General features: G+C 46.8%; 2 protein-coding genes, 2 long non-coding RNA genes and 3 pseudogenes across 7 annotated transcripts; 3 read left to right on the top strand and 4 right to left on the bottom strand.

Moving 5' to 3' along the window:
• The first annotated feature begins 3106 nt into the window (after positions 1–3106).
• On the top strand, positions 3107–10283 carry LOC136466400 (uncharacterized; annotated as a pseudogene).
• Positions 10284–12044: 1761 nt separating this feature from the next.
• LOC136545839 (probable steroid-binding protein 3) lies at positions 12045–22294 on the top strand. The gene is made up of 2 exons (XM_066537820.1): positions 12045–12468; positions 21798–22294. Exons 1-2 carry the CDS (start codon positions 12134–12136, stop codon positions 22018–22020), a joined length of 558 nt encoding a protein of 185 aa, XP_066393917.1. The 5' UTR covers positions 12045–12133; the 3' UTR covers positions 22021–22294.
• Positions 22295–29317: 7023 nt separating this feature from the next.
• On the top strand, positions 29318–31090 carry LOC136500017 (F-box protein At5g46170-like; annotated as a pseudogene).
• A 5268-nt stretch (positions 31091–36358) lies between these two features.
• LOC136545831 (uncharacterized) lies at positions 36359–43627 on the bottom strand (annotated as a pseudogene).
• Positions 43628–45678: 2051 nt separating this feature from the next.
• LOC136545811 (uncharacterized) lies at positions 45679–49357 on the bottom strand. The gene is made up of 3 exons (XR_010781158.1): positions 48965–49357; positions 48737–48874; positions 45679–45896 (listed from the first exon to the last, which is right to left on the bottom strand). It is a non-coding gene; the product is annotated as an uncharacterized lncRNA (long non-coding RNA).
• A 74-nt stretch (positions 49358–49431) lies between these two features.
• On the bottom strand, positions 49432–53564 carry LOC136545816 (uncharacterized). 4 transcript variants are annotated; one of them, XR_010781162.1, is made up of 5 exons: positions 53025–53564; positions 52734–52937; positions 52464–52589; positions 50851–50897; positions 49478–50203 (listed from the first exon to the last, which is right to left on the bottom strand). It is a non-coding gene; the product is annotated as an uncharacterized lncRNA (long non-coding RNA). The 4 variants fall into 4 exon arrangements; XR_010781163.1 differs by lacking the exon at positions 49478–50203 and adding an exon at positions 49432–49459 and having other exon boundaries at positions 50851–52589; XR_010781164.1 differs by having other exon boundaries at positions 50851–52589; positions 52718–52937.
• Positions 53565–55753: 2189 nt separating this feature from the next.
• LOC136545804 (protein ROLLING AND ERECT LEAF 2-like) lies at positions 55754–63230 on the bottom strand. Its single transcript, XM_066537779.1, has 6 exons — positions 62943–63230; positions 60244–61691; positions 59931–60005; positions 59189–59403; positions 57449–57672; positions 55754–56661 (listed from the first exon to the last, which is right to left on the bottom strand). Exons 2-6 carry the CDS (start codon positions 61553–61555, stop codon positions 55992–55994), a joined length of 2496 nt encoding a protein of 831 aa, XP_066393876.1. The 5' UTR covers positions 61556–61691; positions 62943–63230; the 3' UTR covers positions 55754–55991.
• Positions 63231–71277: the final 8047 nt, after the last annotated feature.

The following is a 71277-nucleotide window of genomic DNA, read 5'->3' as shown; positions in this document are numbered from 1 at the left end:
TAGTCATCATCGGACATGTTGGTGAAGAGTCTTGGTGAAGAAGATGGCTCATGGATAGCAATGGTTGCAACTTTCTCATCTTCTTCACTTGAGCTTTCAATAGATGAATCATATTCATGCCCAATGTGAGCTTCTCCCATGTTTTTCTTACTCTTTCTCCAGTCGGCCTTGTCCTCCTTCTCTTTCTTATACTTGTTCTCCTTGATCTCATGTGGGCACTTGGCAATAAAATAATCGGTGCTTACACAATTGTAGCATGTCCCCTTCTTCATGTTTGGAAACTTCCTATTTACTACCTTGTACCCTTGCTTCTTCAACCCTTCATGAAACCTCCTCATAAAGAGAGCAACATCATCCACTTTCTCATATTGGTCATCATCATGTTCACTCTCACTAGAGGATGAGGTGGTCTCTACTCTTTCTTGAACTTGCTTGATTGCTTTGGGCTTGCTAATTAAAGCTTGCTTGTTGGTCTTGGACTTGTTTGTAGAGCCTTACTTGCTTGATTTGTTGGCCTTGAGAGCTACATCCTTGTTGATCTTGATGCCTTCTAGCTTTGCTTGCAATTCTCCAAACTTCTTCCTCTCATTTGCTTCTTCTCTTTGCATACCAAAAGTCAAGATCCTCCCAAGTACATCATTTGGTGTGAAGTACTCAAACTTCTTGTCTCTAATTAGAGTTACTACGGTCTCATTTCTTGGTGAATAAGTTCCCAACATAATCTTGACAACTTTGTGATCATCTAGCTCATCACAACCATAGCCTCTAATATTGCCCACCAGGTCATCAACCTATCAAACATCTCTTGTGGCCCTTCTCCATCCAAGATAACAAATCGATTGAGCTTGGACATCAACAAATCAATTCTTGCTTTTCTCACTTTGTCAACCTCTTCATGTGCAAGATGTAAAGTATCCCAAATTTGCTTGGCAACATCCACACCAATCACTCTATTGTACTCATCACCATCCAAGGCACTAAGTAGCACACTAGTAGCTTGACCGTTAAGGTGGATGATTCTCATTTCTTCCATGGTTGGATTCTTGGGATCAACCAGTGCCTCAAATCCATTGCAAACAACCTCCCAAATGTCAGGATGAAGACCTATAAGATAGGCTCTCATCATGATGAGGACATGACACCCATGCATATGGCCATGTTTAGCACATGGGATGGAGGGGTAGGAGGTGATGAGGACTTGGACACCCTTGCTGGCCTCCTACCCCTCCATACCATGTGCCAAACATGGTCATATGCAACATGGTCATATGCATGGGTGTCATGTCCTCATCACATCAAGTGCTTTCACTTGGCAAAGTTAGTCCCATCGAAATGAGGAAACTTGCTTGCGAGCACATTGATGAAAGACTTGTGATCATGGTTAGTCATAGACATAAAAGAATAGTTAAAGAATACGTCAACATATTTGTTGTCGCCATTCTTCTTGCCCTTTCCTTTCTTATCCTTCTTGCTATGCACTTGATAGGACTCATCATCATCACCATCTTCAGAGCTACTAGATAGCTCACTTGAAGATGCATTGGAGGCTTTTGCTTTTTGTTCCTTATTCTTTCTTGCTTCTCTTCTTTTTCTTCTAGCTTCTCTCTTGAGTCTTCTTTCTTCTTTTCTTGCTTTCTTCTCTTCTAACCGCTGCTGCTCCTTTTTCTTCTCCTCTCTTGCTTCTCTTTTCTCTTTTCTCTTTTCTAGCTATCCTTCTTCTTCTTTCTTTGTTTTGAGCTTTTTTGGCATCGGTTGCCTCTAGCTGCTGGAGCGTGGAGTTGCTCGCTGTAGAGGCACTAAGCTCATTGTCGTTAGTGTTATGTAGCCCAACATCCTCTGGATCGACGTTGATGGGCTTTACAACATCGGATCCTCCCCTAAGCTCCATACCTCACACGGTGAAGCGCACACGAGTAACCTTACTCTGATACCACTTGTAGGATCTCTGGTACGCCTAGAGGAGGGGTGAATAGGCCTATAAAAAATCAACTCAAACCAAAGTCAAATTCACCCACGGCACTATCGCTTTGTGAGAGCGGCATTGCTGCACCTGTAGGAGAGATTAGTTCACAGTTCAAAATCTTCCCAATGAAATTTAGATCAGGTATATTTCTTAGCTTCCTACAGGATAGTAGATCACAGATCAATAACTGAAAGTGGTGGCAACACCACATACAAGTAGATCAACCTCAAACTCTAGAAATCACCTCAACAACAACAGGAACACAAGTGTAGCAACAGAAGCACAAGATGACACAATGATTTTTCCCATGGTTCAGCTCGCCACCAAGGCTTGCCTAAGCCCATATTATTGAGGTATATCACTAAGGCTTAGGGGTTTTAAAATTCATAGGCCTTTTAAAATATAACCCTGCGCCTATGAATTCCTTTGAAATTTAGGATTTTTGAGGATTTCTCCCTTTTATTAATTCAAAGGGCCTCTTTTCACTGTTTGGGACACACAAAAAGACCAAGCTGCCCCTCTCTCTAAATGAACTAAGTCACACTTCTCTCCCCTATTTCCCGTCGCGCCTCCTAGAGAACTGTGACCCCGCACCAAGAGCGCAGTCGAGCGAGCTCCCTACCATGAACGTAGAAGGCTGCCGTTGGCCGAGTCCTACCGCGCCAGCGAACACCCTATACGTCCTCTGCCTTGTCATCCCCACCTCTAGTCATCCCATCCGCCCCACCTCCATCCACCTCGGTAGGAAAGCGCCAGCCAACAACAAGTCACCCTCCACTATTTGACGGGTGAAGGGGCTAGCCAACAGCAGGCCGCCCTCCATAGCAGCTCCTCTCGGGTAAGAGCCCCAATCCCAAACCTTCTCACTGTACTGCATATTTATGGTTCCTGGTGATTTGGGGCACAATCTAAGTTGTGTCCTTTTATTTTTTATTGGTACCTGGTAGAATTGATATGGATCCAGATGGAGCATTTAGATTGTGTGTTCAGTTTTCTCCATTCATAGCTAAGTTGAATGATGGCTGCTCTATTGATGTGCCATGCAAGTGTGATGAATGGGTTGTGGATTGTCGATATTATACTCTAGAGATGCTATGAAGTGATTTAAAAGCTAGGGTGAACTGGGGAAGTGGGCAGCAGCCTATGATAAATGAATTTGATATGAGTGGTGGTGGAGAAAGGAAGTTGTTGGATGATACAGATCTATCACATGCATTTGTTGAAAAGATGGATGATAAGAAGTTGTTCTTATTTGTTGATGTTGAGGACAAACCCATAGAAATGTTTTCTAACTCAGCTGTTACAGAGGCAACAGTGAGTAATGTGGGCCAGGATAATGCCATAGAACATGGGGAATCGAGTAATCCTGCTGTTGTTTCTCATGAAATTGATTAGCACAGTCTGGAGATAACTCCTCTTGCTGAAGACCAGATTGGTACTGCACTTCTTGTGATGGATGAGGAAACAATGTATGAGTTTGTTGGGCTTAGAGCAGAGGATGAGAGAGCTTGTAGAATCTCTGGTATGCCTAGAGGGGGTGAATAGACCTATAATTTTTTTAACTCAAACCAAAGTCAAATTCACCCATGGCACTACCGCTCTGTGAGCGTGACATTGCCACACCTACAGGAGAGATTAGTTCACAATTCAAAATCTTCCCAACAAAACTTAGATCGGGTATATTTCTTAGCTTCCTACAGGGTAGTAGATCATAGATCGACAACTGAAAGTGGTGGGAACACCACACACAAGTAGATCGGCCTCAAAATCTAGAAATCAACTCAACAACAATAGGAATACAAGTGTAGCAACACAAGCACAAGATGACACAATGATTTATCCTATAGTTTAGCTCACCACCAAGGCTTGCCTAAGCCCATGTTGTTGTGGTATACCACTGAGGCTTAGGGGTTTGCAACCCTACCTCATTCTCAAGTCAAGAGAGTGAACTCTTGAGATGAAGGATGATTTTACTTGCTGCAAGAGGTGGTTACAAAGCTCCCGGGGTTATCACACAAGTTGGCAAGTTCCATGGGCGATGCTCTAGCCGGCTAGGAGCCAAGCTCCAAGAGTAACAAACATAACCGTTGGCTAAAACGTGAACCAAGTGCTCTTTAGAGTTTAGGAATCAATGGAGTTGCTCTCTAATCGAGTTTTGGACCCTTATCCCTCAAGGATTGATGGGGAAATCAATGGATTTACTTGGGGGCTTGAGGTCAACAATGGAGTGAGAGAGAGAGAGCTCCTGCTCTATTTTTGGGCGTGCTAAAGTGAGAAAGAAGAGAGCAGGTTACCATTGGGGAGAAAGGGCAAAGGTATATATACCCCCTAGCCCCCTACGATCACTTAAATCATAGATAGCTGTTGGGAAGGAAAGGGTAAGGTATATATACCCCTAGCCCTCAACAAACACTACACCTAAGAGGTCATGCGAGACAAAGCCCATGACCTCAAGGTTGGGCGAGACAGAGCCCCCGACCTTGGGGTCAGGCGAGATAGATCCCATGACCTTAGGGTCGAGCGAGATGGATCCCGCACTAAGGGGTCAGGCGAGACGGAGCTCGCACCCAAGGGGTCGGGAGAGCCGAAGCCCGGGACCAAGGGGTCGGACGAACCTCTTTTCAAGTGCGGCAGTGCCGCACCACACAAGATAGCAAGGGTAATAGTGAAGTGTAAACTATCATGGTTGTGAATCTAAGGATGCACATGGTTGTTTGAGCACTTTGTAGCACATATTAGCTTAAGTATTGTGCCCCCCTTTATAGTATGACTTTTCCTATACTCAAATTCAACATATAAAAGAATTTAAACCTCATTTGAGTTTGAAGCCATCTACATTTATAATTGGGGGCTTGTCGACAAAAGATGCTCGGTAGTCCACCAAGGGGTATCCCACGATGGTAGATTTGTCATAGAGGTGAGCGAGATTAGGAGCGAGATGGTAATACAAGCACCAAGACACAAGATTTAGACAGGTTCGGCCATCAATATGACGTAATACCTACATCCTATGTTCTGATGTATTGCATTGAGATGTATGGATTGTGTGTGCTAGGGGACCCCTGCCTCTCCCTATATAATCTGGAGGGACAAGGTTACAAGTAAAGTATCCTATTTGGTACTATACAATGTCTTGCGGTGCACGTCGAGCAGCGCCGTGCACGTCTTGATCTTGTGGGCCGAGCCACCTCCGATGGTGTGGCCCATGTCTTATCTTGAGGATACCGGGGGCCATACCCCCACAGCTAGTCCCCGAGCCTGACAGTAGGTGACGTAGTTGTGTGGTGCCAGGGTCAGAAAGTAGAAGAACAGCCGAGCAAGCAGCCAGTCCCCCAGCGTAGCCTTGAGATGAGAACAAGCACATTCATCACAAGGTGAAGTGTGCCCGCTTAGTCCTCGAGCCTGCTGGAAGATGAAGAATGAATCTTGTAACAGGGTCAAAGAAAAACAAGCCTAAAAGCTTACCGATATTGTCTGACATGCACGTATCAAGACCCCAAACGTGCTGCCCAAGATCAGCACCCTGATCCGAATAGCATGGAGCAGCTTGATAGCACACCGACGAGACATAGCAAGATCCGAGCAGCAAGGGAGTCCTCGGCGTCGCTGGCATTGATCGAGCATCGAGCAGCGAGGAGTCCCTAGCGTCATCGGCGATGACCGAGCACCGAGGAGTGAGGAGTCCCCAGCATCGCTGGTGATGTCCAAGCACCGAGGAGCAAGGAGTCCCCGGTGTCGCTAGCGATGACCGAGCACCAAGGAGCGAGGAGTCCCCGGCATCGCTAGCAATAATCGAGCATCGAGGAGCAAGGAGTCCCCAGCGTTGTTGGCGATGATCGAGCACCGAGGAGCGAGGAGTCCTTGGCATCACTGGTGATGACCGAGCACCGAGGAGCGAGGAGTCCCCAACGTCGCTGGCGATGTTCGAGCATCGAGGAGCGAGAAGTCCCTGGTGTCGCTAGCGATGTCCGAGCACCGAGGAGCGAGGAGTCCCCAACATCGCTGGCGATGACCAAGCATCGAGGAGTGAGGAGTCCCCAGCGTCATTGGCGATGTCTGAGCATCGAGGAGCGAGGAGTCCCCAGCGTCGTTGGCGATGACTGAGCACCGAGGAGCGAGGAGTCCCTGGCGTCGCTGGCGATGTCCGAGCATCGAGGAGTGAGGAGTCCCTAGCGTCGCTGGCGATGTCCGAGCACTGAGGAGCGAGGAGTCCCCGACGTCGCTGGCGATGACCGAGCACCGAGGAGTCCCTAGCATCACTGGTGATGTCCGAGCACCAAGGAGTGAGGAGTCCCCGGCGTCGCTGGCGATGACCGAGCACCAAGGAGCGAGGAGTCCTCGACATTATTGGCGATGACCGAGCACCAAGGAGCGAGGAGTCCCTAGCATCGCTAGCGATGTCCAAGCACTGAGGAGTGAGGAGTCCCAGCGTCGTTGGCGATGACCGAGCACCGAGGAGCAAGGAGTCCCCGGTGTCGCCGGCGATGATCGAGCATAGAGAAGTCCTCAGCATAGGTGGCGATGTCCGAGCACCGAGAAGTCCCCAGCAAAGTTGGTGATGTTCGAGCACCAAGGAGTCCTCGGCGTAGGCGGTGAGGTCCGAGCACCGAGAAGAGAGGAGTCCCCAACATCATCGGTGATGACCAAGCACAGAGGAGTCCTCGGCGTAGGCGGCAATGTCCGAGCGCCAAGGAGTCCCCAGCGAAGCTAGCGATGTTCGAGCACCGAGGAGTCCTCGGCGTAGGCGGCGAGGTCTGAGCGGCGAGGTCCGAGCACCGAGGAGTCCCTGGCGTAGGCGGCGAGGTCCGAGCACCGACATAGCTGATGACGTCCATACAGTGAAGTGTGCCCACTTAGTCCTCGAGCACGAAGTATCCATGCACTAAGGAGTAACCGGCATAGCTGGCGATGAAGAATGAGCGACGAACAGTCTGGTCAACTGGTCGGCGACGAAGTGAGCATTGAGTAGAAGCGACTGGCGAACAATCCGATCAACTGGTCAGCGACGGAGTCCATGAACCAAGCGGTTCGACCAGTTGATCGGTGGAGAAGTCTGAGCACCAGGTGGTCCAATCACCTAGATGATGATCCTACAATACAAACATGTAGAACGGGTAATACATGATATAAAAATATATGAACTTCGGAGAAAAAAATAGCGTATGTAGCTCGGCGATTAGTTAGAGTGAAGATGTATTTATATTTAATATAAACCGCCTGACCAGTTAGTGTGTAATTGAGTCTCCAGCCCTAGCTAGCCCATAGTCCATAACGTCGAGCACAGAGCCCGTGCACGTGTAGGAGGAATAGGTGTGACCAAGGAGCCGCTGCCGACCACCCATAACGCAGAGCGCGGAGCCCGTAGCACGTGCAGGGAGGAGCCGGAGACAGGGCCATCTCTGGAGGCGTTCGAGCATCAACGCGACTATTTGGGGGTTCAGAAAATCATTTGGAGGGCAAACATAGATAAAATAGTTTGGAGAAATATTATGGCGATATACGGAGATTAGAGAATATTTAGAAAAATATTAAAGCGTGACTTAGCTTTGGATGGAACGACTGGTCGGTGACGTATGACGCTATCTGGTCGGCGTTGACGGCGAGCACCTAGCGAGTGGTGAGTTGTTGGTGAAGGTGACCTTGGAGGTGGTTCCGAGATCGGATCTGCTGTCGCGGGGGCTGGTGTAGCCAGCGATGAATCGTCATCGTGGATCGGCATGGATCTCCACCGAAATTGACGACGAGAACATATTGTTGATTTGAGGTCCATCTGGCTCGCCATGGATCAAGCGCACACCCTTACCTAGCGCGCCAACTGTCGACAAAAGATGCTCGGTAGTCCACTGAGGGGTATCCCATGATGGCAGATTTGTCATAGAGGTGAGCGAGATTAGAAGCGAGATGGTAATACAAGCACCAAGACACAGGATTTAGACAGGTTTAGCCGTCAGTATGACATAATACCTACATCCTATGTTCTGATGTATTGCATTGAGATGTATGGATCGCGTATGCTAGGGGACCCCTACCTCTCCTTATATAGTCTAGAGGGACAGGGTTACAAGTAAAGTATCCTATTTGGTACTATATAATGTCTTGCGGTGCACGCCGTGCACGCCTTGATCTTGTGGGCCACCTCCGATGGTGCGGCCCATGTCTTGTCTTGAGGATACCGGGGGCCATACCCCCACAGGGCTCCTCCATTTCATGTAGCATCCTCGAATATAAATTCTCTGCTTGTCATCTCGATAAATCTCATTAGTTCTCTAATTGCGTGGTCATTATCACCAAAACCCACAATTAAGGCTTGATTGCACTTTCAGAGCTAAACAAGCTAGTATGGCGGCTGAAAAGGAGAATGCAACTAATCTTGATTATGTGGACCTACAAGGTGCAAAGTTGTTGGTTGATGATCATGTACCTAGTGAGGATTCTATTTTATATGACAGAGAAAACCCTCCAATGCAAGTTGGAACCATATATGCTAGTATGAATGAGTTCAGGGCAGTAGTGCGACAACATGCTATAAAGGAACAATTTCAATTTGCAACAGAGAAATCTTGTAAAGATTTGTTCAGAGGGCACTGCAAAGCTGAGGGTTGTCAATGGTCTATTGTAACAAGGTTGATGCGAGATCAGCAACAAGTCATGGAACTAACATCTTCACATGCAGCATGCTAACTTAATATATTATGCACTCTTGTAAGTCATGCATGTATGTTATGATACTAACATTTTTGTTTCAATTTCACAAGTTACATTGAATAAAGGAAAACATTTTTGTCCGTCTACTGCAAGAGTGAAAACCAAGATGGCAAAGTACAAATGGGTAGCAGAGAAGGTCCGTCTAAAGAAGGATCCAAACATGGCTGCAACAAAACTGCAGAAGGAGTTAGAGGATAAGTATCAAGCCAAAATTGAGTATGCATTGTGCATGGTGCATCTTGGTAGGGATGTTGCAAGACAACACATTTTTGGCACATGGGAAGAAAGTTTTGGATATTTGTTCAACTTCAAGGCAGAGATTGATCTCAGAATGCCAGGAAGTGTTATAGGGATAGAGGTCGTGAATAAGGAGGAAGGCGTATTTTTCCATAGATTCTTTTGTTGTTTGAAACCAAGCATTGATGCTTTCCTAAATGGTTGTCGGCTATTTTTGAGTATTGACTCTACAACTCTCAATGGTAAATGGAATGGACATCTACCTTCAGCTACAGCACTAGATGGGCACAACTGGATGTTTCCAGTTGCATTTGGTTTTTTTTATGGTGAGACTACTAATAACTGGACTTGGTTTATGCAGCAACTGCAGAAGGCAATTGGGAATCCACCTCACCTAGCTATGAGTTCAAATGCTTGCAAGGGCCTAGAGAATGCAGTGAAGAAGGTATACCCTTGGGCAGACCACAAAGAATGTTTTGTCCATCTAATGAAGAATTTTAGCAAGAGGTTTCAAGGGCCTGCATTTGGGAGAATGTATCCTGCAGCTAGGACTTTCCAACCAAAATACCATGAATACTTGATGCAGAAGATGTATGAAGTAAATTAGAAGGTTGAGCCATGGTTGAAAGCCAATCACAAGTTGAAGTGGACGAGGAGCAAATTCTCAGAGGCAATAAAGTGTGATCATATCACAAATAATTTGGCAGAGGTTTAGAACAATTGGGTGAAAGACATTAAGGACCTTCCCATAGCTGACCTTGCTAACACTCTGAGGTCCAAATTTATGGAACTGTATGCAAGAAGGAGAAGAATAGGTGAGAAATTTGAAGGACATGTAATGTTACCAATTGTTGTCCGCCAACTATATGCAATGAATCGGTAGTTGGACCACTTGAACATAGCAGAAGGTGGAAGGGAGGAAGTAGAGGTGACAAAGGTCACTGCTTCACATAAGATCATAAGGCATGTGGTTAATATTAAAAACCATGTATGCACTTGCAGGGAGTGGCAAGTCTCAAGTAAACCATGTCCACATGCTTTGGCACTCATCACCACATGTAGAAATCCTAAGATGTAAGAGGACCTGGATCCTTATTATTCACTGTACCATTTTAGACTAGCATATGATGGTGTGATCAAACCACTTCCTAATAAGTCTCAATGGGTGAAAGTGGATCCTGGATTCAAAGTGCTACCACCACTCGGTAAGAGAGAGGTTGGAAGACAAAGGAAACTCAGAAAACCTAGCTGCATTGAGAACAAGGGAAGCAAGCCTAGGGGCAAAGGCGCGTGGCAAGTGAAGTGTCCAAATTGCTTGGGTCTTGGCCATAGGTCTACATCCCCAAAGTGCCATCTCAATGGAACAAAGAAGAGGTAAATGCATATGTATTTTTTGAACTAACACATACTTCTTCATATTTTGTACTCATCTTAATTTTACATTTAAAAGAAAAGTTGTGCCAAGAAAGGGAAGGCAGGTAGGCCTGCTGGTTGTACCAAAGATGATGCAGCTCCTAGTCCATCCAAAAGGTAGAAGGTTCATGTGCCAGAAAATTCAGTGAATAATAGTCCCGATCCTATTATAAGAAGGTAACTGAACCTTAACTTGGAATTTCAAATACTAGTCTTTTTTTAGGCTAAATATTTGTCTCATTTTGTAGCCAATTGTAATTAACAATGGTGGAACCTGGAGGGACAAATCAGCTCACTACAAGCCCGAGAGCAGTGACAAGAAGGTAAAAATGATTCACTGTGTACGTGCTTATCTTAGACCATGTACTGAACCATTCCATTTACCTATGATATTCAGTCAAACTGGAGAAGGACCAAGTAATACTATGACCACTCCAAGGAAGAATCCAAGAAAGAGGCTAGGTCTCAAGAAAAAAAACTCACTTCAAGGAAGGAGAAGAACATGGATGTTTGAATAATCTTACACCAATGTCATGAGACTTTTGTTTGTTTAGATTCCCGGTCATCTTTTGTGTATGTGAACTTGTAGTCTTAAATTGGCTGGATAATTCTACTCTCAGAATGTGATCTTACGTGAACTATGTGAACATGCACTCTTATCAAATTGGCTAGATGGTTGAACTGTCGACGTGCACGCAATATTTACTAAATTGTATAGCTGTTTTTATTGTTTATGCTCACATTTTATTATAATTTATCACATTTATTTTGACCAAAATATTAGAACTGTACAAAATTTTAGTCTTGGAAGCATGTGAACCGTTGGGAAGGAGAATGGAATGGCTGAGAACGATCTCGGAAAAAAAAACGCGCGAACTAATGCAACCAAGGGGTTGGGTGTGTGTTTAGGCCACCTGAATAGAGAGAGGGGTATTATCGTCTTTTTCGGTGTCCTAATCAGTGCAAAAAGGGGGTTGGAATTAATAAAACAGAGAAATTCTTCGAAATCCTGAATTTTGAGGCCCTGTTCGGTTCCTGTGGTTTGAGCACCGAGAGATTCACTAATTTAAATAGTTTTGATAAACTGGAACTATTTCCGGCTTTAAACCAGGGTAACCGAACGCGCCCTAAAGGAATTCGCAGGCGTAGGGTTACATTTTAAAAGGCCTACGAATTTATTATCAAAGCGCGCGAATACAGGTTAAATATCAAAATTTCTCTCTGTTACGACAATAAAAAGTTAAATATGCCGCCGGCTCTCCGCGTGCGAAGTCACCCCGTCAACAGCAGCACCTACCCCTCCCAAAACCCAAGTGGGCTTTGCCCTCGCGGTCGCAGCCAGCGAACCCTACGGCCACATTCGTTTGAAGGGGACTACTCCAGGAATTATTCCCGATAAGGGCCCGTTCGGTTATGTTGTTCCCGGTCTTTGCTGAGTAGGAATAGTTCTCGTGCTATAGAAAAGATTGAAGAAACGAAAAGAGTAGGAATGGATCTGGCTAGGAATTATTGTAACCGAACGGAGCCTAAACGATCGCTGTATAAATCACCGAAGCAATCTTTGACCGGAATGATTTGAGAATTCCTTCTGGGTGAAACAGGCTTTCTAAACTTCAACCCCGTGACTTCGGGAGAAGGGGTGCTCTCCTATCTTTTGATTAAAGGTCCATGAAAGGAAAGAAGACCGTTTTCCCTTGCTTTTGTTTTTTTAGTTAGGAATTTCACAGGGGCCGAAGTGCAAAGCCCCGTAGCCTATCCGTGGTCGGGAAGGCAGGCGAAAAGCGCCACCAAACCCCAGGAACCGAACAGGCCCTAATGGAGATCGCGGAGGACCTGCAGGCCTACACGGGCCTCACGCCCGGGGCCGCCGCCACCATCCTCGCCCTCATGGTGGCCACCTACCTCCTCGTCTCCTCCCTCTTCGTCGCCCCCGCACCCGCGCCGCCCCCCAAGGACCCCCAGCAGCAGCGCGAGGGGGAGAAGGCACAGGAGGAGAAGGAGGAGGAGGAGCCGATGCCTTTCGTGTATCCGGACCCCGTGGAGGTGGGCGTGGTCACGCTCGAGCAGCTCAGTGCGTACGACGGCAAGGACCCCGCCAAGCAGATCCTCATCGCCATCCGCGGCCAGGTCTACGACGTCTCCCGCGGGAGGTGAGGATTGCACTCCGTTCTGCTCCCTCCGATTTGGTCGCCTGATACGCTGCCCATAGAACAGAATCTGCTACTGTAACATCATTTCTTTTCAAGCTGAAACTGTTTATAAGAATCCAATACGTAGTGCTAATTGCACAAACTAGTTAATAGTTATGAGGTGGCAATGGCTGATCTACGTTTGACGGTGAGATGGTCTGCATTAAGGTGAAGAGCTTGAGCTGCTGCGTGTAGTTAGTAGGTAGATTGTGATTTGCCAAACTAGTGATACGGATGGTCCATTTGATCCAGAAACTGTAAGGCATTAGTCTGATATAAAAAGAATCATGAGGCCTGAGCTTATTAATTCAAATGCGGACCAGGTGCAGACATATAACGATACTGGGTGCTACTTAGACCTGTGAGTTATGGTTTATTAGTACATCATGTGCCTGAGCACATGCTCAAATGGTTTGGTTTAACTAGAAAATGAGACGCAGATATTATGATATTATGTCAATGGTGAGTATTGTAGGCTGTAGCTCAATTTTTGTTATGGAATGACATACAAAGATGCACCAGTATCTAGGATTCTAGGTTAGATGTTTCATGTTTGATGATAAATATGCACCAGTATCTAGGTTAGAGCATCTCCACCAGACCTCTTATATTGCATCTCCTATAAATTGCTTCAAGAGAGTACCCTAAAATCAAATTAGGATATAGGAGATTATTGCTTCCGCAGATTACCTAAAATTTGTCTCGTATATTTCTTTTAGGGTTAGGGGAGAGGGGGTTGTCTCCTTTATTTAGGATAGAGGGTGCTTCTTTTAGGATATCTCTTAAAAATTATAGGGGTATAGGAGATGAAATAGGAGATTTGCTGGTGGAGATGCTCGATCTTTCATGTTTGATGTAAAATATTTTATCAGGTCCAGTATAGCTATATTCTAAAATTAGTCAAGTATTAAATCTAGTACATTAGTTTCCTTGATTGTAATACTCAGTGGATAGATATTTAGCATTCATCTTATGGAAGCTATCAGTTTAGAATTTAACCTATAATGCAATGTTATTTTTTTTTACGAGAAACTACGGAGGGGAGAGCTTCCCCGCCTGTATTGTATTAAGAACAATCGAAGGAGTTTTGGTTACAACACAAGGCGATGTCGATCGCCTGAGACAGAGATTACACAGGAGCGAAGCAAGAAGCGCCAACGGCGAAGACCAGATTTCATGAAGGCAGATCTAAACCTGCCTTCCTAAATGGATAAATCATCCCGAACACGATTAATTACATCACACGGTAGTTGCCTTTCATTCTGGAAGATAGCTCCGTTCCTTGCATCCCATAGCCGCCACAGAACGGTCAGCAAAACTGATGGCCAGGTCGCTGCATCCTGATCACAACTCGAAGGTAGCGCCCAAACATCACTGTCAGCAGTAGTGGAGAGGGAATGTAAACCCAACATGTTCCAGACTTCTTTACTCAGTTGGCAGTCGAAGAAGACGTGTTGCCGGTCTTCAGATTGATGAGCACACCGGCCACAGATAGCATCCTCCATCACGTGCTTGTCCAGTAAATTTGCTTTCGTGCTTAACCTGTTCTTGAAGTATAACCACGCAAAGATCTTCACTTTATTTGGCACTTTTGTGCCCCAAATCCATCGGCCATGGAAGTCCTGTGTTGAAGGTGGAGCCAAGATGATGTATGCGTCTCTGGACTTGAACAGCTTCCGGGTGGATGTCAGTCTCCTAACGTCCTGTCCTTCCTAAAGACGCACCCCCTGTAACACAGACATAAGAGAGGCGAGCTCGCTAGCAGCGGCTCTAGTTAGTCTAGGTCGCAAGCGCAAATCAAACCTGTCCTGGAAAACTTGCTGCACCGAAACGTTAGGCCTAAGGGAATGAGAAAACAAGGCAGGGTGAGAGAGGGCAAGGGGATCATCCTCAATCCAGTGATCGTGCCAGAAGGAAGTGGAAGAACCATCCCGAACATCAACGAAGGTGATGTCACGGTAGGTGGAAAGCTCATCGCTAATAATTTTCCAAAGGTAGGAGGGGGAAGTGGATGGATTGTCAGAGAAAATGAGTTCATTGTGCATCATTGTGCAGAAGCCAGTCCTTCTAGGGAGCTTGGGCACCAGTAAACAGCTTGTCAACAAATTTCAGGAGCAGACATCTATTCTGGGTCTGCAGATCTTTCAGACCAAGCCCCCCGTCCTCCTTACTTGAACAAACATGCTCCCAGGCCACAAGGCATTTAGAGCTGTGGCAGGATTCTTCCCCGGTCCAAAAGAAAGCACGCCTACGACGGTCAATAGCCTTGATCACAGTTTTGTGAAGTCCCATAGCAGCCATGTAATGGAGGGGGAGAGCACTGAGAACAGATGATGCAAGGGTAAGCCGGCCAGCTCTGTTGAGAAGAGAAGCACGCCAGCCCGCAAGGTAGCGGTCACAAGAAGTAATGATTGGCTGACAATCCAGCACAGATAACTTATTCGGAGAGAGGGGGAGGCCAAGGTAGGTTTGGGGAAAGGAGGAGACAGTGGCACCGAAGAGCAAGGCAAGGTCATTGGCATCACTAGAAGGAACACCAATAGGAAGAAAAGTTGTTTTGTGGAAATTAATCGAGAGTCCAGTGGCAAGCTCAAAGTCGTTTAAAGAATTCTTTACAGCAAGGATTCCATCAGAAGTAGCACGGAGGAAAATAAGAGTGTCGTCCGCATACTGTAAGATAGGGCAAGGAGCGTTGTTGAGAAGAGGGTGACAGACAGCCGGCAACAGAGAAGTTTGGTGGAGAAGACGCTTAAGAACATCAGCAACAATTATAAAGAGGTAGGGGGAGAGAGGGTCACCTTGCCGCAGGCCATTGCGGCAAGTGATCCACTTTCCAGGGATGCAATTAAGGAGGATGGAAGATTTTCCAGACTGCAGGAGGTCAAGGATCCAACCACACCAATTGGGGGAGAAGCCACGGCAACTCAAGATCTTGAGGAGGCTGTCCCAATTGACTGAGTCAAAAGCCTTATGAAAATCCAATTTAAGGACAATAGTGGGGGCATCTCTCCTGTAACAGCAGTTGAGCAGATCTGCTGCGTAAACAAAGTTGTCAGCAATGTTCCTCCCAAGAACAAACCAGTCTGGTCATTGCTTACTAGAGAAGGAATAAACGGTTGAAGACGCCTGGTAAGCACTTTAGAGAGGCCCTTAACAGGACAGTTTTGAAGACAAATTGGGCGGAAATCTGCCGGCATGCGGGCAGCTTCTTTCTTTGGGAGCAGAACGATATAGGATCTGTTGATGCGCTCAAGCTCAATGGAGTGGTTGTGGAAAGACTCAAAAATGGAGGAGATAGCAGGGGCGGTGATGCTCCAGGTCGACTTATAGAAGGCAGGCCCAAAGCCATCGGGGCCGGGGCTGGAAGACGCCTGCATGGAGAAAAATGCAGCCTTGATTTCGTCCTGAGAGAAAGGCCCATCGAGGGTGGAAAGGCCCAGGATAGGATTAGGATAGAGAGAATTTAAATTGAACCTCCAATTTGTTTGGCGGGAAGCTCCAAGAAGGGATTTGTAGAAATCGAAAAGAAGACGAGCTTTTTGCTCATGACCAAAAAGCTCCATACCATCATGATCCAGCACTTGGATTTTATTATGTCTAAGTTGTTGAGAAGCACAGGCGTGAAAATAGCGAGTGTTCTCATCGCCTTCAATAGTCGCTCTTATCTTGCTTCGTTGCTTCCAGAGCAATAATTTTTCCTTGACTGTCCGGCTAAGAAGGCGGACAATGATCTCGCGGAGTGCAAATTCGGGCGAGCGAGAGGTCTGCTCTCTTCAATGGTGTCTAAAATGGATATCACAATCTTGCAGTCCACTTCACATTGAGAGATGGAGCCCCGTTGCCTGCGCCAGTTCTTGGAAGCAGCCCTTGTCCTTTTAAGCCTGATAACCAGCGAGGCGGCAGGATCACGAGGGGAATGATGAAGGTTCCAAGCAGTGCCGACCATCTCATGGAAGCCAGGTTGGAGTGCCCAGGAGGATTCATATCTATATATAGCGGACTTTGGAACAGCAGAGGAAATTTGGATTTTTAGTGGAACATGATCAGAAGTGGTGCGGGTAAGAGAAGAAAGGATGGAGTTGGGGAGGACCGCGTCCCAAGCGAGGTTGATGAACGCCCGGTCAATATGTTCCAGGGTGGGATTGGCTCTCCGATTAGACCAGGTGAACTGACGATCAATAAGAGGTAGTTCAATAAGAGACAGGTTATTGATAGTATCATTGAAGGCATCAGCTTCCCTGGCCCTGAAGTTATCGTTATTTTTTTCATGAGCAAACCGGATCATATTAAAATCTCCACAGATAAGCCAGGGAACCCCATCCGCGGGGGCATTCTCATTGAGTTCCTCTAAAAAAGCAGGTCTGAGCTCCGGGGTGGAAGGGGCATAAACATTCGTTATGCAGACCGAAAGGTTAGAGGAGGTAGACAGAGAGAGTGGAAGGGGTGGAATTGTGGTGAGTGCAGGAGAAGAAGGAATTATTCCACGCAGTCAGGAGACCACCAGAAGAGCCAGTGGCAGGGAGAGAGCGATTGTCATTCAAGGTACGAGGCATGAACGAGGAGAGTTTAGAAGGAATAATATCGGACAGCTTAGTTTCCTGAAACAGCACCAAGTGAGGAGATGAAGAGAGTAATTCAGCAAGCACATCACTACATTTTTCAGGTTCTCCAAGACCACGTACATTCCAAAAACAAAGGGAAAATGTTCTACCCATGATCCATGTAGCACACCAAAAGGTTTGGGTAAAACAGCTTACAACGCTCCCAGTCGGGGCATCTCACAAACTTGCTACTAGAAAGGACCTGGTAACATCCAGACATCGGACGGACTGACACAAGAAACAAAAGGGAGATACTTGCACTAGCCCTGGTGCTACTAACAAAACTGAACCGAAGTTCAACACAAGCAGAAGGGCTAGCTAGGGGACTACGACACAAACACGCCCTATACTGCTCCATCCTCAGGGTGTCTGCCATCCTGCTGGAGGTGACAATCATTCAGCACCGGACAGCTCACCAAGCTCCTCCCGGAGAGCAGCAGTGTCCTCCTCAGAGGCACCACAGGCCACGGCCACATCAGCAAGAGCCTGTAATTCTGCAGTAGGAAGATAAGGTTCAGAGATGAGATGAGTTTTAGATAGAGCAGCGCGGAGCCTCCGAGACGCACCAGAGAAGTCGACCCGGCCCCGCTGGACACGGGATGCTTTGGAGCTGGGATCCTCATACGTCGGGCATTCCTTCTCTGCCAACCTTGTCCTCCTGCGCAGCTTCCTAGCGGAGTCCAGGGCGCGCTTGCGCCGGGCCCTCCTCTTGTGAGCGGTGCTCTCATGCTCCTCCTCAGTGCCAGCACTGAACGTGAACACCTGGGCCTCCATGGACTGGCTGTCCATCATGGTGAGCGCCCCGAGCTCCAAAGCGACATCAGCACCTTCTTCCTCCGGTGGTGGGGGGAGTGCGCCGATCACGTGCCCCACCTCAGCATGCCCTTCTTCTTGCTCTCCAAACACCGGCCCCACGTCTCCAGCATTGTCCAGCTGCTCGGGGACTGCAACAGCATCACCCTCACTTGACTCCTTCAAGGGAACTCCACCGACTCCATACCAAGGCAGAAGAATGACAGTGGGAAGGGTAGGAGCAGCAGCCTGTGGGTAGGGAGTAGCAGCACGGGTGCGCACAGGACGGAGGGGAGGTCGTGGAGAAGAAACCTCCCACTCAAGAATGGTGGTGACATAGTCAGCATTATTTGGAGGCTGGCTGAAGTCAGGCTGGGAGAAAGGAGGGTGGTATGGAGGAGGTGCTGGTATGGGGAACTGAGAGAAGCGGTAGTGAGCCCAATCAAGGATGGGCTCAGTTTCAGAGCAGACACGGATGGGTTTGACGTGAGCAATAGAGGCTGGTCCGCTGTGGTTGTGGACGAAGAGCTTTGTAGGGATCTCATGCCTATGGTTCAAACGAACCACAGCCCTCATGGCAGTGTAGTCCTCTCTGCGAACACACCTTGGATTAATACAGCACACATTGCCAGCCGCAGCCAACACAGGACGCGCCAGCGGCTCCTCCCAGTGCTCGAGCGGGAAGTCAGTGGAGGCGATCTTGGCGTAGACATAGTACTCAGCAATGGAGCGGTTTTCGCCTCCTCGTGACGCTCCACAGTGATGATGATGCCGTCGAAGTGGATGGGGGAGCGATGCACCACGCGCTCGCGATCATCCGGAGTGTCGAACTCCAAGACCCCCATACCACGGGAGTGGGCCTTGTGGCTGAACGGAGGAGCACCGCACACTTGCTCGATCGCACGCCTGATGAGCAGGAAAGGGCTGTGCACGGGCTCGTTCAGGTAGACAAAGGCGAAGACCTTGGAGCCCTCGTAGTCCCCGTTGGAGACATGCACCTCCACCATCTCGCGCCGAACAGCAGAGATGGTGGAAGTAGGCGAAGGTGGGGGCGCACGAGGGCTATGGTGGCGGGGGGAGGCAGGAGAGGGAACGTTGAACCGTGTCCTGTTGGCAGCCGCGGCCAGCATGGTGGAGGTGGTGGGGGACCTGAGACGGGATGGAGGCTGTGGAGGGTGGAGGTGGAGTCAAACGAGGAGTTGATGGACATGATGGATGGTTGGCGAGAGTCCTTGCACTCGAAACCTTTGTGGCCGGAACGGTGACACCGTTTGCAAACTATGGGATCACGACAAGCTGCGGCTTTGTGGTCAGTAGCTAGGCACCGATAGCAAGCTTGTTTACCCTTGTGGTGGTTATTTATAGGGACGGTGGGATGCACAGCACGCTTCTTCTCAGTGTTGATCATGCTGTCCAGCTGCGCCCCTGCCATCTCATAGCCCCTATAGGCATGGTAACGTGGAGCTTCAAACTGAACCGGGGAGGTGAGGTGGAGGGCAGGGGGGCGATTCCAGTCATGAGCGGGTGGTGAGTCACCCTGGTCACCATCCGTCGTCAGGATTTTTACAGCAGTAGCAGCACCGACCGTAGTAGTAGAGAGCGGAGGAAGCGGGCAATGGGACGTCTCAGTGTTAATGCGAGGAAAATGAGGAATTGGGATATCCTCGATCAGAGAATGCATGGGGGAGGGCCCGTCAGGCTGGTGACACGAGTCAAACCTGCCGCTGACAGGGGCAGAGAAGATAGACTGGGCGAAGGCACCCAAGTTGCCGACTTCTTGACCGGGCTTTAAAGTAGCGTTGGGCTGTTCGGGCCCCAAAGTACTGTTGCCTAGACTGGGCTGAGGTGCCGGAATGGGCCTTGGCGACTGTCCGTTGTCAGAAAAGGCAACAGTGCTACTTTCAAATTTTGAAATGGGCACACCGTTGCCGAGCCGCCGGAGAAACGAGCGAGCGGCGGCGGCGGCCGGATGGAGGTGGAAGATGATGCCCTGAATGGCAAAGACACCAATTCTACAGAGGTGATTTTTGACAGATTCCGTAGCGACACTAGTGGAGAAGAGGAAAGCAGAGCAGGGTGTGACCCGAAAAGCTTCCAGAGGACCACAGAAGTGGTAGCTCAGGGCGTTGCTAACCAAGGCAGGGGGAACCGAAGAACCCCCATTGGATTGAAAAATCCACAGATCGACAGGAGGAACAAGGGGGAAGCAAAGAGGCCTAACAACCGGGCAGCGATAGTTTAACAGAACAAAGGTTTGAAAGCGCGTACCCAGACTGTCAAAGTCGTCGCTGCGAGCCTGCCTCGTCGTTGCCGTTGCGCGTTCCAGCTCCGCGGTGTCCTCAACAGCTGGCGCATTAGAGGACTCGCCGGGGTTGGAAGAGGCGCGGCCCGCGGCCATCAATTTTAGGTGTCTTCGTGGGCATTCCGCCGAACAGCTGCGGGGTGCACTTCCCGGATGACCCGTGACGACCACCGTCGCAGTCGCCGCACCAGGCGCCTTCGAGACGTCGTGGGGCAGCTTCCATGGCGGCGACGCAGCAGGTCGTTTTCTGCTCGGGGCAGATGGCAGGAGGAGGGGGGGGGGGGGGGGGGGGGGGGGGGGGCTGTGTGGTTGCAGGAGAAGGGGAGACAGGGAGCCGAAGCAGAGAAGGTGGAGGGGGGGCGAGGGAGGCAGGGCGCGGGCTGGTGTGCCGGAGCCGAGGTGGCTGGCGGCGGGGCGCCGGAGCCGGCGGTGGAGGCGGGAGGGAGGGGGGAGAGGGGGAGGAGCGGACATCGCTCGTCGGTCAATCATACATCCATTTCAGATCAAAATTTCTCAATCCTATAATGCAATGTTAGGGAGGACAACACCTTGTTTAGTTTCATTATAGAGAAATCGGAATTGTAAAACAAAAACAAGTTTTATGCTTACCTTGTCTGGCTGAACTACTTCTGGCAGCTCTGAAGCTAAACTCCCTTGTTTACTTAAGGGCTATCTGGTTTCTGTACCTTATAATATTTTGATGAAGTTTTCATTTGGACTCCAATTGATGCTTTCTTCTGAAATTACTGGGTCCAAACACCATCATATTTAGTTTACACTGCATTTTAGTTTTGTGTCCGTTACTATGGTATCCTGGTGTACCAAACTACCTTTACTGGTTTTCCCCTTATCTTCTGCAATACCGATATTTACATATCTGACTGCTTTATGCATCTTGTTTCTTCAGTTCCATTTGTTTGCTCGTTGCTGTCTGGGTGATATAGTTTATCATGTGCCATCTCACCCCTTTCAGCCCCACATTTTTCTAGAGTGTAGTACTGTATTAGTGTGTGGAATCATATACTACTGTAGTTTGGTGATTGGTCACTATTGTTTATCCTGTAGCCTGCAATCAGTAGTGTATATAGCTACTGTCGGGTACCCTTGATTCCTTGCTTTGTTTAACTAGGCTGCTGTTTCAACAGGCAACAAGCATATTTGTATTTGTTGAGACTGTCTAGATTCTAGAACTGATACTGTGGTTTTCTAGTGGGCTGTTCTTTTGGCCCATATACTGCCAAGGAATTAGGTATATAGGACTATGTCCTTCAAATAATTTTCCACAAAATGCTTCTGTTTGGATTCCAATTCTCAGGTTTGAGCTTGACACTTGTGCAATGTGTTCTGAACATGCTTCCTACTGGCAGATGACATTTGAACTAAGATTTGTTTATCACTTTATGCACAAGCAGAATGTATGCATCTTACCAGATTTTGCAATTTTCTCTGATAATTATCATACATAGTATATGCTGTGCCCTTGGGCTAGGCTCTGTTGCAATAAGATCATTCGTCATTACCAGATATATATAAAACGTGGTTTTCCCCCCTTGTTTACAGAGTCATGATTGTGTTCCCTGATATTTTTCCCTCAGGCTCTTTTATGGCCCTCAGGGACCATATTCCTTGTTTGCTGGGAGGGATGCAACCCGGGCCCTGGCATTGATGTCATTTGACCCAAATGACCTCACCGGGGATTTGGACGGCCTAAGCCCCGATGAGCTGGAGGTGTTGCAAGATTGGGAGGAAAAATTCAAGGAGAGGTATCCGAGGGTGGGTCACCTTGCCTGTCAAGACGCAGCAGGCAGCGGTCAGTAACACTGCTGGGCTTCATCACGAGGAATGGGACGCCTAACTCTACTGGTTTGTCTCATCCTCTGTTTTTACTTGCTGCTGGATATCACCCTGTAGATCTGATGCGTTCACTTGTGGTTGACGCTGCTGTCGTCATCGTTTGCTGTATATGTATATGTCCCATTTCTTTTGGGTCTGTTCTGTAGCGGCTAAGGAAATTTTGAGTGTCAAAAAAACTGGAGACTTGAGGCAACAGCCCATGTTCAGCGCTTGGTTGTATATGCGTGATTTGTGTCAATGATTCGTGGCTTTGTTGTTCATATATACAACAACGATCCAGCTGTCAGCTAAAGCACCATAATTTGTCGCCTATGCATAGCCTGATTACTTTTTTTTAGCGTTGTCGGAAAACCGCATCAGCATGGCGTCCATTCTTTTGCCAGATTCCCTCACTTTTCCACACATGATGCGTCTACGGTTGTAGCATGGCGTCCATTCTTCCGCCCCCAGCTAGCGGCATTGCACACCAAAATGTCAGGCCCGTTTCTTTTGTAGCTGGAGCCTTGGGGGTTCATTTCGTTCGTTCGTTTATTTCCATCTTGCTTGCAATCTTGAGCCCTGTAGGGTGTAAATGCAGTGTGATGATGACCAGCACGACGCAGTGTGATGACCGGCTAGCTACACCGTGTCCACGGTCTCCCGCCGTGGCTAATAATTGTCTCCTCCCTCCGGGCTCCGGCGGGTCCGGGGCGGAGCAGAGCGGAGGCAGGGGAGCGCACGTCTGCTCACATGGCGTGTCTCGGGCAGCACGGGCCCCGTCGCTCCCTTCTCTTGGCATCTACTTCTACGTGCCACAGGCGTTGTGCAGCAGGCAGGCAGGCAGCGCTATCCATCTATCCGTCGCCGAGTCGCGTCATGTGGCGGCAGGGCTCGGTCCAAAACAATCTGGAGCCCTCTCGCGCCATAATCCACGCTACGTTGCCGATGGATGGCACGGGCGCCAGCGCCACCACTCGCTCGGCCGGCTCAACCACCCCTCGTCCTCTTCTCCCCTCTGTTGTGCCCTCGCGCCATAATCCAAGCGGACGGAGACGAAGGCAGTCGCGAGCCAGCCAGAGAGGACTGATTACTGAACAGGAGGGCCAATCCGGAGATTTTCCACACCATCTGCCCGTGCCTTTCAGTGGCCGACGTACCAGACGTACGTTCTAGGCATCCCTCGCCCTCCGGACCCGCGAATTTTCTCGAAAACTTGAGGACCGCGCGTAGCGCGAGTGGCAGGAGCCTGTGGCTTGCTCCGTGCCGATCAGCGTTCGAGTCTCAGAATTGGCGCTCGTCTCTCTCCCCTCTTGAAGATTTATTCTCCCTTAATAATTTTAGTTGCTTTTCGCGTAGATGTGCCACAATGGTTAAGTGACGTGCCCATGACGTTCGGAGTCTGGTGATCTTCGAGTATCTCTCAGCTGCGTTCATTGTCTAGGTATAGTTGTAGGTTTGTTCGTATACCGTGTGTGTGGTGGTGTGTGTTTGTATCCGAACAGATACTACGCTTTACTTAGATGAGAGGGAAAAAAATTCTCGAAAACTTGTTTGCATTTGGTCCTCCCAGCGACCCAGCGCCAGCTTGGTACGGTAGGATCTCGCTCCTTTGGTAGATCGACCAGAACACGTTGAATTAGGAGGGTCCAGGTTGCCACTGTTGCTACAAAATATCGTGGCAGGCGTCGGATGGATGACATCAATGCCGCTGCCCTACCCTGCCCTGCGTCTACTTTCGCCTTTGGGGTATCAACAAGATCGGACGGTACGGCTCTGACATTGACGTCTTATACTACATTGATATACGCAGGTGATTCCTCCGAATTTCTCCTAGCAAATCCTGTCGCTTTACACGAGGTGACGAGGCTCTGCTGGTCCATGCCGCTCCATGCATGTCGCCGCGGTGCATCGTACGATTCACGGACAAGAGCTCACTTTCACCGTATGATGATTCACGGAGTAGTATCAGTGCTCTTATGTTGTTATTATTATATATATTCATTCAGATAGCAGAAAAGAAAAGAAAAACAATTGCGGCCTTCTGCTCGTCACTTATTATTAGGAGAGATCCTCAACGCCATTTCCTCATTTGGTATCCATAGATTTCAATTCAATGCTTGGCTGGCCATCTTGCACGGACAGGCTGATTGCCTGACTAGTAGTTTTCGACATAATGCATCAAAGTGCACTCTGGACAGCCCTCGAAACGCTATACCCATATCTGGTGCCACCGCCGCCAGCGGATGAAAGCAACGCAGGACCCCTCAACAATCCTAATTGAAAACACGTTCCACGTTCTCAAGAACTCGGGGGCAAAAAAAAAACACATTCCTAGGACAAGAACACAAAATACTCCAGCGCTCCAGCTCCGTCAATGAATGAGTGGTCTATTGCAGGAGTACGCTACAGGAGAGGACGTCGTGATTGGCTTGGATTCCCGTCCGTCCGTCCATGATGGACTCGATCGACACGCGCCTTTTGGGTGGTCGGTCTTTAGGTGCGGGAGCCCATCACCCTCCGCGCTGCCTTCCTTCATTGATGCCGGCTTTGGCCTTTGGGAGACCAGAAGTACCGGACACACATCGTTTACGCGATGCATAAGGGCCTCGCTCCTCCTCGTCGGCAACATGGCATCATCAGATCCATGCATGCGATTCTTTTTAAAAAAAAATATATGTATAAGCCAAGCACTGTTCAGATCAGTTGTTGCATTGGCTGGTATTAGCACGAGTACGGACAGTTCACGGCTAATCATACAGCCCATATCATGAATCATACATGCATATATGATATATATTGCAAGTGTTGTGTTGTAGTAGTATACATGCATGATGATATGCATCGTCTAGCTCCCAATCATACGGGAGTCAGTGGACCGTGCATATGATGGTCGATGTACATGTACAACTCGCCGAGCTACCGCATTATTGGCGGTTGGAGTTGTTCTGCGTGCAAAGCTGGCCACACGAGAGGACGAGCACGGGCACGACGACCTGGCTCGTGCGCAGTTGCACGCACAACGCAACGCAATGCCAGGATATTATTTTCACGGGTCGGTAGGTTTTTCGTTTGTTTTATACCCCGTATATGTTGAAATGTATGCACGAAAGAGTGGGTTGGCCATGGCCTAGAAATTTTCTGGTTTGTAGCATTGTTTTCACTTCACCAAAGAATTGGATTGTGCAATCCCAATTCGCTTTTTTCTAAATTGAATGTACCTCTCAATTAAAGTGTGCTCTGTTAAACTGCATGCACGGCTGCACCGATCAATTTATCAAAAAAGAGAAACCTAATCTAACGAGAAAGATTTCTAGGTGGAGTTCTAGTCTTCTCTGTCTTCTGAGAGAGTGATAGTTTTCGGCTGTAGTTTTGTTTTGCTCGTTTGGTGGTTTATTCCTCCTCTGGACTGGACCGCGATCCGGCCGGCGGCCGCCCTTCCTTTCACACAGAGCGAATTGAAACGCAAAGGACGACGAAGCAGGAAGCGCTATGCAACCGCAAAGTGAACGTGTCCTGGCGACCTAGATTTCGCTGATGGTCTCGTCGGTTTGGTAGGTTGGTTGGGTTACTTTATTTGTACGGGCTGCTGCTGCTGCTGCTGCGGCGGTGGAGTCGTTGGGATTGAGACGCGCCTGCAGTCGTTCAGGGCAGGTCAGCCACCACAGTCCGTCCATGGCCATGCACGGTACCTGCTCAGCTCGACTCCAAGGCTCCAACGTACGGCGTTCGTATCTGCCGATGGAACCAACTGATTCGCGACACGGGTGGATGGGGAAAACGGTGCGCGCGATGGTTCGGTTCTCTGTACCTGCGGGTTGCGCGGCGTGCGTTGATGGTTTCCGTTCGGCCGGTGGTTTCTGCCGTTGACAATCGGCTGAAGCTGATTTGTTACAGAGGAAAAATATTATATCATAACGGATTAGATCCATATACGCTAACTAAAAAGAATACTCGTCCGTGAGAAATTGTCCCTAATAATGTTCATTATTATGACAATTGTCTAGTTCGCTTCTCTTATAATCCATACTTGTTAACTTAAATCAGTCGGAACAATGTTTTAGCTTGTTTTTTTCAGCGAAGCGAACGAGACCCATGTGTTGAGCCGAATACCTCGGGAATATGTCGATGACAGCCGCACGGTTTTGCTGCACACTGCGTGACAATGATTTCCTAACAAAACACGGCAATTTATATATCGCAAAGGGCAAAGGCCAGCTGTTCTTAGGACGCCTTAATTTGCTTGCTAGCTAGGGATATTAAAGGGCCTCTTCCTTCCGTTCAAATAGAATATGGTTAAAGGACCTGTAGGCGTCCATCATCCTGTTCAGTGCAGCGTGAACAACAACTCGACTGGTTTTGGTTACTAGGCATGATTAGTAGTGGGAGGGCCGCCTTATCTCGGGAAAAAAAAGGACTGTACATTCGATCTCATAGATCTCGTTGTCGCTCTACCCCGGCCCCTCTCTAGTTTGCAACTGAAAGCATCTCGTATTGTTGCGCTTTTTGGTTGCTCACTGCTCTGCTGCTCTAAATTAGAAACGCTTTGTCCGTACCGGCTGGGAGGCGTCGTGTACCCGAATGCTGATTCTCGTGCGCGTGTATAAATTTGATTAATTGCCGTTCAAATTTTGTAAAAATTGACTCTTTATTAGATTACAACTATGTCTTCCATCCGTCATTAACAATTACTTCTAAGTTAAGTCACAAGAAAAAACAATTATTCTAAGTCACACCATTCTAAATTTAACCAAACTTGTATAAGAAAAATAGAGCATCATTTTGTTAAAAAAATATAAAAAAGCCCCCCAGAGTTCAACGGGTGATACAAGCAATGACGGAACCCTAGCACTGCCAGGCATCTCTCTTTCTACCCTCCACAATGTCTTTGCCATCAGCGGAGCACACCACTGGTAGCCTCGTGCTAGGATGACAGCGACGGAGCTACATCTCCCCGAATCAAGGCAATGAAGATGTTGTGTGTTCCCGAGTCCCTTGGGGTTGCATGGGCAGCGCCGGTGATGCTCGGATCCATCCATGTGGGCTCGGTCGGCATAGATCTAGCAGTGTATGCCCATGGCAATAGTTGCTGCTAGTGGTTGCACTAGCAACTGTGGCATTGATAGTGAATGCAGTGATGTGCCAGACTTAAAGAGGTGCAGTAGCATCGAAGGAGGCCGCACACAATGGCGCGGTGGCATGGCGGAGGTCATAGCACCGCTGCATTGGAGGAAGTTGCGTGTAGTGGCTTGGCGGCAGGGTGGAGGTGCGGTGGCATCGAGCTAGGTTGCAAGGCGTTATTGGTGGGGTAGTCGTTGTCTTTTTATTGTGGCAATGGCGGTGTTGTGGCGTGTCATGTGCTGTGTTGCCAGGATAGATGTGTCCTTGGTGACCGATGGAGCTAGTGGTGGTTTTCAAGCCAAAGCTAGGCCAAGCTTGTGGACCGGGCCAACAATGATGATGTTTTGGAGCACTGCATTCCCCTTGGAGCATTGTTGAGTCACCGTCATCTCTTGGCGGGATATGCTTGGTGACAAACATGTCTAAAGTCTCTTGGCGGCGGTGGTATCTTTTGGTGTCACATTTCCTCCATAGAACATCACTTTAGGGGTTCAAGTTTTCTATCTTTCCACTTTGGTGGTGGCGCATTCATAATGGCGGTTGTGCTCTCGGCTGTCACAGCGATTGCAAGTTCTGTACGAGGGACAAGTGGATCCTTCTCTCCGTCTCTCTCCATTCGCACTCCTAGCCCGTGCACGCTTCTGGTAGTCCATGCACTTAGTGATGTGAGATATGGCTTTGCCGTTTTTGTACATTGTGCTTGTGGCTCAATCTTGTCCAAGGGATGGCTGGTTTGGTGCTTTGTTGCCTGCCTCAACTAGGTGTGTGTTGTGTTGATGGCACACGATCGTTTAGTTCTTAACCTAATAGATCATGGAAGTATTGGTTAGAGCGAATTCAACGGAAGCTAATATAAATGTCATCATTTCCGAATGTGCAATGCAAGCAGTAATCCAATTTTAACCGACCGGTTAGGAAATATGGTTGTGCACCTAACCATTTAGTTTCAAATTCCTCTCTCAGCTTAAATTTAAATGCCTATTTTTTTAACAGATTTACTCATACGCAGTCGCCTGCTATCATGTTTATCTGTTAGTCGATGGGTCAGTCACCCGTGCCCACGCGTCCGACTACGCTCGCACTCGACCGGTGCCCACGCCCACGCCTAGGGTTCCGGCGAGACCTCGCGCGGCGTCAGGTAAGTTCATCGCCTTCTTTCTCTCTTTGACTCTCCTCTCTTCTTCCTCAACTCCAGTGGGAATAGAAGGGGGTTCAGGGGGAGGAAGGTCGGCCAGGCGGTGGGATGATGACAGGGCGGTTTATGGGCACTGGTGGCGGTGGAGGTAGCTGGGCCAGGTCGTGGTGGGGGTGTCACGACGAGCTTGTCGGTGCCCTGCCCTAGGGTTAGGGTGGGCAGGGTCGAGGGGCGTGGACGGGACGTGGGTGGTGCGGCTAGGCAGTGGGAGCCGTCGGCCGCTAGTGGTGGGGGCGCGGGCGCAGTGGGACGATGACAGGGTGGTTTATGGGCACTGACGGCGGTGGAGGTAGCTGGGCCAGGTCGTGGCAGGGGCGTCGCGACGAGCTTGTCGATGCCCTGCCCTAGGGTTAGGGTGGGCAGGATCGAGGGGCGGGGACGGGACGTGGGGGGCGCGGCTAGGCAGTGGGAGCCGTCGGCCGCTAGTGGGGGGGGGCGCGGGCGCGGGCAAGGCGAGGACAAGGACGACACCGATGACCTTGCTTGTCTTTAGGGGAGGGCGGGGTTGTTGGGCAGCGGCCGCCTGTGGTGGTGGAGGGGCGCGGGGAGGAAGACGGCTGAGGGGGCTAGCGGAGGTGGAGGCAAAAGATGACAGATGAATTTGCAAAATTTCAAAGGCCTGCCCTCGAGACGAGCCTTTTTTTTTTTGAATTAAACGTCGTTTTTTTTTCCTCTTATTATGTTGGTCATAGTCTTTTCGCGAACGAATGACAAGGTACTTACTGCTAATTAATGCCGGCGGCTGCTGACTACGGACCGAGAGTACCGTTGCACAGATTCTGCAGGCATAGGATCGGGCGAGACGAGGAGGAATGCAAGATTAAACTAATCTCCTACTAGGACCAGCAGGGCCAGAGAGGCAGGCAGGGAACGGTAGAAAATACGTAGCTGATCCGTGTATGTAACGGTATGATTAGGGGGCGTCCCGACCCCGACAGCGAGCCATGGATGGACTTAACAAACGGTCGCTCTCCTCCCCCGCCTTTATAAGCGCCTCCGCCGCGCCTTCACTCGCCACCACCATCCTCTTCCGACCTCACCTACTCCGCCTCCTCCTCATCCGCGGGCTGTCCAAGGAAGCCACAGGCGGACAGGATGCAGTCCAAGCACCGGATCTTCGCGGAGGACCTGCTCCTCGCGGCGGAGGGCGAGGACCACTTCGACCGGGTGCCCGACTCCCTGGTGCTCCTCATCTTCAACAAGCTCGCCGACGCGCGCTCCCTGGGGCGCTGCTCCGCAGGTGTCGCGCCGCTTCAACGCGCTCGTCCCGCTCGTGGACGACGCCTGCCTGCGCATCGACCGCGTCATCCCCGCCGACGGCGGCGACGCGCTGGGCGGCCTCGCGGGCGGGCCGCGCCCGCGCGCCGTGCTGTCGCACCTCCTCAAGGCCATGCTGCAGGCCGTGCTCAAGCCCTTCGCGCACTGCGACGCCAAGTCCGCGCACAAGCACGGTCAGCAGCAGCAGCCACCACTCGCCGGCGCAGGTGCTCAAGAACTTCAGCAGCATTCGCAACCTCCGCATGGAGCTCCCCGTCTCCGACGTCGGCACCGACGACGGCGTCGTTCTCAAGTGGAAGGCCGTGTTCGGCAGCACGCTGCAGAGCTGCGTCATCCTCGGCGGCACCAAGGTGGACCGGGCTGCTGCTGCCGCGGGCGCGGGACCCCACGCCTCCTCCGCTCCCCACGCCGACGCTGGCGACGCCGCGGGCGACGACAGCGGCAGCATCCCGGAGTCCTTCTACACCAACGGCGGGCTCAAGCTGCGCGTGGTGTGGACCATCAGCTCCCTCATCGCCGCGGCCACCAGGCATTACCTCCTCCGCGAGATCGTCAAGGAGCACCCCACCCTGGAGCAGGTCGCGCTGACGGACGCCAACGGGCAGGGCACGCTCAGCATGGGGCGCGACCAGCTCAGGGAGTTCAGGGACAAGCCGCTCGCCGCGGCCGCCGCCGCCAACCGCACGCAGGTGCCCGCCTGCAACATGAAGCTCCGCTACGCGCCGCTGCTCGAGCTCTCGGACGGCACCAGGATCCACGGCGCCACGCTCGTGGTCATCAAGCCCGTCGGCGACGCCGCGGGCGGCGGCGGCAGGAAGGAGCTCGACGAGTTCGTCGCCGGCGCCTTCGACGGGCCCTTCAGGGAGGCCGTCGCCGCGCTCAGCAAGCGCCGCACCTACCTGCTCGAGATGAACGGCTTCTAGTCTGCGCCACCTCCTGCGCACGCGCGTCGTCTGCAACAACAAGACCTGTCCCCACCACCTCCATGGCATGGTGGCAATGGCCAATGGGCACAGGCAACTAGATTGCTCCGCTCGCTTCAGCTCAGCTCGGTCCTGAATCCTGATCGGGGGAATACTGAGGTGTTCCTTCCTCCTCGCATCGCATGTCGCAACAACCAACGCTAGCTGTAGCTGATGCCTCCTCGTCCTCGGATTTCGTTACTGCCTTGGTATCCTTGTGAAAATAGTATATACTGTAGAATGGGGTGGGCAGCGCCAGCAGCCAGCTTCATTACATTTTGGTGCTATCATCATGAACGGAACGAAGCAGTCAGTCACATTTTCAATCACATGTTGTCTGTAAAGGTTCTGAGATGAAATCATAGTTTCAATCAATGAAATGAATGGGATGAAGCAATCACATTTTCAATCAGGTGTTGTCTTGAGAGTGCTGTGAAAAATCTTGAACGGAATTGCAGCCTGGCAATTCGAAACATGCCTTTTTGCCAAATTGAAACGAGAAAATCCCACGAGATTTGCATATAATAAGGACTGTTTTTCCCCCTGCGGGTGAAAACACATGATGAGGAATTGCAGGACTGACGAATAATATGTTGTGCTAGCAGCATTCGTATAACTTTCTGTCTGGGTAGCGATGATCCGTATTGAATCTCTCTCCGTATTTGGTTCAAACGAGCTAAATAAATCCTGGAAAATCCTTTTTTTTGTGAACAATCCTAAAGACATTACCCTTATCCAATTGATGGATAAACTGTGAAGTGATAGCCTCCACTCCTGCTCGCAATCGTAGTCACACAAAACAGAAAATGGAGTCGAAGGCAGTGACCCTGGAGCGATCATTTTCGACCCTATATCCGTTAAAAAAAAAAAAAAAAAAACCTCAAACCCGTTTCTCGACCCTGGGAACTTCGTGACTATGCTCGGAATGCTTTTTCGGAGGTTTGCTTATTGCTTCACCTATAGACGGTGAACCAAGCAGTGAGTAGTAGTTCTGTGCCCTTTGCTACAATTCAGGGACTGCGAACTGGCCGTTTTTGCTCCCTTCGCCACACTTGCATTGCTGAATTCAGGTTATCTGAATGAAGGTCACTACTAACCTTTAACAATGTGCGCTGTTGTTCCTATTGCATTGCCAAGAGTGGTAACCCATGCAGTCTGTGGAACGCTTCTTTCTTGCACGCTAGCTCCTCCTCAGAACATTACCGGCACAATGCAAACTTGCATCTAGTATTAAGAATTAGGATAAGCTTTCTTAATCCATACTCGAATACAATAAGCCGCAATTACGACATCATCTGGGTCAGCTTTCTTAATCTATACAGCACATTCTGTGCTGCATGTACATGCCGGACTTAAATTTATTCCGGGGCGCATACATACATGCTGTATAATCCATTCGACTCTATTATTGATCGATGATCCGCCTCAAGAAGACGGAAGGCGATGTCAAAATGCGGGGAAGGCGGTTGAGATGCCCTTCTCTCTAGCTAATGCTGGAAACATGTGGAGTTCTCACTCCGATTCCTGTCAATTCGCTGCCCTACCAACGGCTACCGGCAGCACGCATTGTGATTGACTTCCCCACTCGTTTAAGGTATGGATAACAACAGATTATGAAACATGCCCTGAATGCTGAGTTTGCATGGATCATTCTGAGCTAGATTGCATGTGTGTGCAGCAATTAGAGAGGGGATTAACGACACGAACACATGCCTCCAGCTATTTGATTCCGTAGCTTATTGGCTTGTGTACGACTGTACTCTTCTCATCCACGGTTACCAACTACTGCTATTGATCGAGACTCCGTCGTCCCAATTCGCGTTAGGTGAAGGGTGAACTGTTAATCATAGATACAAGAAATTGTTTCTTCAGTCGCCATTTCGATTTTTCTTGGTGCAAGTGGGGCAGCTACGACCTTGGACTTGAATATTCCAGTGTGTTCAGTAGGAGCTGGTAAAGGACGGCGACAAGAAGAGAGATCATAAAAGGTAGGGTAATCGAGATGGTGCACTCTTTCTTTTTTTAATTAAAAAATATGTTTAATATACTACACTACTAGAACATTTCGCATTGCCATTAATTAATTATAATGCACTAATAGCTGTGCTGTTTCTTGGCTGGTAGGGATTAGTTTTGCTCAAGTGCGGGGGCAGGCAGACGAAAAGAAAAAAGAGATGGCTCTTGCCTCTTGGACGGTGGTTGGGTTAACGGCCAGTCGCCCCGTCCCTTTGCTGATGTCTGTGCATCACGTCGCGTCCCTTGATGTGATCGCTGATGGCGTCCATTTCATGGGCGATGACAAAACAGCCGCTCCGAGATCAGGATCGGAATCAGACGGCGCACCATCTCGGATGAGCAAAAGTGGTGGAATCGAAATCGACTGATGAGATTTCAGAGACGAGCGCTAGCATATCAGTTTCAGAACTCCATATTATCGCCATAAAAACAGCCGATGCTTTTGTTCAGAACAGAAACACACTGCTCGCCGTAGTAGAGAATGTAAATGTCTGTTTGGAATTGGGTAATTCAGTGGAAAATGGCCATGCGGCTAGCCGAATCTCCTCTGGCATTCTGGATGACTGGATCCAAGATGGCCGAGCACTCAACGGTCGTGTCTCTTCTCATGTGACGACGATCCGAGCGTTATCCGGACATGTTCGTTCATCAGGTCATCTCATCGCCTCTCTGTCTAGAGTCAACGCTGCATTTTTTTTAAAAGAAAAAAAAAAAGAGTACGCCCGCATCGGCAGGGAGGACGAGGGAATATCCGTCCAAATGGCTATTAGGATATATTACTGGCCCGTATGGCTGGCTGTAAACAACTGCGTCCGTATCTTCAGAGAGCAAAAGAAAAGAGAAACTATTGCGTCCAGTCCACCGCACACGGCCGTCTGCTGCTGATGCGGTGTCAGCGCTCTCTTGTTACCGTTGGCGTCACGCACGGCACGGCTGTTGCCGTTGTGCTTCTGGCTCTGGGTCTGCTGCTGCTTCGTTGAAAGAAAGGGCTGAGCCTGCCTTGGTGACGAATCAAAGATTTTGGTTGGGGGTCTTGTTTTCGTTGGTTGCAAGAGTACGTACGTGCCTTTCCGAGGGCACAACTGCACAGAAAAAGTCTCGCTCGCTGAAGAGTGAAGACATGAGCAAGAGCAACGCAGCGCAGAAAAGGAGCCAGCGGGTCAGCAGCAGCAGGCAGATTGCTTTGCTTGTGGTCACAGACTCACAGACTCACATCACAGGAAGTGCGTCGCTGTGGAAAAAGGTTTACGGATGATCCAGGGGAAACGCCAACTGATTTCGTCCCCGTTTCCCAATGTTCTGTTGCGATTCTTTTCCTCTCCCGTCGGGTCTTGATTCCTTTCTCAAAGTTCCATCATCCAGAAGAAAAAAAAGGTGAGATCTTGAAATGCCTTGGAAAAGAGCAAGGAATGCCTTGAGAATGGACTTGATCCAAAAATTCTAAAAAATGGACTTGATCCATGATCCATCCATGTGCATTTCTCGTCCACTAATAGCAGCACCAGTATTCTCTGGAAAGAATACCTTGAAATCCAGCAATACCGAACTACTGGTAGTTTCCTAGTCTAAGAGAAAATGGATAAACCCTACTCTACATATAGTAGTGGTTGTCTGTTAACCTGTCCTGATATCAACTTCACAACTTGTCCTGTATTTGTATTAAAGGGGCAACATTAGCACGGGCAGAGAGTATCAATGGAACCATCTTGTTCTTGTCCGACAAGGTCATGGTCCACAAGCGCAATTCCGGGGCCTTGTTGCGCTCCTTTATTTTTCTCAAGCTTTTATTTACAGATAAAAGGGACCCCCGGCCGTTCCTAATTGTACTACATACTGCTACTACCACCAAAGATGCTATTTATGTAAACACCAGATGTTGCTGCCAAGGAAAATTAAAGGGACTTTTCCATGGAATCGCTTTAGTCCTTTGGGGGCAAACCGCAAAGGAGCCAATTTGTATATTGTAGAGGGAGGATTAACAAACCCATCATACCCATACCATATGTGATACGAAATGGTCTTAAGATAGATCACGGAATCATGAAATGGGCTGTTGTCAATTCAGAAATACAGTACCTGCCGACTTTACAAGAAGATTAGAACTAATACCAGTAGGTACTATTTGTGGTTGCACTTGCACACGCGAATCAGCTCACCCAGAGTTTTCGACCAACACTTCCCTCACGCCAAGGTTGCACTGCGCTGCATTTCTGACACGCACCGTAGACAGTTGATATACCAAATGAGTTGCAGGGACCAAATCTAACGAGCTGAGCTGAGCTGTGTGTACCGTGTACCCACCGGTGTAGTGTATCCAAATGCTCAAGCTGACGATCGAGAAAACGTGGACACACGAAACATCTCCGAGGCACTCTACTCCATGCTTCGTCTCTGTTTGGCCACGTACCCGGCCCAAAAAACAAAGACGACCTCAGCCGAAAGAAAGAGTCAAACGGCACCGGACCATAGATAGATAAACCCTATCCCTGACGACTAGAACTACTCCATCTCATTTAGTAGTGCATCAGAGTCACTGCCGACGGATGATGGAAACCGGAAGTAAGGCCTGTCTCGCAGGACGGACGGACGTAGCGGTACGCGTACCACAAGCGCCGGCGCTCTCGATCTGCGAAGCTTATCGCCGTTTCGATGTTTCCCCATCGCTGAATCTATCGTTTACAACTTCACAAGGATGAAGCGGCCGACACGTCCCCCGGAGAACGTTGTTGCGACATCCTCGCCCGACGAACAATTAATATACACTTGATGCCCCCTTTGCCTTTCTCATTTAATAAAACTCTTGCACTGGACGTTCAGCAACCAATCCGCGCAAGCATACATTGAACTGAATGGCCCGTCCGTCGAGGTAGGCTTTGAGTGATGTCCTGAAGAAACATCCGTTTGCACTGTCCATCCCATCTAGTGGGCAGTCCGTTCGGTGCTGGCTGGTTGCTCTGCCGTCTGCCGTTCTGCTGTCCGGCCCCGACAGATCACTTGGACTGGCATCAATGATTGACGGGCAGACCGGCGTTTGGAGGTATATTCCTTGTGTCCGGGCCTTCCTCGGCCGGGCACGTCAGCACATTCATTCCGCACTCACTCGCTGCGACGGAGGACAGGGGAATATCATCGCGAGCTCCAGCGGACCCTCCCTACCTGCCTGTCTGTCCACGCACGCCAGCCACGGCATCTCCTTTTGTGTTGGCCGATCGCCCATCATCTGATGGATGGAGAGGAGAAAAGACCAACGGGGTCGGGGACGAGACGACGACGACGGGGTGGCCGGGTGGGCGGGCCCATCCTGCCCTCCTCCTCTCCTCTCCTCTGCCGGTAAGGTAACGTTGCCATCGACCACGTGAAAAGGCCCGCGCGATCGCCCGCATGACCACCTCCTTTTCAGCGCTTCGCGGAGCCGGCCCCTGGGCGCCTATCGCGATCGCGAGTGGCGACGGGCGGACGACGACGCGCCGGGGCCAGCCGGCCGGGCGAGGAGCGCCCGTCCCCGCCGCGCGCTTGCCTTGCCTCCCGCTGGTTCGCGCGCGGCAGCCGGGACGGCAACGTGGGCAGCCGCACGGCTGCCGCGTGGCCGCCGCCGCGGCGTGTACTTGCGTGCCGGGAAAATAGTTCCGGCCTCATCCAAATCCATGGAGTAAATGCTGGAGACAGCGACCAAAGCAAAAGTGATACGCGGCACGGAGCAGAATCACAAATTTTAACAGCGTTTTGAGCAGCACATTGCAATATACTTGGCCAATAACACAAACGTTGGCTGGCAGTGATGCTTCTGCTCGGAGAGTTTTCCCATAATGGAGCTGCATATCCACGACTACAGTCTTACAGGCCTCTGCAGTCTGCAGCAAGGAAACCAATTAAAAATGTGGAGCTCTAGGCTCTAGACAAGCTAACAAGTCTGAATGACTACAGATGCATCACAGCGGATCAAAATCCCTCTTGAATTATCTTCGTCAACCTTTTGAGGCAGTGCAGCACAAGTTAAACCCGTTTTCACTATGGTCCTAATTGCTATATGCCAACAATTGTAGTTATCCAAGCTTTCCAAGCTCCATCTTTTTCTTGATGGCGCGATGACCATGGTACACGAAAGAATCGATGATGCCAGCAACAGTGAAAATACCTGCCAGAAGCCCACAGCCATGGGTTAGAAATTTAAGACTCTTGCTTATTATCCATTTTAGATAGCACCAAAAGGTTTTCCTTTTTTGGAGGAAGCTCAAAATAGTTGCAGGTAGAAGTTTGTTACAGACCTCCAACAATAGCACATATGTTTGTCAGGAAGTGAAGAAGCGATGTATTTTCTTCAGTAAAATCAACCTGTCAAGGAACAGTCAGACAAACTAGTGAATTTATCATAGAGGATGACCAATACCTGTGCAGAAGGAGATTTTCGCATGTTAACGAAACGAGACCAACATGATAAGAAAACTCAGTGTCAATTCCAAGTAATAAAGGCAGTGCCTGCTTTACGCTTTTAGAGGAACAGGTTGATTGAATATCAAAAGTTGCATGCTATCAAATGGTCAATGGATGACTCAGGCTGGATAGAAAAGAAATGTTTGCCAACACTTCTGACTATACAAATGATCACAGGGATATCGTTCATAACCTTAATTGGTGAAAATTCGTAGAAGAAGTATACACCAGGTGGAGGCCTAGGATAGCCAACTGCCTCTCTAAAGTGCTCTGTCACGGAAAACTGCAAAAGGAAACAGAGAATTATTCACAAACTTAGGCTTCAGAAGTACAACTAGGCAAGAAGATCTGTGGCTATTTACCTGATTTGAGTGAATCTTGCGCCCCCTGATATCTGTGTAGATTGTTGGAACAACCTGTACAAAAGATATAATTAGCAAGTTGAAGCCATGGAAATCTGTATTGATATATTTTCATGTTCGCAGAAGCTTAAACATAAGGAATCATATTAAAGAATATGACTAGTAATTACCAAAAATTTACCTTCACAAAATACTGGTACATCCCCGTTAACCCATTGGAGTTATCCTGTATCCACTCAACTCTGGAACGCTTGGGGAAATTAGACCATGCAAAAGTTGTAGAGCAAAGTGAAATGCAAATTACAATCTGAAGTTTAGTCTAAGTTCCAAAGAATACCCATCAAGAGGATTGACGACACCTGGGAACTCTTCCCCAAAGGACAGCTTGTTTATCTTGTGACTTATCTGTTTCCAGTAAAGTGGGGAATGGACAAATATCAGTTTACGGTTATGAGCAATATGATAAGTGCTCCGACAAGGATAAAGAGAATTTAATTTAGCTCTACTTGCATTGTAAGTTTCTGGTTGGATGTTCAACAGATCTTGCAGGAAGTTGAATGACTGGTCCAAGCTTTTCCCAGGGGCAAAGTGAAAATTGCCAGCTACTTTATTCACATTTACAAATCCATGGATGGTACAACCTTCCCCTTTTTCATCTTTTAACCTTTGTACATAGCCCTCTCTCTTGCACTGGAATTTTGAGTATATTTGATTAAGCAAAACATAAGAACAAAGCAAAACATAAGAACCAAAACCTTCTACATGAATTAGTTGCATGAAGCACAAAACATTAGTGGAGTAATAGGAGGCAAGATGCAGTCATGCACAAACAAATTAAGGTGGCTTACACATTGTTTGTAGCTTTGAAGTTTAAAGAAATGGACATCAAGTACATGTTAAAAAAAAAGTGTCCGGTCATTAGCCAATACGGATACGAATCATAATTCCTATTATTCAGTATCCTTGCCCATAGTACAAACATATAATGACTATGTCACCAGGAGGTGGTTGCCTCACAATAATTTGTTAGATGATATGGAAACACTCCTCTTAATGAAACACGTGCCCAGACACATTCTCGGGAAAAAAAAATGATAAAGAAACACAAACCTATATAGCATAAATTAGTGTAAGCATAAGTCAGCTCAAGCTCTAACACACAAGACCTATTGAATATTTCTAATCATGGTAGAAACTATCTATTTAGCAAAAAATAACGCTCCCTATGTACAAGATAACCCGACTAAGGACCTGAGGACAAATCATGCATCACAAACTCACTGATAGATGCTACACATATGGGTTATGTTAAGAGTTGACCCATTTCAATGAACATGATTGTGCTACACTCATAGACTAGCCAAAATTAATAGAGCACACAATACCTGATCAATTAATTCTACGTTGTTGATAGACCACCCTTTCTTCCGGTACGCATCACGAACTTCTTCACAGGAGTTGCAACACTGATCATCCGTCTGGTGATGTTGCAGGCACAAATATTAGGGCTTATTAGATAATGCAATAAAATTCTTAAGGAGAAATCTAGTGGTGTTTACTGACTGGAGTAACAGAGAAACCATGGGACAAATATGATCAGTGTGAAAACATTGCATGTACAAGTAACATCAATGTAACAATGTCAGAGATGTATACCTCCTCAGCACCATAACAAGATCCGCAGTAAACCTCGTTGTGGTCAAGCCTACCGCCATGCTTCTGTAACGGTCTTTCAATCTATACAAGAGAAACCAGGATGCAGAGAGGGAATTAGTTCAAGGGAAAACAACTTCCTGCAATAGAAATACGTCGTTATTCCACATTTGACAATTAGTCAAGGAAGATGGCTGCCTCTTAATGCCACCACCAAGCTTGAAATCGCTATTATACAAATCGGTCCATGTCATCTTTACAGTGGTCTCCAACATGTAATATGAAATTATGACCACAGTTTAAGGCTTTAAGCAGGTCAGTCCACGAGTCAGATCAATATTTCTTTATTAAATATAATAGTTTAATGTATTTACATTATTGTTAGCTCTATTTCTTATATAAAGAAGACTGTCATCGGGACATACCAAAAAAATTTCAGAAGGTAAAAGAAAATATCAAAATAACAATAACTAACATGGTATCTCTAGGTACCTCTACTGGTTGAGGTCGAGTTTTTGTGTTCCAGGGAGGACTGCAAGTGTGTGAGGTGGGTGTGAGTTGTATGGGTTTCTTCACCCTTTTCCTTCTTAATATAATGATACAAGCGGAAGGTCCCGGGTTCGAGTCGCGGTCTCCTCGCATTGCACAGGCGAGGGTAAGGTTTGCCACTGACACCCTTCCCTAGACCCCGCATAGAGCGGGAGCTCTCTGCACTGGGTACGTCCCTTTTTTTCCTTCTTAATATAATGATACACGACTCCCTTGTGTATTCAAGAAAAAAAAATTCTCTAGGTACCTCTACTCAGTCATAAAAAAGCTTATTCGAAAAAAAAAGTCATATAAAAGCTCACTGAAGAGATATTGAAATATATGGACATTGCTAACATTATTAATAAACAAAACAAGTATAAATAAAAACACTTCTATGCATCATACCAGCAATCAAAAGGTACTGGTAAAAGAGAGTAATTCTGCGCAAATAAAAATCCATGTATGCTGCTACAAAGAGGGAACAAAAATCTGTACACAGTCACTTCATCTTTGTTTCATCTGCTGCATATTGGGACAACAGCGGCACAGCCGACAACACAGATGATTGAATTAGTGAGGGAGAGAGGGGGGGGGGGGGGGGGGGGGGGGGGGGGGCTGGAGCATGGTGTACCCTGGGCTAACAGGGAAGTTGTTGATGGCACCAAGTTTGCATGTTCGTGCTAGAAACATGGTTTTCTTTCAGTTTTCACTGCAAAAAACGGATCGCCTCACTTAACCCATACCGCTCAATGGTATCTAAAAGACAAAAAACCAGCTCATCTGATTTTCCAGATCATTAAGCAGTCTCTGAGATAAACTAGATAAAGTGATAAGTTCTGGATTTTTTTACAATTGAAATAACCAGTCTGGCCCCATTTTTTAGACCATGATATGATCAACCTATGCAGGGTCAAACCAGGGAAACTCCAGCCTATGCAGCCGTCTCAGTGCTAGCTGCCCATGTTCTACACTTCTACTTCTGTGAGACTGTCACTAGTCACTACAAGCCCCCCATGGTGCATCAACTTTGATCCAGGCTGGGCCTCGGTGAGGTGCAGCCCTTAGGCAGTCTGTTGTGCTGTGTTGTGTACCAGAACAAAGCGGATATTGCGCTCAGGGGGGCTGGCGCCCTCCTTATCTGGACCATTCATTTCGGTTGCTGCATCGGAGATGGAGACCAACGACAACTGATGTTTCAGCTGCCCAGTAAAAACTTCAGACAGGCAGCTCAATACTTTCTAGGGATGCAGAATAAACTGTCTACTCAATGGTCTATACTATTGCAGCATAAGTTTTCAGTTTCATATACAGCATGACTTCCATTTTTATCTGGTGAATGTTCCATCTTCTATAAGTTGCAAACCTCAATGGCCTATACTATTGCAGCATAAGTTTTCAGTTTTATATACACAAAGGCTTCCATTTTTATCTGATGAATGTTCCATCTTCTATAAGTTGCAAACATAAACGAACACCCAAGCTAATGCAGGCACGTTTGAAGAACGTTTGAAGAGTCCGATATGGATATGGAAGTTTCAGAGCTAAATGTCATCACCGGTTTCCCATAAATTTGTGAGATACATGTCCATAAAATGGGAACCATGAAGAATAGAATTGCCGTAAAACCATCGCAGGTACTGAACATAAGGAAAGCTCTGGTTCCCATCAGAAATTGCATTCCAATAAAGAACGCTATCATGAAACCTTAGCAAATCTGTGGAATCCATCTGAGGCGGCTTTCCCACAAAATCAGGTATGCATTCTAGTGGGTGGTAGGAGATTTAACCTTTCACCTTAGCACTGTGAAGCCAACTTCCGTTAGACAATCACAGGAAATGGTCCAGATAAGGAGGGCGCCAGCCCCCCTGGACGCCATATTATTTTTGTGTGCCAGAATTATGGTTCAGGCACTCTGTTCATGCATGCAAACAGTAGCTATCATCTTCTAATGGCTCCAATGTGAAATTTCTGTGAAGCTGTAAGCTCTATGCGCTGTGCATAAGTTCAGCACTTCAGCATGAACAGACCCTGATAGTCTAAAACATGACCAATAAAATACGCCCAAATGGCTATATTCCAGAGTAAGAAAAACCATGGCATTTGCTAAAAGCAAGTCCAATTTGGTAAAAATCATGGCAAAACCAGGACAACTTCACTCATATGCCAGTTTAAGTTAGAAGTGGAACGATATACCTTAGGGGCACCAACTCTGTCTTTTCTTGATTCAATTACATTACCAAGATGATCAATTCTTTTCTTTGTTATGTCATGTCGCTGCAAAATGGATACTTAGCCGATCAGGAAACCTTTTATGCAGTAGAGCTTGGGAAACAACTTACAAGACGTAAAACAAAGAACAAAAGAGAAAAGTGGCGGAAATTGTTGCACATACTATATCATAATGTTGCTCTCCACTGACATCCATCGTATCAACAGCAACTAGAGAACAAGGAAGGGCCGGGAACGTAACATCAAACTGCAAAAGCGACTATGTATATTAACGATCCAAAAGAAAAGCAGCATCTTCACATACAGAAAAAAATGACATATTCTGGACCTGGGCCTCGCCAAATTAGTAATTTCTGAATATTCTCAGCTAGCTGCTTGCTAATTGTTCTTTCATATTTGACTGTATAAACACTAGAAATAGCTTGTTCACTACCTGCCAAGTTCTAATGCGCCAAGAACATAACATGAAGACAATCTGAGGTCAAATCTTTAAGCAAAAAAAAATCCAAATTTTACACAGCTAATAGACCATAGACTAAGTTGAAGTGGATGAAACATGGCAAAGAACATAAGTTTCGATAGCCTGCTTTCTAAATATGGTAAGAGCTGCTAGAAATTACAAGTCATTTAGAAGGTTTGCAATGGGGAAATAGCATTGGGACTAACATTGATATGTAGTCTTTCCCCTCTTGAGGTATCAACAGTGAGCTTACTTTCCGTAGCAGAATATAGATAAAGCCCTACAGGAAAGTTATCAGAATATTAAGTTGACATACAGTTAATAAACTATTATTATCTAGATAAAGAGGCATGGAGCAAGCTACATTGTGAGAAGAGGTACTTGCAGCATCTAACAAGTTAAACTGTTCTTTGTGATTTTAGCATGAAAAAAAATAGCAAGTATCAGTTATAGCCCATAGTATGGGTAAAGGTTATCACACGTAGCACCGTATAGCAACCATACTGGCAAAAATAAAGAGAACATAAATTTAGCATCAAACACAAACACCAAAATGATGGCCCAATTCCAAAAACTAGATGAAACCTAGTTGGGGAAGTTACACAGAAAACTAACTCATTGCAAGTGGTCACACAAGTCACAAAAAAAAGGGTACAAAACCATCCAGTCTTCTGATGACACCCACTAGGATACAACATCAACAAAACCATCACGAGATAACACACGACGCTGCAAATTAATATATGTACTGCAATTTTACACTGCTTATCAGCTATGGTACGGTATTTTTCTCTCACGACAAAACAGCATCCGCCGGCTTATCAGCGGCAGATACCATCAGCCGAACAGGGATTAACCAGGCCTGGTTAACTGCCGTACTCGAATTCTGGTGCATGTTAACCAGGCCGCGAGTTTTAACAAACTATTACTTCCAATTCACACCATAGTATGAAAACACGCACAATTCATTCCACCACAATCTACTCTCGTTCCGCACCGAACCAAAAAAAAAAGGCACCAGATGGTACGGCGAGATCAAGCTCTGCCGCAGCTAGGCAAGCGAAATCGAGGGGGAAATCCAAGATGAAGAGGGGGATGATACATACGGATCTCGGAGAAGAAGAGGAGGAGGATGGCGAGGGAGGAGAGGATGGTGATGAGGCCGCCGGAGAGGGTGCGGCTGTAGAAGTCCTCGTTCACTTTCGGGTACGGCATCCAGGTTCCGCAGCTTGCTCCAGAGCTCCATCACTTCAGCTCACCGCCGGCGAGACCGCCGGAGCCCTGGGACGAGGAGGAGATCTACGGCGTGGCCGCGGGCCGTGGCCGCCGCGAGAAATGGGAAGGGTATATCTGGACTTTGTCGGAGCGAAGGGGACTAATCGGCGATTTTGTTTGGGTCCGCCATCCGTGTTAGGCTGTATGGCCCACTAGAAGGTGTAATGGAACAAGAGGGAAGAAATTGCTCCCATCTCCAAGAGTTAAAAAAAAGTCTTCTAATTTAGGTTTTTTTTTTTTGCAAGAATAGAAAAAATCCAATCTCCAAGAGTTCTCAATCCCATCTTCCAATCTTTTGACACTTGAAAAAAATTATCAAACGCACGGATATATCCGCGCGTCTTCCACGCGCGTATCGATCTGCCAATCTAAAGTTGAATGGTGTGGAAAGAATAAAAAGTAAGAAAGAGTTTTGCAAGGGTTTCAGAGGTACGTTGCAAGGGTTTCGTATGGATGTTGCAAAAGTAGAATGGTTTGTTGCATACGTTGCAATGGTTGTACACTTATGTTGCAAACGTTTGTTCCTAATGTTTCATCTGTTTTTTTCAGACATATGTTGCAAGTGTGTTTATCTAGATGTTGCATATGTTTCACACATATGTTGAAATAGTTTTATCTGGACGTTGCATATGTGTTGCAATGGTTTTCAATTGTTTCATGTGTGTTTTTGTAAGTGTTTCATATGCATGTTTTAAATGTTTCATTTGTCTGCAGACGTATGCTCTGGATGTTTCAAAAGTAGATTGGGTGTTGCATCTCCCTCCTCGCCTCGGTGTCTCCTCCTCACCTTCTGCTGCCTTGCATCCTTTTTAGACTGGGGAGGGGCCATGCCGGGGGCCAGCGGAGGGGGCGCACCATGGGATGGCGGCGGGACGCGAGCGCACGCTCTCCCCTTTCGCTACGCGGGCAGGTAGCGCTTTGGTTTACTTTTTCTGTTACGCGGGGATGCTTAGATAGGATGCTCCCATTGGGGGCTTGGGATTGGGAGCTGGGCCATGGTTCGGTTGGCTGGGACTGGGAGCTGCGTCCGGACACACTTTTGGCGCTAGATGTTCGGGCGCTAGTGCCTCCGATTATCTTCAAACGTATGTTTTTCTTTTCTCGGACGACAAACATGAGCCACTGGATGATGATCTGACGGCTAAAGATCATGGTGCACTGTTTATCTTCCGTAGCTCACCACTTCATAGCCTGACCCGCTACCAACCTCTCCCGCCGCTCTGGCCAGCGGCTCCCGCGCCGCCGGCCGTGCCGCCCACCAACCATCGCCGTTGCGCTCGACCCCGCCCTCGCCTAATCCCAATCCTGTGACCACGCCATCAAGCCGTCGCCCCCGCCGCAAGCACTTACCATCCGGATGTCCTATCCCGCCCTCTCACAGCTCCCTGCCGCTTCGCTCGCCGCTAGCCAACCCACCATCGCTGCCCTGTCCACCCGGCCACCCCCAGACCCCTCCCTTTTTCTAAGGTTGCTGAAGATCCTAGAAAATCGAAGCCCTAACCCCGCCGTCGCCGCCTTGTTCATCCACTGCCGCGCTGGAGAGGAGGAAGACGCACGCAGGAAGGAGGGAACGAGTCACCTGAACGTCGCCTATAATTTCAGGCAACTGAAATGTAGGACGTGAGGAAATATCCATCCGCCGGATTTGAGGCATATTAAAACCAAGGCTAGGATGAACTAATGAAAGGAAATATCTTCATTCAAATGAGATGTTTTTTTTATAGGATTGGAGCGTAGAATGAATGTAGTGGGTTCCAAAATTATACTTGATTGTGTTTTACCATCGGGTCAGTGACTCGGTGTGCTGGGGCTGGGCTGAACCGAGCCCAGCAGCAGGGGGCTGTTGCTACTTATTATGAGGAGCTTATATATATGCATACAGAAGGATCAAGAACACAATCCACCTTTTCGGAAGAATTAAGACACCTTTGCGGTTAGGCTTCAAACAGACTCCATTAATCCATTCTAACTTAAAATCCAAAAGCATCCATAGCAGCAGCACCACCATGAGAGCCAGCGCTCCACTCTCCCAACTCTACAGCTACCACAAACCAAAGACGCGTGTCTACTTATTACTAGTCAGCCACCCGCGCGTTGCTGCGGGTGAGGACAGCAATAGTAGGTAATTGTATATTAGTACATGCCTCTCTGTCTCAATTGTTGATTAAGATTCGAGGATCATGAGAGCTTAATTACATCATAGGATCATGGCACGTCAATCTAGTAGGTCTACCTTTTTAAGCATACATAGAGGAGAAGATGAGAGTCGGGCAACTTTCTGATAAACCCAGTGTTTCGCGGCTGCAAACTGCTGAACAAATCGGTGGGTATCAGCACACGGAAGACCGCACCTGTAGCCATGAAACAAATGAAAGCATGAGAGGACCCAAAAAAAAGTATTTACTGAAGGCATTCCCAAGACAGCCATCATTTTAAGAATAGGAAGTTAGGAAAGCAATAGGCCATATCCAATCCGCAAAACAGAACAGGCAGCAGCACACTAAACCGAAATGGATGCATCCATACATTTCAAAACGATGTGAAGACTAAGGGTATATGTTTCATATTGAGTGTGGGAACTGATGTGTAAATCAGGTATAGTATCTTGAATAAACCATTCACACTGATTAAGACGGTGCGTGGACTCACCAACGCGAAATGATTGAGGTCCTAAACAAAAGCAGTGCCATCTTTATAGTATAGACTTGAATGGGAAAAAAAGGTGCAAACATTTGACGAAGTTTTAGCCCAATGTGGAGCATACGAATTGCTAACTGTTCAATGTAGAAGCTGACGACCATGGTACACATACAATAGATCATATTTACATTTCAGATTGTTTTGACCTTTATGCTAGTACTCTGTCAAAGAGCAGCATATTATTAGTAACGATGAGGGCTGTGAAACGGATTATATACTATCAAATAACAAATCTTCCAGAGAAAATAAGAGGAGTTGTCAAAAGTATCAGAATCCATGCTTCTAGGTTTCTGATTCCTAGGATCATCTATCTGCAGTACTCAGGAAGCCTATAACTGATATAACCATGTTATTATCTGCAAATACATATAGTGGCATAACTATTGAAAATTAGTTTCAGGATCAAAATATGATCAGATGCAAAATAGAATGAGCAATATGGACAACTCCTGTCCTGTTGAAGTTTCATATAACAATACTCCCTAATCTTAAAATGACGCATTCAAAAATAGAAAGAGAGCTTGTGCAGTCAAATTTCAGAATAGTCATATCGAAAAAGCATCAGATAGGCATAATGAGTGGACCAAATGTTGGTCAGCAGCAACCATAAATTGGATCGGACTGTAAAGCAATTTTTTTCGTTAGCATGGACCATCTAGCCAAACTCTGAGCCTTGAGGCTCTGATAAGAAATAAATTTACTGGCTGGACCATGGGAAAAAACGCTGATAAAATTCTCCTGATTGGAATCTAAGATAAAAGCACGCATACATTATTACGTTAAAAGCATAGGTACTGATCTGATTACCTCAGCACATTAGCACAAAAACGATATAATTTTATAGCCCGAACACTGATCTTATCGTTTGGTACACTGAAAAACTTGGGAGAGTATTAGCTTCATAAATCAACCATAAATATAAACTGGCAAATGAGTTAACAATAAGGCATGGATACAATATATTTCTATTTTCTAATTAGCACGCATTATATATGTACTTGAAACCTAATGACACACGTAATTAGTTGGAACAATTGAGAATCCGGCAGATCAGAACAACCTGGGTCGTAAAGAAAACATCATATTCATTTACGAATTCTGCATGTTGTTGACAAAGCTGAAAATAAAACTGAACCCAAGAAATTCGGTCCAGAACCAACGTCTGGTATTGCAGAGGAAGCAAAATGGAATTGTAAACTGAATGGCTAATAATTCAAAGCTTGCATATCCATCTTTGGCATATTTTGTAACATGATGGAAATATTTGGTCGTTGCATATTTTGCATAGCTGTATATTTTTTTGAATTAAAACTAGTAACATGCAAATAGTAAGACGTATAACAGCAAAAACATGAGAAGACGAAGCTGTAAATATATTTATGAGATAAATGCACCGTAGGTCCATCAACTTTTTGTGCTATGTCATTCAGGGCCATTAACTCTGAAAGTGCAGATTTGAGTACATAAACTTTTTAAGTTGTGCCATTTAGGTCAATATCCCTCCGTTTGGGGAATAGATCCTATGTGGCAATACATGTCAGCAGCCACCGTGTCCATAGGTCATGTGAGCAGCACGTGAGGGCCCTTTGCCAATCGTTTTTTTTTTTGCCGATAACCCCCTATCCTTTCCATTCCCTCACTCTTCACCCCTTCCTCTCCCTTCCCTTCGAAGCCATCGTCCCTGGATTTCAGACGACGCCGGGGCGCTAGGTGGGACGACGGAGGCGGCGGGTGGTACCAACGACGACATAGCCGGTGGAGGCGGTGAAGATTGTGCGGGGTGGTGGTGCCGAGCGCTGACTGCCGCGTCGATCGCGGCCAATCGGCGCGATGGTGGCCTCTTTGCGAGCACTGGGGGCACAGGCGCCACAGTATGGTGAGTTCTTCTATGTCATGAACTCTGAAATTGGTTGGTTTAGGAGGTATTTCTTGTGTCGATTAGCTCACTTGTTGCAGAAAATATCTTCTTTTGTTGCAGAAAACGATTGGCAAAGGGCCCTCACGTGCTGCTCACATGACCTATAGACACGGTGGCTGATGACATGTATTGGCACGTAGGATCTATTCCCCAAACGGAGGGATATGGACCTAAATGACACAACTTAAAAAGTTTATGTACTCAAATCTGCACTTTCAGAGTTAATGGACCTGAATGACACGCAGTGATGGACCTAGGTTTTTACCTCTAGGTATGCGCAGCAAAAAAAATTCTTATACAATTCGGTAAACCAAAAAAATTCTTATGCAATTTTTTTTACATTGAAAATTTCTACCTATCTCTATGACTGGCGGACCCCTAGGTATGCGGTGGGCCACCCTGCATACCCTGTAGGTCCGTCCCTGATGACACGGCACAAAAAGTTGATGGACCTACGGTGCATTTATCTCTATATTTATTCAGTCATACCCAACATCAATTAGAAAATGAATAAATAGCATGCATCTACTAAACCAAAAATTAAGCAGTAACTAAATCAGGAAAAGTAATTACAATTGCCAATTAGGCTTCACGTATCAGAGATCCATGCAGCCACAAACGCAGCATCCTTAGAGGCGTCGAGTCAAACACCATAGCCGCATGGAACAACACCTAGGTAGTGTCAAGATCCAGACGACCGGAGCACGATACCTAATGGGAAAAAAAATCCGCAGTAAGGCAGTAACCATGTAGATTGGTAAGAGGAAAGTAGGAGAATAATAGATGTACAGTCAAACTGACCTTGGCCTGTGGGTTTGCATCCAAATTGCAGAGCAAGGCAGATTCAGTGCATAGGGTAAGGAGAGAGAGAGCAACTTATGGAAGAAAAGCGGAGCCGCGCTGACGGCCGGAGAGCGGGGGACGGTCGGCGGCCACGGCCACCGGCGTTACCCGCCGGCGCCGCACCGTGCCGGCGTGCGGCCTGCGCCGGTTGCGCCGCGTCGCCGTGCCGGGAGGCAGGCCCGGCTGGCACGCCGGGGCTGGCCGCGCCGCTGCGTCGGTCCGGGGGCCGCCTAGGCCGTGGAGCGTGATCGGCGGCGTGGAAGGTGAGGAGAGTCCGGTTTTTTTTTTTTTTTTTTTTTTGCCTGGCCTTACGGAAGCGCGTAGAAAGGATCGGGAGATGGCCAGAGGAAGGATCGAGAGAGGGACCGACGTTTTTTTAGGGGCCCCTTCTTTTTTACTGGAGGATAAGGACGCACAGGGGAGGGGAAACGCCGTGTCCTCGCGTCCGTACATCTACAAACGCATAAGACTGGCTTCATACTCTTGCGTTGTCACGGGTTGCTAATATTTTGTAATACATGGATCACATAATAAGATAATAATATTATAAAATTAAATATTAATATTAAAGTAATATTTAATCTAAAAAATAATGTTTGTGAAATTAACAGTCACGGTGAGCATGGCATCGCAGGCTCTCAAACCATATTGTATAGACCTTTCCATAATACGGCTAAGATAATATTTTATATCGGCAAGAAGAAATCTAAAGGCTATGCGCGGGATCCAGCTAAAGCGCAAAATGCCCGTGCGTTGCGACGGAAACAACATACAAAAATTCATAAGATGCCAGATAGTCAAGCCAAAATTGTGATCATGATAATACCTTTGATAATAACTTTGCTCATATGGTGTACCATGACAATGGGAAAATATGATTGCAGATGAACTAACTGATGAAGTCCTAAAAAGCAAGTATGGATGTTCAAACAAGTTCTACGGAGCAACAATCATAGATCTTGGAAACACAATGTATAAAAGCATAGATAACCGGATGAGGCCAACTATATCGCAAAAGACATACTTGGAAAGATAAGACAAAGTCAAATTACAAATGTATGTGAGAAAAAAAACAAAGAAATTAGCTGCACTAATCACGTAGGTCTAAGATCTACGCCTTCGTTGCCCTATGAACTACGAAACGCCCCAACCTATGCAGTACATTTCATTCAGCCCGCTTCATGTCTGAACGGGTTCCTATGAAAGTCAAACATTCATTTGTGAGTTCAAATTTCACATTATAGACATATTATAAGTGCAAAGATAATTTCAAGAGAACTACCAGACCCTTTGCGTGAAAAAATCATCATCACAGAAACACCATATTTTTGTATTAAGAGCAGAGCAAATAATAGCAACAAAGCACATGACACATGTTTGTTGATGGCTTACATCACCCATTTGACGTTGCTTAATATTGGGTGGTTCTCAACTTATGTTATCCAAACTAAGATGCCAGATGACTAGTGACAATGTATAAACTGGATTCTTTTTAGAATACCTATCCCAAACTTATGTTGCTTAATATTGGCCCTGTTCGCTTCTCTTATAATTTGTCTTTTTCAGCTTGTTTTTTTCAGCCGGAACAATATTTTTCTCTCACAACAAATCAGCCAGAACAGTGTTTCAGCTTGTTTTTTCAGCGAAGTGAACAGGGCCATTGGGTGGTTCTCAACTTATGTTATCCAAACTAACACCTGTAATGTTTGCATTTAAGTAAAGTGTAGCACCTCAACGCATTCATCCTTGATCAGAAAAGGTTGCAAGCATCGAGAGGTACAACTATGGAAGAACGCAGGATAATGGAAACAAACAAAATCAGAGATACCGAAATAGGGAATTACCTGCAAGACAATTCCATGGTTCCCCATGTGTTTATCCAAAAGATCCTCTGAAAAAAATTGTGTCTTAGGAAAATATGGCCTTAAGAATAGCATGCAGGTCCATCTCAATCCACTACCTACTATGTTTACCACTGAAGCAATTAAATGCACAAGCAATGCGTAAAGTGCTAAATCGTGAGCTTTGAGAATAAACATGCATGCACCTACTTGCTTGGCTTGACCAGCAATGTGAAGAACATGCAGAAAAGCCACACTTTTGCCCTTCCCCAGCAAAGAATATAAGCGCCCAGATAATTCTTCTCAGCATATACTAATGAACCCATTCCATCAAGTTAGACCTAGATTTGTTTTTTTATAAAAAAATAGGAACCTAAGCAGCACAAGATGGATAGAAAAAATCTCTCTATCTTTTATTAATCAGCATTTGAACTATCAAGAACTCAATCTTGCACTCATATTTTCATAGGTCACAGACTTCAGCTGAAATTCATGTCTCATCTTGTAATTGCACAAAATAATGCAGACTCAGAACCTCTAAACTAAACAGAGGTTTCTTTGACATGTAAGGCTCCTCACATCTGTATATGTATTCAACAAATTTACTGCCCAATAATATTTCAGTCAGATCAAGGATCAATAAAAAAATCAGCAATCATCATGCATAATAAAAAAAAGAAAATCGGCAACCATCACGCAGAAGTCACAATCAAGCATCACACTACGACAGTGCACACCATGAGACAAAATTGAAGAAGCAGACCAAACCATCACCTAGAAGTCACAATCAAGCATCACACATAATATGAGAAGCAGTGTTCTGTGCAGCAGCAAACTAAAGAAACAATCGAGTCTAACCTGCTCGGCTGTGCCCTCTACAAACCACAGTAACCAGACCAAACCGGGCACTGCCGGGCTGGGTTGAAAAACCAACAAATCAATGTAAACCATGAGTGGACAGGGCGGTCTATAGAGAAATTAACTGTCTCATCATACAACAAAACTATGATTGATTTTGCAGATTCCAATTATCAGGGACCAATGAATCATAGATAGCATACATGAACGAAGTGGTCAATATCATTTTAGACATGCAAATATTGCTCAAGCTATAGAGTGTAAGTTAAATAAACAAGAAAATGGTTTCTTTGCCTCTTCATGTAAATCTTTATTTTATTCAATTCTAATGCAATTAATGCAACCAGACCAACAACAAGTTTCAAGTTCATCGGCTGCTGTCTCCTCTCATTCTTAGTGGCCAACCACACAAATCACTTGACAATTTGAGCAGTCTAGAAGTCTAACATAACTAAATTCAAGAGATATCTACGTAACTAAATATCACCCATAAGACCATAATCTGTATAAAAGTGAATGTAGTCACAACATAAAAAGGCATACCTGACAGAGGAAAAACAAAGGCAAGCATAACAGAATCCTCATCAATATGATTTTTTTTACTACTGACCAAACAAGTTACCATACATTAGTAGCAACAAAGTTACTGTAAGCTATCATTTAACAAATCAAGAGCAGTGAAACATACTATATCCTTGTGTCCATGGTTAATTGTTAATAACCAGCCAAGCCATGCTACCATCAGTTCCACTGCTCACCTCAAACTGACGAGGTCCTGCGACTGAATTTTTGTTGCTATATGCCTTAACAAGTTAGTAGTAATAGTTCCAGTTGAAGTAGTTGTTGCCTACAGATAGATGTGACAAAGAGTTGGTTTCCTGCTCCTGAAAAATAAAAAAAAAACTAAACTAAACAATTGAACATGCACTGGAATAGAGAGCTAACAGAGTAACAGGTCTTGTCTAGCACAAAGAGTAAAGCTAATCACGGAGATAAGGGGAAGGTCTGGTACAAGAAAGTCCAATCACCAATGCTTCAGCTATGTGTGGCACCTACTCCGGTTCCCAGGCCATGGCTACGGAGGCATTCAAGTCACACCAACGACCTCCATGGAACTCCATCCTCCGCGTCTCCTTCATATTCCCCAAAATCAAGCAGCCAATAAAAGAGGAAAAAATCCAGATCAGACCTCCGTGTCTCCTTCATGCTCCCCAAAATCAAGCAGCCTTGAACTGGCGAAAATCCAGATTAGAACTCAGATCTGAGGCAGGAAAGAAACATGAGATGCACCTTGTCACGGTAATGGGCGAAATCATTACCTGCTTGAAGGCCGGGGAGGGATGTGGAATCGACGGGCGGGGGAGGAGCCGGCGGAGCGGAAGGGAATCCCGCCGTGGCACACGGATGGAGACTTGACGGGTTGAGATCGAGAGGAGGCTCTCCGGTACGGCGATTGCGCCAGCGCTGAGCAGAAGGCGGCGGTGCTAGAGGCGCTGACGGTGGCGATGGCTGGCCAGGGCATCGCGAGGGCGGGGGCACCGGGCGGCGGACGAATCACGGGGGAACGAGGCGAATTGCGAGGACTCGGGGTGAGAGGGATTGATCTTTCCTGCCGCGACGACGACGGCGACGGTGACGGCACGGGTGCGACGTCCAGCGAGGCCGGCGTGCGAGAGCGAGGGTGGTGCTGGCGGCGCCGATGGTGGGTGGCGCGCGACGCCGGGTGCGATGGATCTGCGACGGCGGTGCGAGGACGCGGGCTGGTGGCGGCGGCGCGGCCTGATGGCTACCGCGGGGGAAGGAAGGAAGGAGCGCGCGTCGGGGGCGGGGGAGGAGAGAAAATTGGAAATTTGCCGTGATGGCGGGTGGGTTTCCCCCGAATGCCATAAGTGTGTGGGCTGAAATAACTTTATGAAACGAGCTCAATAAGTTATAATATTATTTTAAGATTTAAATTCATTTTTAATATTTTTCACCTAAAACTTTAGCCTGAACTGACCATTTTACCCCTGAGCTCATTCACCCGTCGTCTACCGTACCGATAAAAATATCTCCTCCTCTCTCTATCCCCTCACTTCTCTTCCCCTCTTCCTCTCTCCCGTTCTCTCTCCGTCTTGACCGGTGTCCCCGGCTGGCTGCGTCCCCGACTGGCAGCGCGCCCCGGCGGCCGCACCTCCGGCGGGCTACGCCCGGTGGGCACGCGCTCCGGTGGCCGCACCCCGGCGGCTGCACCTCGTCTCTACCCCGGCGAATCGTGTCCCCGGCAGCCGCGCTCCTGGCAAACCCCCCCCCCCCCCCCCCCCCCGGCGAGCCGCGCTTCGACGGCAGCGCCCCCCGGCGGTATGCACCCCGGCGAGCCGCGCTCCCATCGGCCGCGACCCCGATGTCCGCGGCAGGATTCAAGAGATTTGTGATTTTATTTTCGCAGCTTTGCGTTCTTGTGTTTTCTGTGTTCTTCTCCTCTCCTGTTCGTCCTTCAATTGTTCGATTTAAGGGCGTTTTTGTTCGTTCTTTTTGAGTCGATTCGAGCAAGGATATGTGCTGATCAAATCCCCCAAGTGATTCAACTAATTTGGTACGAGCTCGTAGATTGATCCAATTTTCGGTTTAGGGTTAAAACCCCCGTTCTTGCCCCAAATCTTGCATTTCCTAGAGTTTAAGCTGAAATTGGGCGATGATCTCTTAGAGTATGCTCCCTTGTGATGGTCTGTGCAATGTTTGGGAGCGATTCGTTTTGATTTCGACCGGTTTCGTCAATTTTTGTGCTCGCCCCTTCTCTGTTCGTGCGCTCGTGTTCGTTCTGTTCTTGCGTTCGAGCTCCAGATGGCCGCATCGGTGTGGGCTTCGTTGGTCACCGATGCAGTCAGGCTCGGCGCCTAGCAGTGCCCCGCCGAAGCCTCTGTAGCTGCTTTGAGCGCCCCTCCGCCGTGCCCCTGCAGCCGCATCAGGCAGAGTGCCGACCGGTGGCTTCTTTGCGTTCGTCGATCTCCTGTGCTCCGGCCTCGAGCAAACCAACACAGTAGCATGCTCGCCCTTGGTGAGTTGCTGTGCTGCTCGCCGAGCCGGAGCCTAGCACTGAGCGCATCAGCACCGTGTGTGCTCGCTCCTGGGCTCCTGGCCGTGCGTGGCCTTCTTGGTTCCTGTGCTTGTGTTCGTTCAACAGCAGGTTGGAGAGCAGCCCTCCGTTGCTGTGCGTAAATTTCTGACGGGCGGCGGCGGCCGGCATCGGGCTCCCACCCGAACACCGGTCGAGACGGAGAAGTTGCCGTGACCGTGAGAAGCAGAGCGGATAACATAGAAGGAGACAGGGGTAAAACGGTCACGTCTGGTCGGAAAGATGGGGTTAGAAATTTATAAAGTTGGAAAAAACATGAAATGGCAAAATAGCATGAAACACAGCTTTTATAAGGGCATTCTGGCGAAGCCCACAAATTCAAGGACATTCTAGCGAAACCCACTTCCCATAAAGGCAAAATTCCGATTTTCTCGGGGGAGGAAGGAGCCAGGTTTCTTTCCTTCTTTTGAATTTTGACGCAAGGCACGGACGTAGGAGCGATGGGTGCGGTAGTCTTTTTAGTTAGGGGAGATAGATTACAATACAAGTTTTGATGTTGCTTTATATCGTTTCTCTATTTATAATCACGGCTCATCATCTCCCTATTTATGTAATTATAATTATAACAGTCAAAGACACATTATAATAGTTTTGTTTAGATGCACTTGTATCTAACTCACGTCGTGTTCGCTTGGCTTATAAGCCATACTTTTTCAACCAATGAACAGTATTTTTCTCTCATAACAAATCAGCCAACCGTACTTTCAACCATGACTTATCAGTCAAACGAACAGGACATTCAATTCACGTGGATTAAAGTGGATTGTGGTAGAAATTATACTAAATTCCACACTAATCCACTGTAACACATATATATTAAGATGGATACAAGTGTATCCAAACAAGACCTAAAGCGGTGAAAGACACAAGAGCGCATCGCCTTGTACACAAGTACTCTCGTTGCAAGCTCTGCATAGATGAGAATAGTGAAGAAGAAAAAACTCATGTATTGATATAGCCCCAGGATGAATGTACATCTTATATCCCCGCAACTTCGACTTCAATTATCACCACCTCACTTTACAACCGCAATTGAGCGGTATATTTTAGCATGTACTCTACACTCTACATTTTTGTTCCTTGGCTTATCTTGCAACTTAAAAAATTGTAAAAGTAATTTATGCCTATTAGACGGCATCTCTACATGACTAGTTATGTTCTGTGCCAGAAATTAAATCCGCTGGTCTGCCTGTGCCTTCTCATACCTCTCCTTCGCCTTATTAATATCCTCTTTGAGCTCCATGTATTTCTGCAATGAAATATTAGTGAACATTTCAAGCTTCCCTAGAAATATCTCCAAACTTGATTGTAAATCCATAGGGGGGTCACTCCTTTGTACTTCCCCCATCTCCCCGTTTGATCTTCCACTACGGGACAACGATAAGGTTCGCTTTGAAGCACCCCGTTGCTTCTCCTGATGTGGCACATAACGGTTTATATGAGCAGCAAGGTCTTTAACAGCATCCTCCAAATCCGTTGGTAAATCATCCAACAAATTTATCCAGCTCTCACAGGTTTTAAATATGGGCGCAACAGCATACTTTGTTATTGGATCAGCTTCGACCTTCTTTTTCCTGGAACTCTTCCTCATCTTCTTTTGTAGTGACTTCACACACTTGAGTAGCCATGAATTTAGGCTCTGCAAATATGCTTTGTGGGATGCTATCCATTTCTGAAAGTTTGAACATAATGTGTTCAGCTCAACCTGAAGGAGTAGAGTTGCTTGGAACTGTGATTCTGAGCGAATTGAAGCCTTCATGTTGCCAGTGTTGGATACTAGTTTAATGATATCATGTTGATGCCGGTGACACTCGAGCATTGTTGCCCACATGCGAGTCAAACTGCAAATACAACAAATATTGTATTTGTTCAATACAGATATCACAAAAAAGATTATGAAAAGTGCATTGCCAGAGTGCACAGCAAATAACCAGAGTTCTGTTACATCCTACGACAGAGTTTTTTTTTTAAAAAAAACAAATGGCAGGAGCTCTGCCTTTCAATTAAGACGAAAAAGAAGTTGCATGTACAAGAAAGGGTAGCCAAACCGTGATGCCTACCACAGGACACCTGAAAGGCTAACCCACCCTCGCGACGGGGCAAAGCACAAAACTACCATGAGTCATCGTTGCCGAGCATGGTTGCATAGCATCCAGCAGCTCCGACTTCCCATGGCAGACCCAGATGACCCACCCTAACGATGCCAGGCAGACGGGCCAGAAGCAAGAGGCCGCTACATCCTATGACAGAGTTCATAAGCTAAAAGAAATTTTGGCATTGCTGCTGCATCATAAACAGTAAGTAATTAACAATCAACCATGTAATTCCATAACTAGTAAAGATAGGACTAAATGACATCAGGACCTAGCCAGAGACTGGCAAAGTTCATCCAGGCCTTAGTTACTTATATCATTTATTATGGTAAGACCTGAAAAACACCAGGACCAGGCCAGAGCTGGGCCCAGTTTCATTCAGGCTACCTAATGAGACTTCCCATTTATTTGATGGTCCCATGTTAACCTAAGTGCCTTAATCAGTTTGAAACAAGCCACAATCCTGCCTGGGACAAGAACATATTCAGGACTACATTAAAATGCCAATTGGATTGAACTGAAGGGATAAATATACCTTCCAATTAACTCCTCTAGCTGTGGTTGAAGCTCTTTGTCCCTTAGATCCTCTATGTTCTTTGAAATCATGTCGATTCTCTGAATGGCCACTAAAATTCTGGAGTGCAAATCCTTCACAACAGCACGGGTTTTGTCGATACTCATTTGGCTTTCTCCTCTTGATTCCTGGTGTCTTAGCTGCCTACATTTCTCATCATATTGCCTGCAAACTGCACTGCTTGCCTGAAGGAATAGGAATGGAGGAAAAAACTGTGAAATCAACATATTTTTCCCATGTACAGCAAAAGGTATATGGTTCCACAAGGTACATCAATTATATTATTGTAACAGGATAAAATTAAGTTAAACGTTTGTTTAAGCATTTCACTATAGGATAAATGGGTAATACCCACTATATAGCCATGTGAAGTTACAGCGCAGCCGCAGCCCTCTACGCAACCATATCATAGTGTGGCAGAACCTCAGTACAAATACATTTTGGGTTTTAGTATGATCTATTCGTTCCATCTTCTAGTCATCTTCGATATGGAATTTTTACAAGAACTGATATCAGAGCAGAAAAAAAAATTTCCTTTGCAAGATAAGCTAATATTCTTCAGAGTTGAATAACTTCATAAATGAAGCAAGCCAATCCTGCTATATATCCTCACACAGGATACAACAACAACAAAGCCTTTGAGTCCCAAACAAGTTGGGATAGGCTAAAGTTGAAACCCAGCAGAAGCAATCAAGCACGTGAATAGCTGTTTTCCAAGCACTCCTATCTAAGGCTAAGTCTTTGGGTATATTCCATCCTTTCAAGTCTCCTTTTATTGCCTCTACCCAAGTCAACTTCGGTCTTCCTCTGCCTCTCTTCACGTTACTATCCTGGTTTAGGATTCCACTACGCACCGGTGCCTCTGAAGGTCTCCGTCGGACATGTCCAAACCATCTCAACCGGTGTTGGACAAGCTTTTCTTCAATTGGTGCTACCCCTAATCTATCACGTATATCATCGTTCCGAACTCGATCCCTTCTTGTATGACCGCAAATCCAACGCAACATACGCATTTCTGCGACACTTATCTGTTGAATATGTCGTCTTTTCATAGGCCAACATTCTGCACCATACAACATAGCAGGTCTAATCGCCGTCCTATAAAACTTGTCTTTTAGCTTCTGTGGTACCCTTTTGTCACATAGGACACCAGATGCTTAGCGCCACTTCATCCGCCCTGCTTTGATTCTATGGCTAACATCTTCATCAATATCCCCGTCTCTCTGTAGCATTGATCCTAAATATCGAAAGGTATCCCTCCTAGGTATTACTTGACCTTCCAAACTAATATCTTCCTCCTCCCGAGTAGCAGTGCCGAAGTCACATCTCATATACTCAGTTTTAGTTCTACTGAATCTAAAACCTTTGGACTCTAAAGTCTCCCGCCATAACTCCAATTTTTTATTGACTCATGTCCGACTTTCATCAACTAGCACTACATCGTCCGCGAAAAGCATACACCAAGGGATGTCCCCTTGTATGTCCCTTGTGACCTCATCCATCACTAAGGCAAACAGATAAGGGCTCAAAGCTGACCCTTGATGTAGTCCTATCCTAATCGGGAAATCATCCATGCCTCCATCACTTGTTCGAACACTAGTCACAACATTGTTGTACATGTCCTTAATGAGCCCGACATACTTCGTTGGTCACATAGGATAGAAGTCATAAAACAGGTAACAGAAAAAAAGAGAATTTTACCTTGACTTCATCATAAAGCTTTCTCTCCCATGCATACAGCCTGTCCAGTGTGGAGGCATGACTGCCAGAATTCATGTATACACCACCAAAGATATTTCCAGTGAAACCATCAGTGTCTTCCTTTGATGTCGTCCCAAGAGGATTTCTAGATGATGAAGAAAGTGAAGACATTGATCTATGCCAGGTAAGGTACTGCACTTCAGCCTGAGGAGGAGCTGTACCATAGCATGAGATATTTCTAAGTCATGGTGGACGATAATAAAAGCACTACTAAGCCTGATTGGTACCTATTGCTGTGGCTACAGATGCCGCAAGTCTCTGCTACAGTGACACAGCAGCTGCAGCCGCAGCAATGACTACCAAACACGTCAACTACTCATGGCGAAAGGTATAGGCTAACACACTACCTCCAAATTTGCATTAGCTACTTAGCTATTTCAACTTCAACCATACTATACTGCAGTACAAAAAGTGACCACACAGCAATGAGAATACTAGTGTCATTTCCAAAACTGCTTCCAACATCTAATTGTATGATACTACTACACAACTAACATATTATTACAATCCATGGCCAAAGTTATATTCTCCATAAGTACCAAAAATAAGTGGAACTAAACAAAAAATAGCATAGGGTCAGACTAACAATACATTGTGCTACAATCATTTATAGGAACTTTGTGTCTCTGAGGGGAAAAGGAACAAAATGTAGTAGTTACAAGTTAAGAGTAAAATAACTTACGTTGAGGAACAGGGACTTCCTCTCTGCAACAAGCAAATAATGTTGCAAAAAAACCTGATGCTGTTGATCCTGGCGCTGAACCAAAGTATAAAGATAACTCCAGTAGTAAGTACAATAAAATAGATCTATAGATGGAGTGACAAAAAATAATGGTCGCTAGATGAAGCTACAGCAATGCTAACAAATAAACAGGGAAATTTCATATCATGATGTGTACGCAGCCCAAAACCTTTCTACTTTCCATCTTTCTTTTTGAAGAAAAACTCCAATGTGTGAGTTATGGAACAGTAATGTAAATCTACTAAAATATAACCTTTTTCTTCTGGTAGTAAAGGCTGGAAATTGACTTTGTCTGCTTCAAGCATCCTTGGGACTTCTTTTCCAGAATCAGATGCCTTGATAAATAAGATCTCAATCTCCTTCATGCATGAGTTTAAGTCTCTCACCACATTCCTTACGTCACGTAAAGGTTCCTTGAATTTCCCGTTCACTGGAAATGCAGCAGTTGAAGTTGAGGTTTCTTTCAGAGGACTTGTAACAGGAGTTTCGTCACTTTCATACATGCTAATGTCCAGTACCCTCGTGTCATCTTTTGGTTTTTCTGCATGAGAATCAGCTCCTGTGTGATCTTTTGTTTTTTCAGTCTGAGCATCGATTGCCAAGTTATTTTTTGGTCTTTCAGTCTGAGGATCAACTGCTGGGTCATCTTTTGGTCTTTCAGCCTGAGAATCAATTGTCTCTGAAGCTAAGTCATCTGTAGGAAGCGGTGTGGGTGACTGACCTGTTGCAATATGTGCAACAGGCGTATCATTGCGATTCTTGAACATCCGCACTAAAGATTCAGATGTTGGATTGTCAAAATCATCTTCTGACAATGCAAGATCATCCTCTCCACCATTCATAGGAGATTTCTCAACATCTTTGAGATCTTGAGGTTTCTCCTCTCCTAGGCGCCGCTTTAGATAATCAGGATAAGCAGGAGACTTCTCCAGTTCCTCCTCAAGCTCTGGGATTCCCTCTTTCTCCCGAAGACGCCTGATATCATCATCATTCTCAAAGTCATGACCAAGTTCCTTGTCATCATGGAATGAAATCTGACTCTCAACAGGTTGGAAAAGGCCAAAGTAGTCCCATGGTGGTGTTCCAGGAGGAGCTTCAAATGTTGAACTATCATCCAGGTCATGGATAGCTTGTCCACGCACAGGGGATGATGTTTGCAGAGTTGCAGTTACAGGTTCAAGCACCTTCTCCTTAACAGTTGTCACTGAATTACCCCCAGCTTTCATATGATTGACATGGAAACGTCCTGAAGATAATGGTGAGGGAACTGGAGAGAAAGAGTCACTAGCATGATGTGAAAGGGATGGAGATAGGTTCGTAGATTTCTGCATGATGGTAGGAGGCTCTAGAGTGGCAGATGTTGATGTGAACAGTGAGGAATCTGTTGGTACTTCAGGCTCTACGAATTTTCTGAGAGCAAATCCTGTGTGCCTGAGTGACTGAATATAAGCGAAATGAGCAGCTGCAAAAGCACATCTTCCGTCAAGAGCTTCTCTAACAAATCGCTTTCTTTCCTGGCACAAGACAAGAGCCTTGTCATCTTCGTTTTTTGATCGTGAACCCATTATAAAAATGCACCAGCCTCAATGACGAACAAAAGACAAAGGTGCATGCAAAGTCATGCTATGCACTGCAGATCAATGCTAGTGTTGAGGGAAGCTGTTCCGTAGGGAAGACGCCAAAGTGGTATCAACTTTGTGCCTACAATCAAGTATTCAAGAATTTTGCTATCAGATAATATCCCAGAGTTCAGTGAAGCAGGCATGAAAGAAAATTAAGTCGATGTTTCATCAGCAACTCTGTATACCCACTGGAGTCCATTTAGCATGTGGTAAAACTTAGCTTCCATGTGTAGTGCACAAACTGATCGCATCATTTTTTTTAAAAGAAAACACTATAATCTGCAGCAGAAAAAAGGAAATGCAATGGCAAAGAGTGGACGAGCCATTACCATATCAAAAGTATCCTGCACAGCTCAGATCATAAATTCTAGGTTCCACAATGGCTACTGGCTTATAATGCACCCATGCTTAAAAAGAAATTTTGGAAGGTGAAACCAAAGTAACAGAAAACCGCTTTTCAGACCATACCATATGTAACGGAAAATTGGCTAAATAGGCACCTACTGAAAACAAATCAAATCAAACAACTAGATGTTCCATTTATGGAAATTTCTTTTTTTTTCCCCACTAGAATCCTCAAGGACAATTATATCGGCACATGGACAGAAAAACTTCCTTCAGTTATCGCAAACTTGAAACGCAATCCACGGAGAACCGAAAGCTCATATACGACAATAATCCAATCCACCACACAAATCTATGGTACAAGTGTACACACTCCAACCTCGGCATGCCACTAATAGCACCGTGTTTTGTCGTACTCGGGAATCTATGTGTCATCTGAATCCTTCGGTAGTAACGGCCCAATCTGAAGTGAGATAATTCTAGGCACCGCCAATTCTCCGACAAGCGTTGCAGAAACCAACTGTCAGAGATTCGGACAGCACAAGCTGGAACCAGACCAAGGTCGGCGCCGGTGATTGGGTACATGCCTAGAACCATAGCACGGGAGCTTTATCAGCCATCGATATGGTCAGTACAAGTAAAACTGATTCAGTGACTGCAGTGCCCACCACACAATTACGCAAATTCCTCGCACACGGAACGAATCATCCACCCCACCCTCCACTGATACCCTAACAGAACGTCCGGCTGGTACCCTGAGCGGACTCCTCAGCACTGACCAGTACCAAAACCAGAAAACGAAGAACTATGCCATCAATGCATACTACCAGCACAAACGGAAAGCTGAAAGATCCGACCAACATGAACCCAACTCGTGCCCCCCAAATCGCCCGCCTCCGCGCACCCCAATTCGCCTAGGAACGCAGAGCAACGGCCAACGACATCAATCCTTGGAGCGTTGGAGAGTCCGAGAGAGAATAATCACCTCGCTGGACCCGCGGCGCTAGGGCTTGACGCGGGAGTCCGAGTCTCCACGGCGCTGGGCTCCGGCGTCTGGGCGGGTGAGGATCGCCGCCGGCTGTCCGTCTCGTGGAGGAGGGGTGGCGACCGGCGAGGGAAGGAGAGAAGAGTAGCCGGTCGAGAGGAGAAGCTTCGAAGACGGTGGGCACTGGGGACGCAGATGATGATGATGATGGGCTGCGAACACCAGCGGAAGGATGCAGATAGATGGACTGGAACGGATGCCCGATGCGTGTGCGCGTGTGGGCTTGGGGATTCGTGTCGCTGCAGTGCAGCCGAGCCAGGTTGGGGATATGATGGTCACTGCCCCGCGGGTCCCCCGCGTCCAGTCCACAGGGTGTGGTCGGGTTGGCTCTTGGCTGGGCAGCGGCGGTGTGCGTGGTGGCCGTAGCCAGCTAGCCACCCGCGCCCTCGTGGCCGCCCGGTGGGCCCCTCAGGGCGGGGAGGAACGAGCCGAAAGGCGTCCTGTCGTCTCTTCGGCTCTTCCCCGTTCTTTTCGCTTGTTTTCTTCTGGGTGTGGGCTGCCATTTGCGCCCCACTAGCACTTGGGGGGACTATGGGGCTCGCGTGATCTCTCTGGATCGTCACGTTTCAGGTTTGTTCGGGTCTGCGCCTGTGCCGAGAAAAGCAGAAGTCGCCTTTGAGTTTGAGATCTCTGGTTCACGTACCGTTGCCGGGTCGACGGATTCATCCCACTTGTGTACGTACGGCGGGTACGCGTCACTCGGTTAAACAAAGTGCACCGATCTTCGTCGGGTTACGGGATCCACATCCACCGATCTTCGTAGTGTAACAGTTAGCGCACTGACTCACATGGGGATGGGCTGCGTCACGTGTGCGCGCTCGTGGTAAAGCGAACAAATATATGGCGGTTGGTGTGTTCGCCTACGTGGATTCTACAAAATTGACAGGCCCGCTCGGATGAATATCGAAGCTTTGGCGACCGTTCCCGTCTGACCGCGATAGTTGTTTACATCGTCTTGATGGCTAATCCACAATTATGGATTTGGAACTTGGAAGACGTCCCTGCTGCTGATTCTGACACGGCACGATGATCATGGTGTGGCTTGTGAGTGTGACCCTCGTAGGTTACAGAATTCGTAGTCAGCGCGGCAGCTTAGACTTTTGCCACCCTGTGTCCTTTTCAGCTGTTCTAGACCTACGCACGGCACGATCTTTCTCGAGCAGCAAACGCAATTCTGAAAATGTTTTCCCCCGTGGCTTCAGTTGGCTGTAAACAAATCAAATCAAACTGTAATTTGTCCCTTTGACGAGTCCTTCTTGACGTCCAAATTCGTGTGCGAATGTGCGATGTTACGTATCCAAACAATCTCGCCTTGCATCATGGCACCCACGAACAGGTTCGTCTCAACAACCAAACAGTCGCCTAGTCGCGGTGAGGGAAGAGGCTAGCTACAAGCGACCAAAACCAACCGAGGCGCGATCACCACCAATTGACCGTAGCACACTAGCACCGATGGCGACGGCGCACCTGAAAGCTACGCATGGTGGCTACAGGAAGGATATCGTAGTTGTCCTGTTGGCTTGACGTGATAAGTTACGGCTGAAAGTACCGTCGGCTGAGTATTATTAATCATATCAAATCAATGATGATTTTTCTAAGATATATTAATTATATCAAATCATATTTTTTGCGTAATTAAATAAAAATAAATTTTATATGAAAATTATAGATTTCGACAAAATCTATAACTTTCTAGTTTTGAGTTTTTTCATTTGAAGTCGTTAAGATGCTCAAAAAAATTAATAACATATTTAGACTTAAGGGTATTTTCGTCTTTTCACGCCTGCAGTTTTACGGCATTAGAGCCTAAACTGACGGAAGTGACATGTAGGACATAAAAAAGTTGAAATAGTAACACTAAAGACTGCTAAATTTTTCTAAAAACACACATAGAATTACGATCTTTTATAATAGCACACGGAGAAAAGTCTCCAAAAGCAACCTAGCCACGCAAGATTCTCCCAAGCTGGACGCGGAAAGGGACGGCGTAGTATTATTTCAGCCGCTTTTCGTCTCCAAAAGCTCCTTTTTCTCTCATACGTACGGGGGTCGGTGCGAAGTTGGCGTCGCTGCTGCGGATGCGTTTACCTGCAGATGCTTTCCTTCCCCTGCGTGCCTTGCGTTCGTGGTTCGTTCTGGGTGGCGTCCGGTGCACGCGGAGCTGAGCTGCGTGCACGTGACGGGGGACGGAGAAGCTAGCCTGTAGGCGGCGGTGATGGAGGGAGAATGACTCCTGATTTTGTGCCCGTTTAGTTTTTAAAATTTTGTAAAATTTTTAAAGATTTTTTGTCACATTGAATCTTTGAACGCATGCATAAAGCATTAAATATAAATAAAAAATAAAACTAATTATACAGTTTAGACGAAATTCACGAGACGAATCTTTTAAGCCTAATTAGACTATAATTGGATACTAATTACCAAATAACAATGAAAGTGCTGCAGTACCCTTTTTAAAAAAAAAATCGCCAACTAAAGAAGCCCTTTCTTTGGCTGATGAGTGATGGCAGGTGCAGTGCTTCGTATAAATAACTTTCTCTAATGCGGAATTGGTACGCCCGGCTAATTTTAGATTTCTCCTCACCGCGATCAGAGCACTAGCTCCCTCACCGCAACCACGACCAGATCGTCGGCGCACCGTTAAGATACAGCCATCTCTCTGTTCATCGCACGTTGCTCTTATGTCACTTATAGTTCAAAAAAAATGAAATAACTGTAAAAAAATGCTGGCCTTTTGTGCCTGTGTTTCCGTTAGGACTTAGGACACGTCGATCGTATAGATGGAATCATACTAGTGTTCTTTTACCCTTCAGGTCCAGGACCAGCGCCAATGCTACTACGTACGTATACGCACAGAAGTGTTTGGAGTCAGCGGAACCACGTGGAGATGTGTTGCAGCCTGTTCGGCTGATATTAAAGTTGACTAAAGCTAATTTTTTATGAAAAAAAATATTATAGATTTTAACTAATAAGTCGGTTGATAAGTTTAAGCGATATTGGTTCCGTAAAATGGCAATGCATCCTTCGGGCTTCGGCCACCGATCGGAATCGGAAAAGGTTTGGCCTGCTTTTTAAATGCGAGGAACCACGTCACACTCCCGTTGGAAAAAGGCAAGGGCGTGTATTCTCCTCTCTTCTCTAGAGCCTACTGTAGCACGCACGTACGGTTGGCTGGGGCCTGGGGGAGAAAACAAAGGTCATGTGGTCGCCACGTGAGAAGTGTACCGGCAGCTGTGTCGAGATCTTGCCCGGCAACAAGAAAACCGCAACTGGAATGGACGCCCACTCCAGGGTCTGTAGAAGCCAGCGAAAGAAAAGTCTTTTTAGCTTACGTGACTACGTGGACAAAGACCCCGCGAGAATGGGCGTTTAGGGCTTCTCCAACGCGTCAACGTGACGTACTGACCCAACTCCACCTTGGCCCTGGATATCATGTCATCTGGGCTAGTGGTTTTGCAGAGCAGAGACACCTGGTAGCATGAGAGTAGTTTCTTGGTGATATATGTATGCTGCAGCAAGGCTAAAGCGAAGATGCAAAATGGGCATATGGTCCCAATGTAACATAATATATCAATATACAGTTGAAGTTTGCGGCTACTTTTTTACTACTCGCGTTGCAAGATGAATTTCATCAGTATGCTACTCCATCGATGTGGCGTTTATCCTGCTAATGAACGTCCGCCATTCACCCTGTCCTTATCCTGCTAATGAAAACTCGTGGTGGAACACTCGTGATTAGACTGGGAGGTGTTTGTTGGACGAACTGATCAGTTTTAGACGAAGCAGCACACCGTGAGTTCATTCTTTGATATTTGGTACAATAATTCCATTTGTCGTCACTATTCTAGTTATTATTTACCAAGAATAAATCAATCAATTCCATTGTACAAACCAAACAAAAAGATAACAAATGAGTAGGAAGATGATAAACTATCACATTTAAACTTGGACATTAAGGTTTCTATAAAGGCACCAAGCCGCTAACCAGCCTTGAGATTGCATCTTTGGTAAGATTGAGAACATTCTAGTACATTGTATCAATTGGTGGATCATTGTGTCGCTACAGATATTTCAAGCAAGCGTCATTTCCCCGTTAATCTTAGAGGTTGCCTCCTCTTAGACGGCTTGGAGTTCATCAAAGCACAACAAAAAAGATAGTGTTGGTGCTCGAGACAATTGATTGTGAGAGGTTTTGTGCTCACCCCACTGGAGGAAGCGTGGAGCAACTATAGTGGAAAGGAGGTATGGAGTGGTTCATTTGTTTTATTCGTCCTGAAGGTCAAGTGAAGACTTGATAGAGAAGCGATGAGCATTGAATCAACCTCAACGTAGATTAGAGGCGATTGGCAAGTTATTAATACCATGGGAAAAAAGTTTTGTGTCTCCGTTGCGGTTATCTCTTGCACTCAAGTTTCATTCAAGTTCTTGCTTTGTGTTGTTTATTTTCTTAGATTTGAATTGTTGCTTGTCATCCTAGCTTGCAAAAATCCACCTAGCTTAGTGAAAGTAATATACTAGAACTCTTCTGTGTTACTAATTAAAGTTATCTAATATTATGACTTCTAGTGGTCATCGTCAACTCAATCTCTCTCTAGTCAAAACCTTTGATCCTACGACTTACTTGGGTTAGAAATGCATGTTACATTCATATTTACATGAGCCTGATGCTTGTCTTTGACCATTGTTTATTTTCGTAATATTTTTAAAATTCTTGAAATTAATATATGAATTTTTGCAAGTACCTTTTTAATATCTACACATGTGACTTGCATGTTTCCAAACTCAACGGTTCAAAAGTTATTAATATTTGTACCTTTTAAGATTTGACTAGTTTTTTTCCAAAACAACATACTTTTGCGAGGGAATCCTGAGGTCGTACTATTCATGGGTTGTTCACAAACTAATTATTGTGTTAATGGTGACTAGATACTCACTGGGCTTTTATTTTGGACGATCTTGATATGACATCGATGTTTAGTTTATCCTACGGAAGTCTTCCTGATTGCGTAATAGTCTTTTAACAAAAACCTTTCTCCAGAAGCAAGCCACTTGACCAGATGCATGGGATTTTCTTTTTCTGGGACAACAGATGCTAATTAATAAAAACACACATGCTAATTAACGAACATCTCGGTAATATGTTATTTTCAGTCTTTCTCGAGGGGTGCTTTACGGTAACATTCTTGTACAGCTCATGGCGTGGGCGGGCATCACCCCCAAAAGAAACAAAGTCGAACAATTGATTTTCACTTTTCAGATTGGGTCACTGCCTCACTGGGAATATTTCACACACCCTCACCTCAAGTCACAATTCGCAACGTCCTTTTCTCCTTTATTTCGTCCTTTTACATATTATTAATTTTTAGTTTTCCAAAAGATATAGTAGTATGGTAAAGAATCCAGGAAAGGATGCCGACGAGTTGACACTTACGACATCGATTTGCTATCTAAACAGAAGGATGATTTCCCTCAACAGCCCACGTGGCCCACATGGCCCGAAGCTACGTTCACTCGACGGGGTCATCCGACACCGACGACTTTGTGGTCGTACCTGTACCCCACGATTTTTTTACCGGCTTAGACCCCGGTCAAAAATACGTACGACCCCGGCGGCAGGCCAGCAGCTCATTAGCAGCAGTCCAACTAAGGCCCTGTTTAGATTCTAAAAATTTTCACCCTAAAGTGTCACATCGAATCTTGCGGCACATACATGGAGTACTAAATGTAGACGAAAAATAAAACTAATTGCACAGTTAGGTGAGAAATCGTGAGACGAAACTTTCGAACCTAATTAGTCTATAATTAGGCTGTCTCCAACGGAATAGCCAAAGCGTGACCCAAACGTATTTTGGATACTGCATAGCGTTTTTGGTACTAAAATCAGTCTCCAACGGCAGATGCAAATAGAACACCTATTTTGGGTACGAGCTGCGCCGGAACGCAAAGATGCGTTGTCTCTCCCCCACGACGCAAAACTCTTGCGGTCGGTAGTGGTGGGCCCAGGCGTCGGGGTGGAGCAGATGAGGTGACAACAGCGAAGCAGAACGAAGTGTCACTACCCGATCGAATCGGTACCGGCCGGAGCCACCGCCCGTCGGAACCGCCGGGGCGGCCTCTCCTGCCTGCGATAGGAGGTTCCTCGCCGGATCCGCGCCGGAGGCCTCGCCCGCCTACCGCCGGAGTGGGGCGCCACCGGAACCGCGCCAGGGCGGCCTCGCCCGCCTGCCGCCGGATCCGAGCCGGGAGGCCTCGCACCTGCCGCCGGAGTGGGGACTCATTGGGGCGCCACCGGAACCGTGATGGGGCGGCCTCTCCTGCCCACGCCGGGAGGCCTCGCCCGGCGGGGTCGCGTCGAGGGGGAGCAGCGGTGGCGTCGGTGACGTGGTGGAGTCGGTGGTGGCGGTGGAGGATGCACGGCGCCGGCAGCGGCCACCGCCTCTGCAAGCGCCGCAGGGTGAGGACGCGCGCCGCGAGTCTGGCTGGGCGTTGATGCGTTGGCTGTTAGAGACGGGAGTGTTTGGGTGCGTGACCCTTCCGTGTTGCGTGACCCAAATGAAGAAATAGGTCTTCTATTTGCATTTTAACTATTGGAGATAGCCTTAGATACTAATTACCAAATACAAACAAAAGTGCTACAGTAGCCAAATCCAAAAAAAATTTTGGGAAGTAAACGTGCCCTAATCAGCCCATCCGTCGATCCATATTTCTTTACAGTTGCAGGTCCACCAGAATGCCAAACGTTGGCGTGCTTCCGGCCTCCGCTACAGCCTGGCGGCACGGCGCACGCCCGTGGCCCGCACCCTTTCATCTTCCTAGTCTCACATCTCAAATCCTCTACGGCGGTGATCGCCGATCTCACATCTCAAATCCTCTACGGCGGTGATCGCCGATTGGCCGTGAGCCGCAACAGCAAATCCCAGCGGGCAGCCGCCGCCGGTAAAAAGCTTCGTGGCCTCCGTGTTCCTTGGCTCCTTGTGTTCCAGTAAAGAAGTGCTCTTTCATTAGGAGTTTCAGACTTTCAGACCAAGATGCCAGGTATTTAGGCCTGGTATAAACCCAGAGCTAAAATTTAGGGTTGTCATATTAGGTGTCACGTCGAGATGTCACGAGAGTGTTCAGATAGTAATAATAAAATAAATTACAGAAGTCCTCAGTACTCAACGAGATGAATTTATTAAGACTAATTAATACGTCACTAGCACACGGTACTGTAGCTTTACTGTAGCACCACATTATCAATTCATGGTCTAATTAGGCTTAAAAAATTCGTCTCGTAAATTAGTCGTAATATGTGCAATTAGTTATTTTTTAAGTCTATATTTAATACTTCATGCACGTGTCTAAACATCCGATATGATAGGAACTAAATTTTAGAAAGAGAAACTAAACAAGGCCTTAATCTATGCTAATTTACTAGTTCAGTACGGCTTGCATATTAGTATCTGCTATAATTTTTTATGATATAGGCAATCAGCGCAAATTGAAAGGATTCTTTAAAAGAAATTACCACCAGCCGCTGATGATAAGAATAATAATGGAGACACTTCAAGAGCAATGTCCCTGTAGCAAACACTAACTGTGCTATTGAGCGCACTTCGAGATCATGTAGGTAGCAAATGCAATAGTTTTTGTAACACGGCTGTGAAAAGATGTGACAATTTGTTGAAGCCTGGCCAGTCTATTGGTGATGCTATAAACAAGCAAAGTAATATCACTAAAGCGCAGCATCTAATTCCATTGAAGACATCAATTAAAGTTGTCCGATACTTGTTGCATCAAGGCTTAGCTTTTCGTGGCTAAGAAAAAAGACCAATCGCACCGACTAGCAGCATTATAGATATGACTGCTTGAACCCAACTATTGACTTGCAGCTTACAGAGTTTAATGATCGTTTCAATGACGTAAACTCTTAATTGCTTACTCGTATCGTTGCTTTCAATCCCAAGAATTCTTTTGAGGCTTTCAAAGTTGAGAGTTTAATGGAGTTAGCTAAATCATATCATGATGATTTCAATTCAACACAACTGAAGGATCTTGACCGTGAGCTTAATATTTACATTGACAACATACGAGCTGATGAAAGATTTGCCAACTTGAAACCACAATTCTAATTAACTACTGTTGTGATTTGTAAAAGCTTATTTTGTCGCAGTTATTATCATATTAATTTAGGTTATGTATGGTATTATACTATTATATTATCGTAACCTATAAGTTAATGCTCGGTTAGTACTGAGCTTCGACCCCGGGAGCCATTTATCCTGCCTTCTCCCCA

Source organism: Miscanthus floridulus, chromosome 1 (assembly GCF_019320115.1).
Source record: "Miscanthus floridulus cultivar M001 chromosome 1, ASM1932011v1, whole genome shotgun sequence".
Taxonomy (NCBI): domain Eukaryota; kingdom Viridiplantae; phylum Streptophyta; class Magnoliopsida; order Poales; family Poaceae; genus Miscanthus; species Miscanthus floridulus.
The sequence above is the reverse complement of the archived record's forward strand: the minus strand, read 5'-3'. Positions and strand labels throughout refer to the sequence as shown.

Coding starts and splice junctions, on each gene's coding strand:
- LOC136545839 (XM_066537820.1), top strand. CDS start 12,134: ATGGAGATCGCGGAGGACCTGCAGGCCTACACGGGCCTCACGCCCGGG. Junction 12,469..21,797: donor TACGACGTCTCCCGCGGGAG/GTGAGGATTGCA, acceptor TTTTTCCCTCAG/GCTCTTTTATGGCCCTCAGG.
- LOC136545804 (XM_066537779.1), bottom strand. CDS start 61,555: ATGGGTTCACGATCAAAAAACGAAGATGACAAGGCTCTTGTCTTGTGC. Junction 60,006..60,243: donor TTTACTACCAGAAGAAAAAG/GTTATATTTTAG, acceptor ACTTTGGTTCAG/CGCCAGGATCAACAGCATCA. Junction 57,673..59,188: donor AGCTTTATGATGAAGTCAAG/GTAAAATTCTCT, acceptor CTATTCCTTCAG/GCAAGCAGTGCAGTTTGCAG.